The sequence below is a fragment of the Rutidosis leptorrhynchoides genome, chromosome 2 (genome assembly GCF_046630445.1).
Source record: "Rutidosis leptorrhynchoides isolate AG116_Rl617_1_P2 chromosome 2, CSIRO_AGI_Rlap_v1, whole genome shotgun sequence".
In the NCBI taxonomy this organism is placed as follows: Eukaryota; Viridiplantae; Streptophyta; class Magnoliopsida; order Asterales; family Asteraceae; genus Rutidosis; species Rutidosis leptorrhynchoides.
This window is the reverse complement of record NC_092334.1, coordinates 55,783,703-55,855,791: the sequence shown is the minus strand read 5'-3', so window position 1 is coordinate 55,855,791 and position 72,089 is coordinate 55,783,703.

Sequence of the window (72,089 nt, the reverse complement as noted above, 5' to 3'; positions counted from 1 at the left end):
CATCACCTTGTCATCATCCACTATATTCATCATCCATTATTATCATCCTTATGATTCGCTAATACTTCTTCTTAATCACGTCACCTTTTCTTTAATATAACTATAAACACATCATGGTCCATAGAATAATAACACGCATGAACTTGTTAAATCGAGGGGTCATTGCTTTTGAAAAGAGATATGTTGATAGTCCATAAAAAAAACAACGAAATGGTTTCATTGACCCCTATAACCCATTGGATTCCCAACAGTATCTGAAGAGAAGAAAAAAAAAGAATTCAAAAGGAAGTTTTCATTGGCTTGATCTATATCTTGGCTCCACCAAAACAAACATAAACGGACGAAACATTTTCCCATCGTACACTTTCACGTTACTTCCCCCTTTGTAATCCACTAGCCACGAATTATTGTAAGTAGGGTATCATTGTTTAAAGCTTGTCGATTAATTATAAGAATGTATTAATAGCAACCTTTTTTTTTACATGCTTCATTTTCATTTGTATATCGAGTAGTTTAAATCCGAAAATAATAGCGAATAGAAGCACTTTACAGCAGCAGTAGCAGCGTATCACTAGAGTGGTAGTAGTAGTATGTGTCATGCAGCAAATTGGAAAAGAAGGAGAAGGAAGCGTATGGTAGTACGTATCAGAAGATAAATAAAGGTGGCGATGTCGGTTATGGTGGTTCAAGGGTGTTTGATGTTGTCGTGGAGGTGGTTAATAATGATGTTATGGTGTACGCGTTGTAGGGTGGCGGGTTTGGTTTATTCAAACAGAATATAGATATGATAGCAGCTATATCAATCGAAAAGAAGAAAGAAGAAACATTTATAATATTTGGTTCATTTTGGTTTCGTACAGAAACATTTGGCCAGCAGGGAAAACAAATGGCTTGATCGATTGTACAAAGAAAAGAAAGAAGAAAAGAAAGGAAGGAAGAAAGGTGGTGTGGTTCGATGACGGTTTCACGACTTCAACAAAAGGAAGAAGAAGAAAGTGGAGAGAGATAATAAGAGAGATGAAGAAAGGATGGGTGATAATCTAGTGAGTTTTAGTTTCGTTAATTTCTGTTTTTAATTCCTCAATTGTATATATGAATGGCTGTATACAAAGATGGTAATCGAATATTTGATGCAGTAGTATAAGGTGATCGAATTTTGTTTGTATTGAGACTTGATTTGGATGTATAACAATCTTCTGACAGAATCAAATAAATCAGAAGAAAATTTGAATAAAATCAAATAATAAGGCTCGTGACCTTTAACTGTATTTGGTTCTATTATAGTGAAATGAGATCGATGGGTAGACAGGAAGTACAAGGATTTGTTAATCAGATGAATAAAGAAATAAAACAGATAGTTACACTCAACCGATTTTGTATCTGTATGGAATATGATTGGAAATCAACTTTTGCAGATAGTAACAATTTGACAGAAATATTGATGGTGAAAGCAAACAGAAACGTACCCCATCTTGACTTCTATAATCTATATAATTAAATTAATATTAATAGTTAATAATAATAATATCAATAATTATTATATCATAATTGTTAAATAATAAAATCATAAAAATGATAATAATTATATTATTAAAGATAATAATAGATTGTATTATTTTCTAGTAAATATAACTATATTAATACTACTGATATTGATATTATTACTGAAAGTAATAACAATATTATTATAACAACTATATTTATATTTGTTGTGTTATACTTATGTAATAATTCGTAGGATATCTTATATAATAATTTTTATTGAATATTTATTATTTACACACTTCATATATAATACAACATTATAATAATCATATTTATATATCTTCAAGTAACTCAATTATTCTGTTTATTATTTTATATTTTTAATTCTACTGATAAATTTGTATTTTATTCTTTCACATTATTATATATACACATGTGTTTATATATATATATATATATATATATATATATATATATATATATATATATATATATATATATATATATATATATATATATATATATATATATATATATTTACATATTTATTTACACGCAACTGTTCGTGAATCGTCAAGCATAGTCAAAGGGTAACTGATTACATGATTATAGATTTCAAAACTTTCGAGACTCAACATTACAGATTTTTGCTTATCGTGTCGGAAACATATAAAGATTAAAGTTTAAATTTGATAGGAAATTCCCGGGTCATCACATCTATTATAAATAGAATTCAATAGGTTTCATTATTTCATAGAAACTTGAAAATATTTTTCTCTAAACTCTCTCAATCGATTTATATATATATATATATATATATATATATATATATATATATATATATATATATATATATATATTACTCCGTATTATTTCAAGATATTATTAGTATACATAAAATATTACGACGGAGTGCTGTCCGAGTGATTTCGAAATTGTTTTTTGAGCGGGATAGAGCTAAGGTATGGGTTATAGCTATGGAGGTTATGGGTATGGTTCGGGAGTATTGCTCATGAGTCAAACTAGTGTTTATCATCCCCGTTGCGTCTACGTACTTTTCCTGCAATATTGAATCTCAATATTGATACGTGAGCACTCATAACTTGACTTTTATATATTATTAGTGTATCCCTGACTAGTTGTGACGACCCGGAAATTTCCGACTAAATTTAAACTTTATCTTTATATTATTCTGATACGATAAGCAATGTTTGTTAAGTTAAATCTCAAGGATTTTAAACTATGTTTATACATTCATTTAAACCTCGACCAAATTCCAATGATTCACGAACCATTAAATGAACATATATGAATATGTATGTATATGTGTATATGTTATAAATTGAAAATGTCAACAAAGTATTTAAACGTATAATGCTTTATATGAACGTATTTGTTTCAATATGATTATCGATGAAATTAAAAAATATATATTAAATGATTGAATTATCAGAAATATTGAATTATGATTACAAGTCTCTGTTGAGAGGTCCACTATGATTTGAGAAAATCTATTCCTCTTAACGATATTCGAAATAATTTGTAAAGCTATTTATAAATAAAAATAAAAAGTGTCATTTACGAAAGTTAGACAAAAGCTAGTGGAGAATTGGTTTCCATAATATTCTATTAATCTATTTTCAAACGTACAAAAACGTTTTCAGTTTAAAAAGAACTTTATTATTAAAACGTATATAACTTTTATAAATATCTAGAATCACTTTTGACAACTCATTACTTAACCAGTATAATAAATATAACGATATTTATATTTTATTTCATTAAATATGTATAACGATTTAAATTAATATTATATATATTTATACGCGTATTATATATACATAGTTTTTATACTTTTACTACACTTTAACTTTACCTTTACTTTACTTTTACTTTACTTTAACTTTAATAATTCACTTTAATAATTCATACTTTAATAATTCACTTTAATAATTCATACTTTAATAATTCATACTTTAATAATTCACTTTAATAATTCATACTTTAATAATTCACCTTAATAATTCATACTTTAATAATTCACTTTAATAATTCATACTTTAATAATTCACTTTAATAATTCAAAAATCTATTATAAATAGAATTCAATAGGTTTCATTATTTCATAGAAACTCGAAAATATATTTCTCTAAACTCTCTCAATCAATTTATATATATCTATATATATATATTTGCTCTGTATTATTTCAAGATATTATTAGTATACATAAAATATTACGACGGAGTGATGTCCGAGTGATTTCAAAATAGTTTTTTGAATGAGACGAAGCTAAGGAAATTATGGGTTATAACTATGGAGGTGATGGGTATGGTTCATGGGTATGCTCGTGAGGTCAATCTAGTGTTTATCATCTCCGTTGCGTCTACGTACTTTCCTGCAATATTGAATCTCAATATTGATACGTGAGCACTCATAACTTAACTTTTATATATCAATAGTGTATCCCTGACTAGTGCTCGAGTATATAGGATTATGCATGCTTGTACATTCGATATTGTCCTTAGATAGGTTTGTTGAATCCTGAATTAGATACATATGCTACTGAGATAGGGTATATGATATGCATGTCATTGGAAAGCTAGCAAAAAATTAAGAACTTTTCATTTAGATATCGAATGGTTTCGATGAACGGCTTAGAAGTTATAGTCAACTGAATTTTAGTATTATTGTTAAAATGATTATTATTACTATCGTCGTTATTATTTTAATAGAAATATCATTGTTATTATAAAATATCATTATTACTATTATGTTAGTATTATCATTTTATTATCATTTTATCATAATAACATTTTTAGTAAATATAAATATTGTTTTTTTTATAGAATAATAATTATTATTATTACAAAATAATACAACTTTTACTTATTATTATTATGATCAATATTATTTTATCAAATAAATAGGGGATACAAAGATATTTTTCACCACGCGTAATATAATTACATTAATAATACTTACCACTATAGTTTTACGATATTTAGTGAAGTTTATAAATTTTACTACTTAAAATATATAAAAGTATATTTTATCATATATAAACGTTAATATAAATTTTTATTAATAAATGACTTTTATTATTATAAAATCTAATAAATATATTTAAATATATAAAACGACTATAGTTAAGTTATATAATAAACACGTATAAATTTTAGAAGTCATTTTGGGTCAAGTTGACTTTTGTTGACGTTTGCATATTAGTCTCGAGCATTAGGATTGTGGTACACTATGACTTGACCAAAAATTATTAGACAAATATTGACCAACATATAAATATATATAATTAATATAGGTTCGTGAATCCGAGGCCAACCTTGCACTTGTTAAATGACGTTATATGTATTTTTACTACGAAATACAGTATGGTGAGTTTCATTTGCTCCCTTTTATATATATTTTTGGGACTGAGAATACATGCGCTGTTTTTATAAATGTTTTACAAAATAGGCACAAGTACTAAAACTAATTCTACGTGGGTTAAAACCAGAAATATACCCTTAGCTTGGTAACATTAAACTACTTGTCTATGTACGGTAGGCGCGAATCCTAAAGATAGATCTATTGGGCCTGACAAACCCCATCCTGACTATGGGATGCTTTAGTACTTCGAGGTTATTTTAAACACACCTGATCTGGTGTACTTCAGAGGGTAAAACATGAACGTTAAGGCTTGTTACCGGGTGCCTACAACTTATAGAATACTTTTATACACTTGCGAGTGTACATATATTTATAAACGGAAATCTTGTGGTCTATTAATATATTGAAATGATTGTTATGATAAACCTATGAACTCACCAACCTTTTGGTTGACACTTTAAAGCATGTTTATTCTCAGGTATTAAAGAAATCTTCCGCTGTGCATTAGCTCATTTTAAGGATATTACTTGGAGTCATTCATGGCATATTTTGAAAGACGTTGCATTCGAGTCATTGAGTTCATCAAGATTATTATTATGTCAATTATAGTTGGATGTATTATGAAATGGTGTGCATGCCGTCAACTTTCGTTGTAAAGAAAGTTTGTCTTTTAAAAATGAATGCAATGTTTGTAAAATGTATCATATAGAGGTCAAATACCTCGCGATGTAATCAACTATTGTGAATCGTTTATAATGTATATGAACGGGTCCTTTCAGTTGGTATCAGAGTGGTGGTCTTAGCGAACCAGGTCTGCATTAGTGTGTCTAACTGATAGTCATTAGGATGCATTAGTGAGCCTGGACTTCGACCGTGTTTGCATGTCAAAAGTTTTGCTTATCATTTTTGTCGGAAATTGCATGCTTATCATTCTTAGTCTAGACACGTCTTACTGCATTGATTGCATGAATAGTGTATAGACAAAATTCATATCTTAGCGTATCTGCTAATCCATATCTTAGCGTATCTGTTACTGTAAACTTTGCCTGACATATCCCGTAAATTCCTCTGTAATCTACGAAATCTTTTGCGCTATATATATAGATATTCTATGTAATTAGAATATCACCCGATAGCCGCAAAATCATTTCATATCAAAAAATCCTTTATTCAATCGAACGAAATGGAATTCGTCATTAGTTCAAGTCCCTCGAATTCCGATATGGAATCTCACTCAAGCTCCGAAAGTAGTGTGACCGGAATGGATCAACCAATTAGCCATCATCTATTCTGGATGAATTGAGAATAGGTTTGTAGCCTCCTCAATAATTGGAGACAAGAAGAAGGTGATCCCTTCCATCCACCACATTGCCCTCTTGGCGAAGAACCTGAAGCACTTACCGGCGAACCGGTCCGAAACACCATTTTCTCTCTCATTTTCAGAGTATCTCGTCACGATTATATACTACATCAAATTCTAGATTTTATTTATCCGGTCGTCCGAACCGACAATCACCCCGGTGTAATAGAAGAAGACAACGAGCTTCGCGCTCGAGTAGTGGCTTTAGAGAATATGGTACAAGGGTTACAAACACCAACAGCAGCACCAGCAGCATAACCAGTACCACCATCAGCAACACCAACAGTACCATCACCACCACCAACAGTAACATCCGCATCCCACACTTCAACATCACAACCTATATCCCACGAGTACCAATGACATACACTCTATAGATACCAAGGAATACCAACAACAACAAACGATGAAGTATTGATTCATAACTTCATTGGAGAAACATTTTGCGACGATTATGTAGTCTCTAAAGTCTTAGAGATTATCTGTTCTAGCCCTAACCATAAATTAGATGAGTGAACCCAAATGATAGAAGGAAGAGTAGAAACCCTGACAAGAATGATGTGTGGTTTACAAGCTAGACTTGATTTACCAACAGCATCAACAGTACCATGAACATCACCAGTACAGTCAGTGCCATCAGCGTTGTCAGAATCAGCAGCACCTATAATATCACAAACTCCGTCAGTTCAAGAATCACCATGGACATCATTATAAATCAACAACAAGTATGTCATATCAATGAGTTATGAAGTATTAACTCATTTCCACTGAAGGATTTATATGTATATCTTATATATATAAATTTTTACACCATAATAAATATTTCCGTACTAAGCTATTATGTGTGAATCTTAACTACTCGGTTAATTCATGTTACTAATATGCAATAATGTACGTCCTTCGTCCGCAACTTAACCATTGTTAATTACAATCTCTGTCTCAATTCAATAAAAAATCCAATTTATAATAAATCAAGTGTATTATTCGAATATATGTTTGATTTTACGCTTTCATCATCGATGTACTCGAAACTTTTCAAATAACATCATTCGTACCTTGCGAAGTTCACAAGAATTTCACGAAAACCAACAAATAACAAAGTAATGATTCATAATTTCAATATTATTGAAGAAAGACTTATGCAATTTATAAAGTTTTAGGAATTACTCAATTCTAGTTCCAACCATAAAACAAATGAGTTTAATTTAATATTAACTCATTAAATCTATATTACATCTAAAGAAATTATACACATATATTTTCATAAAGACTGTAATAAACTTCTTTTGTACAAAATATTAATTGTGAAATTTTTTTTAACGGGTAGGTAATACCCGAGAGATATATAAATTCACAATTAATATATTACATTTTTCGAAACTGATTCAGCAATCATCAACTATACTCCCTACTTTCACAACAATATCCATTCTTTCATATAAATCAAAACAATCATACTCATTCAAATTCAATTACATATTCTGATTTTGAAATCGCATAATTCAATTCGAAATATAACCAGTATCATCACTCTTAGATTCCTATATCTTTCAAAGCTATACTTTGACTTCAAAACTGTGTTAGAACATCATATGTATTAACGATTACAATATGTGCTCAAACCCTTCGAAATTCCTGAAGACACTTCAACTAAGGAACAATCGAGATGATGATCCAACCACATGTTACCCACAGTTATACACCTGAAAAACTCTCAAAACCCAAGTCATAGTTCGACACGTATCCGTGTTAGACCCTTTGGCATTTACTAGCTAAAATAACTTTTCAATTCCGTTTCAAAATAGACAGTTTTGTCACAGCTCCAGCAAGTCATCTTCGACTTCTCAATCAAAACAGTCTTATTATAACCTCGATAGATACGTTGCCCTTTCGCCAACGTTACCGGGGAATCGTTTATATTCACCACATTAGCAATAAACTTACCAACAACTTCATTGATCTTTGACTTTCCAAAAAAAAAATCATTATAATTATCGAAACCCTATCATATACTCATTCGTACCTTATAACAAGAATTGCCATACCAATTATTCAGAATCAACAATCAGTATTTTGAAACCTCGCAGCATGTCTACATCAACAATTACATATACACACAACGTCTACCTCCAAGACTTACATTCTTTAAATGAGAAATTTCTGAAAAACACCCTAAACTGCGAACCAGTTCTCGAAATTTTGAAAAATGCTGATGAAGCAGCAAAAACTGTAAAACAACCTTAACAGTAAAAAGTTGGATGATAAAGGATAGTATATTGGCAAAGCTCAGAAAAAGAGAAGCTTTGGAACTGGAAAACAGATTGAGCAAAGTATGAATGAGGCTGTGGACAAATCACAAAGGCTGAACCTGCCTTCAAAGAATCCAAATGATTCAGTACTTGCTGAAGTCATTAACGAATACCTTGCTCCTGACTCTAAACCCTTACGGACAATATCCTTCATCATCCTCTGATATTAGACATTCTAAGATATCATCGTATCTTTCATTATAAATATCATCCATATTCTGAAGATATTTTTATAATTATTCTTATCTAAAATCATTTACCTCTTCGCGCTATCTGTATTATATCATAAAAGAAACTATTTTAGTTTCTAAATTCTGAAACATTCGAGTTTAAAATAGGAATATTCTTGAAGAAGTGTTGGGAGCTGAAGCATGAGTTAGTATAATATAATGACACTTGATCAACGTGATTATATTACAGTAATTCATGCTGAGTTTCTAAATGAAACATGATGATTCACAGATCATAACGTCATCATGTGCTATGTTACACGACTCTTGTATTCTCTTTGATCTCTAAATATCAAGAAAATATTTCTTGATGATTCGGCCTTTTTCGAGGTATTCTGGTAATTTGACAAGTCAAGATCGTGTCATTACAATTTCCTTCCTAGAACATTAACAATGTTCATTCCGAAATTTATATCTGCGAATTCTGGACCATTACAAGCGGTGCTTAATCGCAAGAAGAAGAAACGGAAGGACAAAGCTCCGAACTAGAAATGGGAGTATAAATCATAGAAAATAGAAGAGAGCATTAACTGTGAATGACAATGATTATAGAAGAAGCAAGGACTTTGAAATATAAGGAAAGATATAAAACCCAACAACAACCCAGAAATCACAAACCGTATATATCAATGCATATAGCAATATAAAGACACGGGAGAACTAAAAACACTATAAAACCAAGAGTATAGTAGAAGTAAATAGATTCTTCCGGAGGCAGATGAAAAAGAAGAGCGACAGATATGAAAGTGAGGAGTATATCAAGAATCAGCACTGGATGAAGCATATTGACAAATACTTTAAAATATGAGTTGAGAAGGTGTGAGTTGTAAGAAAACAAATGAGGTGGATTTATAGTGAAATATCCGACAGAGAAATCAAAATGGATTATCGCATTAATTCGAAGAGGATCATAATTTCCTTAATCGCCAAATAATCAAATCCAATATAGATTACAAAGATTTTCTTTTCGGAGATCAATCGTGATGACGTCAAAAGATACGACGAATCACTATTATCTTATTTCATTCATTTACGATAACTTCACTCATACGCTTCGAGTAATCGAATTATTTTATCTATTCTTCTTGAACATGATAAAACTCTATAATCGTTATAATAACATTCTCATTGTTAGTCATGATGACCTCTATCAAATTTCGGGGACGAAATTTCTTTAACGGGTAGGTACTGTGACGACACGGAAATTTCCGACTAAATTTAAACTTTATCTTTATATTATTCTGATACGATAAGCAATGTTTGTTAAGTTAAATCTCAAGGATTTTAAACTATGTTTATACATTCATTTAAACCTCGACCAAATTCCAATGATTCACGAACCATTAAATGAACATATATGAATATGTATGTATATGTGTATATGTTATAAATTAAAAATGTCAACAAAGTATTTAAACGTATAATGCTTTATATGAACGTATTTGTTTCAATATGATTATCGATGAAATTAAAAAATATATATTAAATGATTGAATTATCAGAAACATTGAATTATGATTACAAGTCTCTGTTGAGAGGTCCACTATGATTTGAGAAAATCTATTCCTCTTAACGATATTCAGAATAATTTGTAAAGCTATTTATAAATAAAAATAAAAAGTGTCATTTACGAAAGTTAGACAAAAGCTAGTGGAGAATTGGTTTCCATAATATTCTATTAATCTATTTTCAAACGTACAAAAACGTTTTCAGTTTAAAAAGAACTTTATTATTAAAACGTATATAACTTTTATAAATATCTAGAATCACTTTTGACAACTCATTACTTAACCAGTATAATAAATATAACGATATTTATATTTTATTTCATTAAATATGTATAACGATTTAAATTAATATTATATATATTTATACGCGTATTATACATACATAGTTTTTATACTTTTACTACACTTTAACTTTACCTTTACTTTACTTTTACTTTACTTTAACTTTAATAATTCACTTTAATAATTCATACTTTAATAATTCACTTTAATAATTCATACTTTAATAATTCACTTTAATAATTCATACTTTAATAATTCACCTTAATAATTCATACTTTAATAATTCACTTTAATAATTCATACTTTAATAATTCACTTTAATAATTCAAAAATCTATTATAAATAGAATTCAATAGGTTTCATTATTTCATAGAAACTCGAAAATATATTTCTCTAAACTCTCTCAATCGATTTATATATATCTATATATATATATTTGCTCTGTATTATTTCAAGATATTATTAGTATACATAAAATATTACGACGGAGTGATGTCCGAGTGATTTCAAAATAGTTTTTGGAATGAGTCGAAGCTAAGGAAATTATGGGTTATAACTATGGAGGTGATGGGTATGGTTCATGGGTATGCTCGTGAGGTCAATCTAGTGTTTATCATCTCCGTTGCGTCTACGTACTTTCCTGCAATATTGAATCTCAATATTGATACGTGAGCACTCATAACTTAACTTTTATATATCAATAGTGTATCCCTGACTAGTGCTCGAGTATATAGGATTATGCATGCTTGTACATTCGATATTGTCCTTAGATAGGTTTGTTGAATCCTGAATTAGATACAAATGCTACTGAGATAGGGTATATGATATGCATGTCATTGGAAAGCTATCAAAAAATTAAGAACTTTTCATTTAGATATCGAATGGTTTCGATGAACGGCTTAGAAGTTATAGTCAACTGAATTTTAGTATTATTGTTAAAATGATTATTATTACTATCGTCGTTATTATTTTAATAGAAATATCATTGTTATTATAAAATATCATTATTACTATTATGTTAGTATTATCATTTTATTATCATTTTATCATAATAACATTTTTAGTAAATATAAATATTGTTTTTTTTATAGAATAATAATTATTATTATTACAAAATAATACAACTTTTACTTATTATTATTATGATCAATATTATTTTATCAAATAAATAGGGGATACAAAGATATTTTTCACCACGCGTAATATAATTACATTAATAATACTTACCACTATAGTTTTACGATATTAAGTGAAGTTTATAAATTTTACTACTTAAAATATATAAAAGTATATTTTATCATATATAAACGTTAATATAAATTTTTATTAATAAATGACTTTTATTATTATAAAATCTAATAAATATATTTAAATATATAAAACGACTATAGTTAAGTTATATAATAAACACGTATAAATTTTAGAAGTCATTTTGGGTCAAGTTGACTTTTGTTGACGTTTGCATATTAGTCTCGAGCATTAGGATTGTGGTACACTATGACTTGACCAAAAATTATTAGATAAATATTGACCAACATATAAATATATATAATTAATATAGGTTCGTGAATCCGAGGCCAACCTTGCACTTGTTAAATGACGTTATATGTATTTTTACTACGAAATACAGTATGGTGAGTTTCATTTGCTCCCTTTTATATATATTTTTGGGACTGAGAATACATGCGCTGTTTTTATAAATGTTTTACAAAATAGGCACAAGTACTAAAACTAATTCTACGTGGGTTAAAACCAGAAATATACCCTTAGCTTGGTAACATTAAACTACATGTCTATGTACGGTAGGCGCGAATCCTAAAGATAGATCTATTGGGCCTGACAAACCTCATCCTGACTATGGGATGCTTTAGTACTTCGAGGTTATTTTAAACACACCTGATCTGGTGTACTTCAGAGGGTAAAACATTAACGTTAAGGCTTGTTACCGCGTGCCTACAACTTATAGAATACTTTTATACACTTGCGAGTGTACATATATTTATAAACGGAAATCTTGTGGTCTATTAATATATTGAAATGATTGTTATGATAAACCTATGAACTCACCAACCTTTTGGTTGACACTTTAAAGCATGTTTATTCTCAGGTATTAAAGAAATCTTCCGCTGTGCATTAGCTCATTTTAAGGATATTACTTGGAGTCATTCATGGCATATTTTGAAAGACGTTGCATTCGAGTCATTGAGTTCATCAAGATTATTATTATGTCAATTATAGTTGGATGTATTAAGAAATGGTGTGCATGCCGTCAACTTTTGTTGTAAAGAAAGTTTGTCTTTTAAAAATGAATGCAATGTTTGTAAAATGTATCATATAGAGGTCAAATACCTCGCGATGTAATCAACTATTGTGAATCATTTATAATGTATATGAACGGGTCCTTTCACTAGTGCTCAAGTATATAGGATTATGCATGCTTCTACGTTCGTTATTGTCGTTAAATAGGTTATGTCGAATCTTGAATTAAATACATACGCTATTAAGATAAGGTATATGATATGCATGTCATTGGAAAGCTAGCAAAAAATTGAGAACTTTTCATTTAGATATCGAATAGTTTCGATGAACGGTTTAGAAGTTATAGTCAATTGAATTTTTGTAAAAGTGATTATTATTATCGTCGTTTTATCGTCGTTATAATCTAATTATTATTATTATTATTATTATTATTATTATTATTATTATTATTATTATTATTATTATTATTATTATTATTATTATTATTATTATTATCGTTATTAATAAAAGATATTATTGTTATTTTTATTATTATTATTATTGTTATTATCGTTAAGGTTATAATTAGTATTATTATTATTATTATTATTATTATTATTAATATTATTATTATTATTATTATTATTATTATCATTCAAATAGTTATTAGTATTATCATTAATATTATTATTATTAGTATTATTATAATTAAAAGTAATATTAGTAACATCTAATTATTATGATTACTATTATTATTATTAATATGAACGCGATATAAAAGACAATTAAAAGCTATTAAATGAGGCGATTAGGAAATAATGAGTATGAGTATCATGATGAAATTAAGATATTGTAAGATATTGATTTTAAGGAAAAATATCGTTTTCATTATTTTACTATTATTATTATTAAAAGTATTATTAATACTAAAACTATCATTTTTACTAAAATTATTATTTTTAATAAAATATCATTGTTAATATGAAACATCATTATTATTATCATTTTAGTACTATTATTAATAAAAATTATGATTTTATCATTTTTAGAAAATATAATTATTGTTATTTTTATTAGTAGAATAATAATAATTATTACAAAATAATACAACTTTTACTTATTATTATTATTATCAATATTATTTTATCAAATAAATATGTGATACAAAAATATTTTACTACGTATAATATAATTACATTAATAATACCTATCATATTATTTTTATGATATTAAATGAACTTTATAAATTTTAATACTTAAGATATATAAAAGTATATTTTTATTATATAAAATTTAATATAAAATTTTATTTATTAATAAAAGAACTATATTATTTACTTTAATAAAATCTGTTAAAAATATTTAAATATATAAAATGACTATATTTAAACTATATAATAATCATGTATAAATTTTGGAAGACATTTTGGTCAATATGACTTTTGTTGACTTTTGCATATTTAGTCTCGAGCATTAGGATTGTGATACATTACGACTTAACCTAAATTGTTAGACAGATATTGATCAAACATATAAATATATATAATTAATATAGGTTCGTTAATCCAAGGCCAACCTTGCACTTGTTCAATGACGTCATATGTATTTTTACTACAAAATACAGTATTATGAGTTTCATTTGCTCCCTTTTTAAATGCTTTTGCAATATATATTTTTGGGACAGAGAATACATGCGCGACTTTTATAACTGTTTTACGAAATAGACATAAGTACTTAAAACTACATTGTATGGTTGGATTATTAAACCGAATATCGCCCCTTCAAGTCTGGTAACCTAAGAATGAGGGAAATAGCCCCTAATTGATGCGAATCCTAAAGATGGATCTATGGGCCTAACAAACCCCATTCTAGAATTTGGAATGCTTTAGTACTTCGATTTAAATGGTGATTGCGATTGCCAATATTTATGGCATACTTGCGAGTATGAGGGGGATATTCTATATGCATTATGTTAATGTCGGTTACCAGGTGTTCATCATACGAATAGATTTTATACACTTGCGAGTGTAATGATATTTATGAAAAATGAGGATCTTGTGGTCTATTAAAATTATGGAAATGAATCGATTATGATAAACTAATGAACTCACCAACCTTATAGTTGACACTTTAAAGCATGTTTATTCTCAGGTATTAAAGAAATCTTTCATTGTGCATTAGCTCATTTTAAGGATATTACTTGGAGTCATTCATGGCATATTTCGAAAGACGTTGCATTCGAGTCATTGAGTTCATCAAGTTTATTATTAAGTCAATTATAGTTTGATGTATTATGAAATGGTATGCATGCCGTCAACTTTAGATGTAAAGAAAGTTTGTCTTTTAAAAACGAATGCAATGTTTGTAAAATGTATCATCTAGAGGTCAAATACCTCGCGATGTAATCAACTATTGTGAATCGTTTATAATGTATATGGGATATTCTATATGCATTATGTTAATGTCGGTTACCAGGTGTTCATCATACGAATGGATTTTATACACTTGCGAGTGTAATGATATTTATGAAAATTGAGGATCTTGTGGTCTATTAAAATTATGGAAATGAATCGATTATGATAAACTAATGAACTCACCAACCTTATGGTTGACACTTTAAAGCATGTTTATTCTCAGGTATTAAAGAAATCTTCCGCTGTGCATTAGCTCATTTTAAGGATATTACTTGGAGTTATTCATGTCATATTTTGAAAGACGTTGCATTCGAGTCATTGAGTTCATCAAGATTATTATTAAGTCAATTATAGTTTGATGTATTATGAAATGGTATGCATGCCGTCAACTTTAGATGTAAAGAAAGTTTGTCTTTTAAAAACGAATGCAATGTTTTTAAAATGTATCATATAGAGGTCAAATACCTCGCGATGTAATCAACTATTGTGAATCGTTTATTGATGTGCGTAGAGGTGTATACAAAATAGTTATATTTTTTGCTACAAAATACTATTAAATACGATACAATTTTACACAAGTGATTTATTTATTTATAGAATGGATATATCTAAACCTTGCTACAACACTTATAGGCAGTGTACCTAATCGTACAGTAGTGTAGTTTTTAGTAAGTCCAGTTCGTCCACAGGGAACTCGCCAATTTTAACGCTATATTTTTAACTTATAATTGTAAAATACAAAAATATATATAAGTAGTATTATTATTATAAAAGGGGGTTTTTATCGTTTAATGACCGGTTTGTCGATATTAAAAATTAAGTCGCAGTTAAAACCTAATGTAAAATATTAAATATATAAAAGACTTAATTTAAAGCGTAAAGTAAATAACGATAATTAAAATGCGATAACTTAAAATGTGATAAATAAAATAACGGTAAATAATTTGCGATAATTAAAAAGTACGATAATTAAAATGACAATAAATAAAAGTGCGATAATTAAAAGTGCAATTAAATATGAAATAAAGGAATTATGCTTATTTAAGCTTCCATAATCATGATGTTCGACATGTTGTTTTTAGTTTATTACCATGGGTTAATTGTCCGTTGTCATGGATTATTCGATATGTCCATAAGGATTTGTCCATAATAGTCCATCAGTCATAATCATAAAGTGCGGAAGTCTTCGTCAAATTATTCTTATTCCCGAAGTCAAATATTCCAACTAATTGGGGATTCGAATTGTAACAAGGTCTTAATACTTTGTTTAATGAATACACCAGGTTATCGACTGCGTGTAGTCCAAGGTTTTACTACTTTGTTAACAATTACACCAATTACCCTTGAATGTAATCCACCCCTGTTTCAACAAGTCTATTAACTATTAATTCAGCTCCGTGTCCGGTTAAATGAACAATTATTGGTATTTATAGATATCCCGCCCACCGTACCCAGTCAAGCGTATGCGGTTATATATAAATACGTCAAATTATAAGTCTATATATTAAATCAACGAGGTATCATTTAGTTAATATAAAACCCATTAATAGCCCATAGTCTAATTTCTACAAGTGTCGTTCTTTTATCCAAACCCCAATTATGGTCCAAAGCCCAATTACCCAATTTTAATATTTAGACCAACATCACGATTACTTCAGCATTAAATAAGCATAATAATAACTTAGCTACGAGACATTAATTTAAAAAGGTTGAACATAACTTACAATGATTAAAAATAGCGTAGCGTTACACGGACAGAATTTCGACTTACACCCTTACAACATTCGCTAACATACCCTTATGTATACGTATACATGAGAGAGATAGAGAAAAAGATATGTTTGTTGTTCAACCAAACTGTGAAATTTATAGGGATGTGGCCAGTTACTATTCACCATGCGATCGCATGGTATTTAGGCTTCCAGGCCATGCGATCGCATGGCCTGCTTTTCCAGCTCATACAAGTTTGTTTTCTTTCTTGCCGACGGTTTAATAAATAAATATAATATATAGATAATTTTAAGAATTATTTAAATATAATATTATATTTATGTGCATAGTTGACTTGTAATTTTTAGTCCGTTGCATCGAGCGTTGAGAGTTGACTCTGGTCCCGGTTCCGGATTTTCGAACGTCCTTTCGTACAATTTAATATCTTGTATTTTGCGTTTTGCGTCTTGTACTCTTGTAATTTTGAGACGTTTCTCACCAATAATTTGAACCACTTTGATTGTACTTTGTACTTTTTAGCTTTTTGGTCATTTGCGTCTTCAATTCGTCGAATTTGTCTTTTGTCTTCACCTTTTATTATTTAAACGAATATTACTTGTAAATAGAACAATTGCAACTAAAAGCTTGTCTTTCTTGAGGGATAATGCTATGAAATATATGTTCGTTTTTAGCATTATCAAATATTCCCACACTTGAGCGTTGCTTGTCCTCAAGCAATATAGTCGTGAAATAAAAACATACTAGAATCACTTCTTTATTCTTCACACTTTGTACATCAGTGAATTCTATACGGCGGTATGAACAATGGTAGTAACGTTGTGGTTTACAGTCCCACATGACTATGCAAATTTAGATCCTTAAGGAAATTGGATCTTTATGAAAACATTTGATCTTTTGAAAATTAAATCTAGCTTTTACCCTAGATAAGTTTTCCGGAATAACCCTTCACCGGTGTTTGCAAAATGTTTTTGTGGATTTTGTGGGTTTCAGATTTGAAAATTTTAGCTCAAAACTTGCGATTTTGTGTCACCCACTTGCTAACCTTGTATTGGGAAAGCAACACGTCCTGTATACTTGCTCCATATATTACCTTTCGATAAACTACCATCCGATTGTAAAGGAAAGCGTTGAACAAGCAACTGTTAAGGCAATGTCCCGTGACATGCTTTTAATTATGGTCTATAACGTGTCGGATGCAATTACTATCCTTTGTAGGAGCAATAGTAAAGCTCACCCTATGGTTTTTTGGTCTGGCACAAGGTCCTATCTTTGACCATGCTATGCAACCACCGTTCTTACGGTTGACTCCCGATTTGGTTCAGGTGACCTAATGAATTCTAGGTGAATTCCTAGGATTTTACGTTCAATGGTAATGAACGAATTAAAAATGGTTTTTCAGAAAACAAATCGGTTTGTAATTTGATCAAAATATTTTCTCGTTCATGCTCGAGTTTAGATATCATCGAATTCCATGAGTTTGTAATTCTCAATCTTTAAAGTCAATCTCAAGGATTGAGTAATATCAGGCTTAAAAGCTGATTTTTAATCTTTAAGGAGATTATCCTTTCTGGGGGTCTGATTCATTAGTCTTATCAAGCTAATTTGCACGGCGCCCTCCCCATTGTACGAGACAGATCCTCTCATGGTTAGGATAAGTCTGACCACTTGGCGACCCTGTTTGATACTGAGGTCCGTGAATTTCCAGCTGATTTTCGAGAAAACTTTTCAAGGTTTTTCGTAGACTCTACAACTGGTCTGGACGACAACTTCATGACCTAAATCAAGAAGCGCGTTTCTTTTTCGGAAGACTTTACTTCCTTTTAATGATGGAATTGATTCATCGTGTAGATCCATCTTTCTTTCAAATATATTACAGTTTTCCAGGTAAAACGGTTAATTTTGTCCAAAACAAAAGTATCTTCAATTATTTGTACACAAATATGTGATATATGTTCAAAATAACTTGGTAAATTTTTCCCAAACTTGGCTTTTATTTTCCTTTTTACTATCCTCTATTCCATTTTAAATGAATTCAAACATTTTGGGTTGTTTCTCAATTTATGTCCTTTCTGAGGTAACAATAATTTCGGTGTTTAACACCTAGTTTTATCGTTTATAAATATGTATAAACATGATTTTGAGTTCATTTAATTGAAAATTTTGAAAATTTTTACTAGAATTGGGTAGTCAGTATATAAGACTAGGGCTGTTCTTTATCATCAGAGAGCACTAGATTCTAATATAACTACTGCGTTACTAGTATTTTTAATGGTAACCAAGTGTATAAGTCAAAAATTTTAAAAATCCGAAATAATTTAACCCCTTCCCACACTTAAGATCTTGCAATGCCCTCATTTGCAAGAAATCAGTAACAATTTAAATTATTGAGGGTGATTAGTGTAGAAAAATGCTTAAATTTTACCAAAGTTTCCAAACATATTGGCGTTTGTTTGTTGAATGATAAATGGTGCACATCATTTGTTCATTCCGTCTTATTGTTACATCACATTTGTTTTTCGTTTTGTCGTCAAAATTAGTAACTTTTGCTGAACTTAATGCCAGTCTTTGAAAATGCGCCGTTTTACCATGTTGTGTACAATTGACAATATACATACATACAAATATAAACATGCATGGTAATTTGAAATGAGACTTTAAATCCCACTTTCAAATCAAATATGAAATATTAGTACAACATAATAAAAATATTAAACTTACATAAAAGTATCAAAATATAATGTGTTTAAACATAAATAAATAGAAATATTAAAAAGATAAAAATCATAGAAATCACCAACAGGAACTATATCAATCTGGATAGGGGTTCCAGTTCATGTCGTCATCCGGGTTCCATGGTTGGTGATAGGTGTACCGGTAGGCCTGGTTAGGGTTGTAGAGAGTATATGGTGGTCTCATCTCGGGTTGGTGTGGAGGATAGTAAGCGGGTCGGGTCGGGATATAGTGATCCTGAGGTGACAGCCGGCTCATAATCTGACACTGATGATAGTCCCATCTATCATGCTGTAGTTGTCTGGAATGCTCGTAATCATTCCGGGCTTGCCACTGCTCCATCCGACTAAATCTCTCCTCGTTTGTCATTTCTACCTCATCTACACGCTGGTAAACGTCAGTCATAGCCCCCCTAATGACATCCCTAATGTCATCCGCTTCCTCCATTTTCTCATCTGAAACTCTCTCTACTTGAGGATGACTACCTTCATAGGGTACTGCCTGGTTGCGTCTGCTCTTTAATACCTTAGCACCTGATAGACCTTCAATCCTAAAAGCTCAACCTGTTCCCTACATACCAAAAGTGGACCCCCTTGGTCCCTATCTACACCTAAATACTCTCCAATGAGAGTAACAAAAATACCTCCTCCTATTATTCCCCCTTCCTGTATTCCTTCCACCATTTTAGAAAAATAAAAACCAACACAGTAGGGGATATTAACAAAGCTTCTTGGGTCTCGAATACATTTTAGGTAAAATAAATCATGTAAGGTCATTTTCTCCTTATTGTGACCTCTCTGTGTAATCGAGTTAGCCAGAAATCTATGAATTATACGAAGATCGGCTTTGTTAATATGTAAGTAGGAGTGTTTTCCTCCCAGTGTAAAAACATTATAATTTGACATACACCTCCAGACGGCGTTCGCGTCAAAATTCCTATCTACCCTTTCACCATGATAAATCAAATTCATACAATCGGGTAGTAGTAATTCACCAGGAGTGTAAATCTGTAATGCCCTGGCCATGTCCAGCATGGACATCCTGTACATCCTACAGCCAAGTATAAATCTAAGAAAACTTCTATCATCTAATCTATCTACATCTACATTTAATGCTATAGTACTCATAAGCCCAATACACCATTCCTTATATACAGGCCTACGAATGGTGAATAGACGTTCCCAATCGGGAAAAGAAGAACTGCCATACCTTTGGATCAGATGCTCCCTAACTGAGTTAACTAGCTGGACCCTTTCTAAAGGCTCTCAATCGATTACCCTTGGCACTTCTACATTTTTCGGTATCAGTTTGAATTTGTTACTTTGATATGTCGGGTAATCTCTCCAGCTTCTATCGAATCTCAGATTAGGATGCAACGTGTGTTCAGGAATCGTTGGGTATTCTACTGGCGGATGCATCAGAAATACTATGAAGTCATCAAAAAATTGTAGCGGATCATAATAAGGTACGTGTTGATTAGGTTGATGTTGTTGTTCCTGTTGTGGTTCTTGTTCGGGTTCTGGCTCGTATTGCAATTCTGGCTCAAGTTCCGGTTGTGGTTGTCTAGATGATGATGATGCACCATCAGTATTAGTAAATCTCTGCAAAACACATTAAACACAAAATTTGTGCATTCAAATATGCATTAGTGTTAGCAAAATAACAACTTGAAACAATTACAATAACATGTTTAATCAAAATTAAACTTATACACATTTTCACAATTTTTATAATTCTACATTTTTTCAAATAAGCATATATGAAAATGTTTACAAAGTTCATAAGTATTCAATTCAAATATCATGTTAAAACAACCATTACTAGCAATTAAACAAGTTTCAAATGGCATTTACATCAATTTAATCAAGTTGATGAATTTTATACCTAAAAAGTCCACTTTAATTCTCAAAAATCATGTTTAGGATCAAAGTTTGGATCATTTAGCTACCTAAACATGTTACACTACTTAATTTAGCAATAATTCATGACAAAAATCGGCCATAACCTGTTTCTATCAAAAAGCCCCAAATTGCTCAAGAACACAAACCCTAGATTCCTTAAAATTTTGAAGTTTTTGGCTTCAAATCATGTTAAATAGCATCAATCTAGGTTATACATGCATAAAATACTAACAATTTAACTCTAATTACACTAGAAATTAACAAAATCAAATTAGGTAAAATATAGCTCAAGAACACTAAAAATCAAATTTAAAGAGGTTTAGGGGTGAAATTGTTACCCTTCTTGATAAACTTCTTATCAAATTCATGATTAGAGCGGATTGTAGCGATAAATTTGGTGAAATTTGGTGAAAAAATGTTGATTTTAGAAGTGAATTGGTGAGATGGTTCGTGTATATGTGTGTGTATTATGGTAACAGAGAGCAGCTCGCTGAGCTTTATGTTTCTGGCCAGTTTTCCAGCCTCATGCGATCGCATGGCTCTGAAGGCCAAATTCCATGCGATCGCATAGGGTCCGGGTACAGTTGCTTTTTGGTTTTTTTTTTTATTTTTATTTTTTATAAAAACCTTATACTAATAAAACATATAATTAATTAAAAATTAAAATTTTGTTTCTTTTTAGGATGAGGGCGTTTCGGATCGTTGTCCTAGTCCGTCCCTCGACAAAATTTTAAAATTTGTCATTTTTAAACGCGGTTTTAAAAGCAAAGATTTTTGGGTTTTTTAAATGTTTTTGCCATACTTTAATTCAATAAGATTAAAAATAATGATAATAAAAGTTCTCGTCCCTCTCTTGGGTAGAGCAATTTCGGTTCAATGACCTAGTTTTCAACTCACGACGAATTTTAAAAATCAAAATTTTTACTTAGTGAAATAAAGTAAATTTTTGTTTTTAAATTCACACCAAACTTAAATTTAAAATGCATAAAATTAAAAATTCATATAAATATCATTTTTATACATACAAACTTATATTAAAAATATTAATTTTTCAAATATTTACAAACTTAAATATATTGATTTTAACAAGTTTACAATATTAATTTAATATTTATATATTAATTTTAAAAACAAAGTAAAAATAAGAAATTAAAAATCTTTTTGATCTTTTATCCCACTTTAATCAATCAAATATTATCAAAAATATATGCCCCTCTTTTCGGTAAAGTAATTTCGGCTATAATACCTAATTTTACTCCTGACGAATTTCTGAAATATTTTGGGTTGATTGATTAAAGATATTTATACCTTAAGAATAAACGGTAAATTTTGCAGTGATGTAATAAATTTTTGTATGATATCAATAATTTCGGTTATGCATACCTAATTTTATTGAATACTAATTTAATACTTTATAGCGAACGATTTAGCGTTTATTATCAAAAGGTTAAAAGCAATAAAATAAAAATAAAAACTGTACATACTTACCTGTGAGAAAGAATTCTCAGAGACCTGCTTTAGCCGACTTATTGATGAGTCGTGTGATTTGGTTCTCCATAGCTACATAAGCATAACCTAGAATCTTCAATATCTTTTCTTCTAAACATATAAACGGTCCTTCTCTGCATAGAGTAACAAATTCGGTATTTGAATATGTTTGATTATTTGAACATTTACCTTCATGTGACCATTTTCCGCATTTGTAACATCTTTCAAGGTGTCGTGCTCTTCTTTTTGTTGCGGATTTTGATTTTCCTTTACCAAAATGTATCTTATGATGATCTTTTCTGAGTTCTTTTCTTACTCCGTCCATTTTGTCTCTTATGAATGATACCAGGTCACTCGGGAGTGTGTCATTATTACGTTTAGTGATCAAAGCGTGTAGCATTAGACCGTGGTTCAGATCAAAGGAATTTTTCATCTCGTAAAACCTAAAAAAAAATAAAAATTCAGAATGGGGGGAGAAGACTAGTTCTTTAGGGTCTGCTAGGGAAAGACCATTCGGATTCCATTCTCGAGAACTACACGAAAATAGAATATTTAACTCTAATAGGAATATATATTACCCTAAAAAGATTCGATTCTCCCCACACTTAGTTAGCCGTGGTATCGAAATTATGATTGACTTCATTGTCAACTTCCATCGGACCATGTATGTAATGTTTAACTCTGTGACCATTAACTTTAAATTCAATCCCATTTGAATTTATTAACTCTATGGTTCCGTATGGGAAAACTCTTTTGAATATAAATGGTCCAGACCATCTTGATTTCAATTTTCCAGGAAATAGCTTGAATCTTGAATTGAAAAGAAGAACTCTGTCTCCTTCTTTAAATTCTTTTGAACTTCTGATTCTTTTATCATGCCATTTCTTAGTTCTTTCTTTATAGATTAATGAATTTTCGGATGCTTCATGTCTTAATTCTTCTAATTCGTTTAATTGACTTAACCGTAGATGTCCGGCTTCATGTAAATCAAGATTACATGTCTTCAAAGCCCAAAATGCTTTGTGTTCAATTTCTACTGGAAGATGACATGCTTTTTCGTAAACGAGTCTAAAAGGTGTAGTTCCAATTGGAGTATTGTAGGCTATTCTAAAAGCCCAGAGTGCATCCTCCAATTTCATGGACCATTCCTTCGGATTTGATCCTAAGGTTTTTTTCTAGAATACGTTTTAAAGCTCGGTTGGTATTTTCAACTTGTCCAGTTGTTTGTGGATGATAAGCGGTGGAGATTTTATGAGTTACTCCATATCTTTTGATAACTTTCTCAAGTTGATTATTACAAAAATGAGTACCCCGATCACTTATTAAAGCTTTCGGTGTTCCAAACCTTGCAAAAAGACGTTTTAAAAAATTGACTACAACTCGTGCATCATTAGTCGGGAGAGCTTGTGCTTCCACCCATTTAGATACATAATCAATGGCAACGAGAATGTAGAGATTATTATGATATTTTGGAAATGGACCCATAAAGTCAATACCCCAAATGTCAAATACTTCACATACTTGAATGACATTTTGTGGCATTTTATCTCGTTGACTTATTTTTCCGGCCCTTTGCCAAGCATCACCGGATTTGCAAAGAAGGTGTGCGTCTTTGAAAATTGTAGGCCAATAGAATCCAGCATCGTAAACTTTTCTTGCGGTGAGCTGAGGCCCATAATGCCCTCCTGTTGGTCCTGTGTGACAATGGTTTAAGATTTTACTAGCTTCATCTCCGAATACACATCGGCGTATTATTCCATCGGGACAACTTTTAAACAAGTGTGGATCTTCCCAGAAATAGTGTTTTATATCACTAAAGAATTTCTTTCATTTTTGGTACGATAATCCTTTTTCAAGGAATCCACATACTAAGTAGTTTGCATAGTCTGCAAACCATGGAATTTCATTATAATCTATCTTCAATAGATATTCACCAGGAAAGTTGTCTTGTATGGCCGAATCATTTAGAACTTCTAATTCAGGATTTTCAAGACGAGAAAGATGATCAGCGGCGAGATTTTCTGCTCCCTTTTTGTCTCGGATTTCTATATCAAACTCTTGTAAGAGTAAGATCCAACGGATTAATCTTGGCTTGGCATCTTGTTTCGAAAATAGGTATCTAAGAGCAGAATGATCGGTATAGACCACCGTTTTAGCTAGAACGAGATATGAAAGAAATTTGTCAAAAGCAAAGACAATAGCAAGGAGTTCTTTTTCAATAGTTGTGTAATTCGTTTGTGCTCCTTGTAACGTCTTACTAGCGTAATAAATAGGTTGAAATCGTTTTTCAATCCTTTGTCCTAAAACGGCTCCCATTGCAAAATCACTTGCATCGCACATTAGTTCAAACGGTATATTCCAATTTGGAGTTATCATAATCGGTGCATTAGTGAGTTTTTCTTTAAGAATATTAAAAGATTTGATACATTCATCTGAAAAGATGAATGGAGCATCCTTTTCTAAGAGTTTATTCATAGGAGTGGCAATTTTAGAAAAATCTTTTATGAAACGTCGGTAAAAACTGGCATGCCCTAGAAAACTCCTAACTCCTCTAACATTGGTGGGATGTGGAAGTTTAGCAATTATATCTACTTTAGCTCTATCCACTTCAATTCCTTCCTTTGAGATTTTATGACCAAGATGTAGTGACCCGAACTTTTCCATGTCTATATATATATATATTAAATGAAATTGTTATTTACATGATTAAGTGTTTCCAACATTTTAAGCAATCAAACTTGTTAAGACTTGATTAATTGAAATAGGTTTCATATAGACAATTGACCACCCAAGTTGACCGGTGATTCACGAACGTTAAAACTTGTAAAAAAACTATATGATGACATATATATGGATATATATATATAGTTAACATGATATTATGATAAGTAAACATATCATTAAGTATATTAACAATGAACTACATATGTAAAAGCAAGACTATTAACTTAATGATTTTGAAACGAGACATATATGTAACGATTATCGTTGTAACGACATTTAATGTATATATATCATATTAAGAGATATTCATACATCATAATGTCATGATAATATAATAATTTAAAATCTCATTTGATATTATAAACATTGGGTTAACAATATTTAACAAGATCGTTAACCTAAAGGTTTCAAAACAACACTTACATGTAACGACTAATGATGACTTAACGACTCAGTTAAAAATGTATATACATGTAGTGTTTTAATATGTATTCATACACTTTTGAAAGACTTCAATACACTTATCAAAATACTTCTACTTAACAAAAATTCTTACAATTACATCCTCGTTCAGTTTCATCAACAATTCTACTCGTATGCACCCGTATTCGTACTCGTACAATACACAGCTTTTAGATGTATGTACTATTGGTATATACACTCCAATGATCAGCTCTTAGCAGCCCATGTGAGTCACCTAACACATGTAGGAACCATCATTTGGCAACTAGCATGAAATATCTCATAAAATTACAAAAACATGAGTAATCATTCATAACTTATTTACATGAAAACAAAATTACATATCCTTTATATCTAATCCATACACCAACGACCAAAAACACCTACAAACACTTTCATTCTTCAATTTTCTTCATCTAATTGATCTCTCCCAAGTTCTATCTTCAAGTTCTAAGTGTTCTTCATAAATTCTACAAGTTCTAGTTTCATAAAATCAAGAATACTTCCAAGTTTGCTAGCTTACTTCCAATCTTGTAGAGTGATCATCCAATCTCAAGAAATCTTTCTTATTTATAGTAAGATATCTTTCTAATACAAGGTAATACTCATATTCAAACTTTGATTCAATTTATATAACTATAACAATCTTATTTCGAGTGAAAATCTTACTTGAACTGTTTTCGTGTCATGATTCTGCTTCAAGAACTTTCAAGCCATCCAAGAATCCTTTGAAGCTAGATCCATCTTTCTCATTTCCAGTAGATTTATCCAGAAAACTCGAGGTAGTAATAATGTTCATAACATCATTCGATTCATACATATAAAGCTATCTTATTCGAAGGTTTAAACTTGTAATCACTAGAACATAGTTTAGTTAATTCTAAACTTGTTCACAAACAAAAGTTAATCCTTCTAACTTGACTTTTAAAATCAACTAAACACATATTCTATATCTATATGATATGCTAACTTAATGATTTAAAACCTGGAAACACGAAAAACACCGTAAAACCGGATTTATGCCGTCGTAGTAACACCGCGGGCTATTTTGGGTTAGTTAATTAAAAACTATGATAAACTTTGATTTAAAAGTTGTTCTTATGGGAAAATTATTTTTCTTATGAACATGAAACTATATCCAAAAATCATGGTTAAACTCAAAGTGGAAGTATGTTTTTCAAAATGATCATCAAGACGTCGTTCTTTCGACTGAAATGACTACCTCTTACAAAAACGACTTGTAACTTATATTTCCGACTATAAACATATACTTTTTATGTTTAGATTCATAAAATATAGTTCAATATGAAACCATATCAATTTTATTTACTCAAAACGGATTTAAAACGAAGAAGTTATGGGTAAAACAAGATTGGATAATTTTTCTTGTTGTAGCTACGTGAAAATTGGTAACAAATCTATATTAATCATATCCTAGCTAACTTATACTGTATTATACATGTATTCTAATATATTATGTAATCTTGGGATACCATAGACACGTATGCAAATGTTTTGACATATCATATCGACCCATGTGTATATATTATTTGGAACAACCATAGACACTCTATATGCAGTAATGTGGGAGTTAGCTATATAGGGTTGAGGTTGATTCCAAATATATATATACTTTGAGTTGTGATCTAGCCTGAGACGTGTATACACTGGGTCGTGGATTGATTCAAGATAATATATATCAATTTTTTTTCTGTACATCTAACTTTGGACAACTAGTTGTAGGTTACTAACGAGGACAGCTGACTTAATGAACTTAAAACATCAAAATGTATTAAAAGTGTTGTAAATATATTTTGAACATACTTTGATATATATGTACATATTTGTTATAGGTTCGTGAATCGACCAGTGGCCAAGTCTTACTTTCCGACGAAGTAAAAATCTGTGAAAGTGAGTTATAATCCCACTTTTAAAATCTAATATTTTTGGAATGAGAATACATGCAGGTTTTATAAATGATTTACAAAATAGACACAAGTACGTGAAACTACATTCTATGGTTGAATTATCGAAATCGAATATGCCCCTTTTTATTAAGTCTGGTAATCTAAGAATTAGGGAACAGACACCCTAATTGACGCGAATCCTAAAGATAGATCTATTGGGCCTAACAAACCCCATCCAAAGTACCGAATGCTTTAGTACTTCGAAATTTATATCATATCCGAAGGGTGTTCCGGAATGATGGGGATATTCTTATATATGAATGATTTTTATCTCTATGTATGGGATGTATATTGAAATATGAAATCTTGTGGTCTATTGTTACGATTTGATATATATAGGTTAAACCTATAACTCACCAACATTTTTTGTTGACGTTTTAAGCATGTTTATTCTCAGGTGATTATTAAGAGCTTCCGCTGTCGCATACTTAAATAAGGACAAGATTTGGAGTCCATGCTTGTATGATATTGTGTAAAAACTGCATTCAAGAAACTTATTTCGGTGTAACATATTTGTATTGTAAACCATTATGTAATAGTCGTGTGTAAACAGGATATTTTAGATTATCATTATTTGATAATCTACGTAAAGCTTTTTAAACCTTTATTGATGAAATGAAGATTATAGTTTGTTTTAAAATGAATGCAGTCTTTGAAAAACGTCTCATATAGAGGTCAAAACCTCGCAACGAAATCAATTAATATGGAACGTTTTTAATCAATAAGAACGGGACATTTCAGTTGGTATCCGAGCGTTGGTCTTAGAGAACCAGAAAATTTGCATTAGTGTGTCTTATCGAGTTTGTTAGGATGCATTAGTGAGTCTGGACTTCGACCGTGTTTTCTTTAAAAATGATTGCTTAACATTTTTGTTGGAAACTATATATTTTTAACATGTGAATATTATGTGATATATTAATCTCTTAACGTGTTTGATATTATGTGATAGATATCTACCTCTATAACAAGTCCCATTGACTTACCTAATAATAATGAAGAGTCAAATGTAAATTGGAATGATTCGTGGACTGATTCACAAGTTCCCGAAGAGGAACCGGAAGAAGAGTCGGAACCGGAAGAAAAATCGGAATCGGAAGAAGAAATAGAACCAGTGGGGGAGATAATAAAACGGTTAAGTAGAAGAAAATTCTCAACCAACCGACCAAAGTTAATTATGGTCAATGGTGTTTCCGCCAAGGAAGCAAAGTATTGGGAGGATTACCAATTCTCCGATGAATCGGATCCCGACAAGGATTCCGATGATGTTATAGAAATTACCCCAACACAATTTAATAAGGCAAAAGAGAACAATAAGGGAAAGGGAATAAAAATAGAGAAATTTGATTCCAAACCTGATGAACTTTATATGTATCGTCAACACCCGTATTTCTTAAGTTGTGACAATAACCCGGGAACCTCTAAACCACCAGGTTTTTCTAAACCAATGTGGAAAACGAAGGCTCGTATTAGGGGAACATCATATATCCCTAGAAACTTGGAAAAATGAACCAAAACCGAAGAAGAAGAAATGAGCGAGTCGGAATAAGATAGTTGTATTTGTGTGGTGTAATATATGTAATATAGTGTGCTTACGCTTTATGATATATGTAAAAATTGCTTATATTAATAAGTATTTTTTTATGAATCTAACTCTTATCTATTTTACAGTATAAAAACACAAAAATGGATAGACAACCCAATATTTTAAGAGACCTACTGAAAGGACCCGTTCATATACATTATAAACGATTCACAAAAGTTGATTACATTGCGAGGTATTTGACCTCTATATGATACATTTTACAAACATTGCATTCGTTTTTAAAAGACAAACTTTCTTTACATTAAAAATTGACAGGCATGCATACCATTTCATAATATCCACTATCCAACTATAAATTGATTTAATAATAATCTTTGATGAACTCAATGACTCGAATGCAACGTTCTTCAAAATATGCTATGAAAGACTCCAAGTAATATCTTTAAAATGAGCAAATGCACAGCGGAAGATTTCTTTAACACTTGAGAATAAACATGCTTTAAAGTGTCAACCAAAAGGTTGGTGAGTTCATTAGTTTATCATAATCATTTATTTCCATCATTTTAATAGACCACAAGAATTTCATTTCCAGTTCTCATAAATATACGTCCCATGCATAGAGACAAAAATAATCATTCATATGGTGAACACCTGGTAACCGACAATAACTAGATACATATAAGAATATCCCCTATCATTCCGGGATCCTCCTTCGGACATGATATAAATTTCGAAGTACTAAAGCATCCGGTACTTTGGATGGGGTTTGTTAGGCCCAATAGATCTATCTTTAGGATTCGCGTCAATTAGGGTGTCTGTTCCCTAATTCTTAGATTACCAGACTTTAATAAAAAGGGGCATATTCGATTTCGATAATTCAACCATAGAATGTACTTTCAATTAATTGTGTCTATTTCGTCAAACATTTATAAAAGCGCATGTATTCTCAGTCCCAAAAATATAAAGGATAAAAAGGAAAATGAAACTCACCATACTGTATTTCGTAGTAAAAATACATATAACGTCATTGAACAAGTGCAAGGTTGGCCTCAGATTCACGAACCTAAATTAATTATATATAATTATGTGTTGGTCAATATTTGTCTAACAAATTAGGTCAAGTCATAGTGTACCACAATCCTAATGCTCGAGACTAATATGCAAAAGTCAACAAAAGTAAATTTGACTCAAAATAATTTCCAAAAATCTATACATGATTAATATATAGTTTAAATATCGTCGTTTTATATTTTTAAATATTTTTAAAAGATTTATTAGAGTAATAATATAATTTATTTATTAATAAATAAAATTTTATATTAAATTTATGTAATAAAATATACTTTTATATATATATATTAAGTAATAAAATTTATAGGGTTCATTTAATATCATAAAGATAATATGATAGGTATTATTAAAGTAAGTTATTACAAGTAGTAAAATATGTTTGTATCACATATTTATTTGATAAAATAATATCTATAATGATAGTAAGTAAAAGTTGTATTATTTTGTAATAATAATTATTATTATAAAAATATCAATATTTATAATTACTAAGATGACATTATGATAAAACGATAATTCTAATTATGATAACTTTAATATTTACGATAATTTTTAATATTATCTTTAAAATAATAATTCTATTTAAAATAATAATAATAATGATATTTTATAGTAACAATGACATTTCTATTAAAATGATAATTTTTGTTAAAATGATACTTTTAATACTAACGATACTTTTAATAATAATAGTAATGATAAAAATAATAAGAACGATAATTTTATCTAAATCAATATCTTATAATATTTTAATTTCATCATGATACTCTTACTCATTATTTCCTAATCGTTTCGTTTAATAGCTTTTAATCATCTTTTATATCGTGTTCATAATAATGATAATAATAGTAATCAAAATAATTAGGTGTTACAAATATTTGTTTTAATTACACTAATATTAATAATGATAGTTACTATAACATTATTAACGATAATACTAATAATTATCTTAATGATAATATAGTAATAATAATAATAACAATAACAATAACCATTTTTAAATAATGATATATATATTAATAATGATAATAATAATAATAATACTAATAATAATAATAATAATAATTGGATAATAATAATAATACTAATTATAACTTTAACGATAATAACGATAGTAATAATAAAAAAAAAATAACAATTTTTAATGATAAATCCCTTTTATTGATAAAGATAATAATAATGATAATAATAAGATAAAACTAGAACGACGATAAAAACGACGATAATAATAATCATTTTTAATAAAAATATAGAAAATTCAATTGATTATAACTTCTAATCCGTTCATCGAAACCATTCGATATCTAAAGGAAAAGTTCTTAATTTTTCGCTAGCTTTCCAAGGACATGCATATCTTATACCTTATCTCAACCGCAAGTGTAGCTAATTCAATATTCAACCTAACCTGTCTAAGGGCAATATCAAAAGTACAAGCATGCATAATCCTAAATACTCGAGCACTAGTCAGGGATACACTATTAGTATGTAAAAGTTAAATTATGAGTACTCACGTATCAATATTGAGATTCAATATTGCAGGAAAGGTACGTAGATGCAACGGAAATGATAAACACTATATTGACCTCACGAGCATACCCATGAACCATACTCAATCACCTCCATAGCTATAACCCATAATTTCCTTAATCCTATCCTACTCGAAAAACAATTTCGAAATCACTCGGACAGCACTCCGTCGTAATATTTTATGAATACTAATAATATCTTGAAATAATACGGAGTAAATATATATATGTAAATTGATTGAGAGAGTTTAGAGAAAAATATTTTCAAGTTTCTATGAAATAATGAAACCTATTGAATTCTATTTATAATAAATTTTTGAATTATTAAAGTGAATTATTAAAGTATAAATTATTAAAGTGAATTATTAAAGTATGAATTATTAAAGTGAATTATTAAAGTGAATTATTAAAGTATGAATTATTAAAGTAAATTATAAAAGTATGAATTATTAAAGTGAATTATTAAAGTTAAAGTAAAGTAAAAATAAAGTAAAGGTAAAGTTTAAGTATAGTAAAAGTATAAAACTATGTACGTATAATACGCGTATAAATATATATAATATTAATTTAAATCAATATATATATATATTTAATAAAATAAAATAAATATCGTTATCTTTATCATACTAGTTAAGTAATGAGTTATCAAAAGTGGTTCTAGATATTTATAAAAGTTATATACGTTTTAATAATAAAGTTCTTTTTAAACTGAAAACATTTTTGTACGTTTGAAACTAAATAGATCAATCGAGTCTTTATGAGATTTAATCTTCCACTATCCTTTGTCTAGTTCTCAATGATTGACAATTTGTTCTTATTTATAAATCACTTTACCATTTTCCGAATATTGTTAAAATGGAAAGATTTCTCAAATAAACGTGGGCCTTTCAACAGAGACTTGTAATCATAATTCAATATATCTGATAATTCAATCATTTGATCTTATCTTCTAAATCCATTGATAAATATTTTGAAACATATACAATCATATAAAGTATTTAATCTAATATTTTGTTTACGTTTCAAGTTATAATATATATACACATATACATATATAATCATATTCGTTTAATGGTTCGTGAATCGTTGGAACTTGGTCGAGGTTGAATGAGTGTATGAACATAGTTTAAAATTCTTGCAATTTAACTTAACAAATATTGCTTATCGTGTCGGAAACATATAAAGATTAAAGTTTAAATTTGGTTGGAAATTTCCGGGTTGTCACAGTACCTACCCGTTAAAGAAATTTCGTCCCGAAATTTGAGTGGAAAGGTTGTGAATGATAATAAGTATGTTTTCATGATGCATACGGGCTGAAAATTAGAGTTTTATCATCAGCGAATAATTTGGATAAACAATCCATTTATATGAAGAGTACGAATGAAGCTAACATAGAAGAGTGAAATGAGTAAGTGTAGATTCATCTTATCATTTGACGTAGATATGATTGATTCCCAGATTTCAAGGGATTTGAAGAAAATCTTCTTAATAAGATTTGACTCTCCGGTAATCAAGGGAATTAGGATCCGCTTTAAATGCGATCGTCCATTTTAATTATTCTGTCGGAGATTTTCTTATAAATTCACCTCCTTCATTTCCTTACAACTCACACCTTCTGTTGATGCATTTTATGCAACTCCCTAGACATCTACCCACGTCCATTGCAGGTACAACAATTTACAGGCCACCATGATTGCTCGTTATTATCCTATCCGTGTTTGTATGTGGTTACAGAAACTGCAGGAACGAGATTTAGATGTTTAACTATGTTAGACTTAGTCAGACGTACAAGTGAAGCCTCACTAGTACGGCTGACAGGCTCATACGCACGGTTGATACTGAGCTAAGTCACAATTACAACCTAAATGAGAAGACACGAGTGAGTGATCACCCGTACGGCTGATGAAGCCAACTCGTACGTGTGATGATTGAATTGTATGGGTTAGTCAATAGCAGGGGTATATAAAGTCTTATATTCTTCATTTTAGGTTAAGTGTGATGACCCGAAAATTTCTGACCAAATTTAAACTTAATCTTTGTATGATTAACATTTTCGACACGATAAGCAAAGTCTGTAAACTGAATCTCAAAATTTTTGAACTACTTTTATATATTTAAATACCCTTCGGTTGTTTTTGACGATTCACGAACAATTATATGTAAATAGATACATATATACTATAACTTGAAAAAGTAACAATGTATTAATTGTTTGATATCGTACATTAAACTTATTGGTTTAAATATCTATTTGAATATATATGATAAGTTGAAATATTTATTATTAAAATTAATTATAAATAACTTCCAATGTGTATTTAAAAACTGATTTATGTATAAAGATATATACTTATATATAATTTCAAGTTATTTAGTAAACGATAGTAACATTCGTTTATTGATTTGATTGATATTTAGATAAGTTAACTAAAACGTTTAAGATGAACCAGTAAAACACTAATTTGCCACAGTATTTTCAAATTGCTACAGTACCCAAAATGCTACAGTATTTTCGAAAATCACTATTTGCTACAGTGAATTGCTACAGTAAAACACTATTTCAAAATAAAAATATATATATATATATATATATATATATATATATATATATATATATAGATATATTAACAAATAGCGATACGATGATTTATAGAAGTAAATGACCAAAACACTCAAATGTATAAGTTATACCTCGAGTGGTATAGTTTATGGATGATTTAAGACTATATTTTGACAAAGGTACGATTCACGAAACGTAAAGTGCTAGTTTTCTAAGCGTACGAAAATGCATTTGAGAAACCGAAACTGGGACATAAGTCAAGTAACGACGTATGACTTTTTGGGACAAAAATTACAAATCAACTATGCACATGAATTTAATATAATATATAATTAATTATATAAATTATATATATTATATTAATATTTAAATATGTCGACAAGCAAGAAAACGAAAGGATTGTGTGCTGGACAGCCGGCCCATGCGATCGCATGGGATATAGCTGTAGTGACCCGAACTTTTCCATGTTTATATATATTAATTGAGATTTATATTTACATGATTAAATGTTTTCAACATGTTAAGCAATTAAACTTGTTAAGACTTGATTAATTGAAATATGTTTCATATAGACAATTGACCACCCAAGTTGACCGGTGATTCACGAACGTTAAAACTTGTAAAAACTATATGATGACATATATATGGATATATATATATAGTTAACATGATAATATGATAAGTAAACATATCATTAAGTATATTAACAATGAACTACATATGTAAAAACAAGACTACTAACTTAATGATTTTTAAACGAGACATATATGTAACGATTATCGTTGTAAAGACATTTAATGTATATATATATCATATTAAGAGATATTCATACATGATAATATCATGATAATATAATAATTTAAAATCTCATTTGATATTATAAACATTGGGTTAACAACATTTAACAAGATCGTTAACCTAAAGGTTTCAAAACAACACTTACATGTAACGACTAACGATGACTTAACGACTCAGTTAAAATGTATATACATGTAGTGTTTTAATATGTATTTATACACTTTTGAAAGACTTCAATACACTAATCAAAATACTTCTACTTAACAAAAATGCTTACAATTACATCCTCGTTCAGTTTCATCAACAATTCTACTCGTATGCACCCGTATTCGTACTCGTACAATACACAGCTTTTAGATGTATGTACTATTGGTATATACACTCCAATGATCAGCTCTTAGCAGCCCATGTGAGTCACCTAACACATGTGGGAACCATCATTTGGCAACTAGCATGAAATATCTCATAAAATTACAAAAATATGAGTAATCATTCATGACTTATTTACATGAAAACAAAATTACATATCCTTTATATCTAATCCATACACCAACGACCAAAAACACCTACAAACACTTTAATTCTTCAATTTTCTTCATCTAATTGATCTCTCTCAAGTTCTATCTTCAAGTTCTAAGTGTTCTTCATAAATTCTACAAGTTCTAGTTACATAAAATCAAGAATACTTTCAAGTTTGCTAGCTCACTTCCAATCTTGTAAGGTGATCATCCAACCTCAAGAAATCTTTGTTTCTTACAGTAGGTTATCATTCTAATACAAGGTAATAATCATATTCAAACTTTGGTTCAATTTCTATAACTATAACAATCTTATTTTAAGTGATGATCTTACTTGAACTTGTTTTCGTGTCATGATTCTGCTTCAAGAACTTCGAGCCATCCAAGGATCCGTTGAAGCTAGATCCATTTTTCTCTTTTCCAGTAGGTTTATCCAAGGAACTTAAGGTAGTAATGATGTTCATAACCTCATTCGATTCATACATATAAAGCTATCTTATTCGAAGGTTTAAACTTGTAATCACTAGAACATAGTTTAGTTAATTCTAAACTTGTTCGCAAACAAAAGTTAATCCTTGTAACTTGACTTTTAAAATCAACTAAACACATGTTCTATATCTATATGATATGCTAACTTAATGATTTAAAACCTGGAAACACGAAAAACACCGTAAAACCGGATTTACGCCGTCGTAGTAACACCGAGGGCTGTTTTGGGTTAGTTAATTAAAAACTATGATAAACTTTGATTTAAAAGTTGTTATTCTGAGAAAATTATTGTTATTATGAATATGAAACTATATCCAAAAATTATGGTTAAACTCAAAGTGGAAGTATGTTTTCTAAAATGGTCATCTAGACGTCGTTCTTTCGACTGAAATGACTACCTTTACAAAAATGACTTGTAACTTATTTTTCCGACTATAAACCTATACTTTTTCTGTTTAGATTCATAAAATAGAGTTCAATATGAAACCATAGCAATTTGATTCACTCAAAACGGATTTAAAATGAAGAAGTTATGGGTAAAACAAGATTGGATAATTTTTCTCATTTTAGCTACGTGAAAATTGGTAACAAATCTATTCCAACCATAACTTAATCAACTTGTATTGTATATTATGTAATCTTGAGATACCATAGATACGTATACAATGTTTTGACCTATCATGTCGACACATCTATATATATTTCAGAACAACCATAGACACTCTATATGTGAATGTTGGAGTTAGCTATACAGGGTTGAGGTTGATTCCAAAATATATATAGTTTGAGTTGTGATCAATACTGAGATACGTATACACTGGGTCGTGGATTGATTCAAGATAATATTTATCGATTTATTTCTGTACATCTAACTGTGGATAACTAGTTGTAGGTTACTAACGAGGACAGCTGACTTAATAAACTTAAAACATCAAAATATATTAAAAGTGTTGTAAATATATTTTGAACATACTTTGATATATATGTATATATTGTTATAGGTTCGTGAATCAACCAGTGGCCAAGTCTTACTTCCCGACGAAGTAAAAATCTGTGAAAGTGAGTTATAGTCCCACTTTTAAAATCTAATATTTTTGGGATGAGAATACATGCAGGTTTTATAAATGATTTACAAAATAGACACAAGTACGTGAAACTACATTCTATGGTTGAATTATCGAAATCGAATATGCCCTTTTTTATTAAGTCTGGTAATCTAAGAATTAGGGAACAGATACCCTAATTGACGCGAATCCTAAAGATAGATCTATTGGGCCTAACAAACCCCATCCAAAGTACCGGATGCTTTAGTACTTCGAAATTTATATCATATCCGAAGGGTGTCCCGGAATGATGGGGATATTCTTATATATATGCATCTTGTTAATGTCGGTTACCAGGTGTTCACCATATGAATGATTTTTATCTCTATGTATGGGATGTGTATTGAAATATGAAATCTTGTGGTCTATTATTATGATTTGATATATATAGGTTAAACCTATAACTCACCAACATTTTTGTTGACGTTTTAAGCATGTTTATTCTCAGGTGATTATTAAGAGCTTCCGCTGTCGCATACTTAAATAAGGACGAGATTTGGAGTCCATGCTTGTATGATATTGTGTAAAAACTGCATTCAAGAAACTTATTTTGTTGTAACATATTTGTATTGTAAACCATTATGTAATGGTCGTGTGTAAACAGGATATTTTAGATTATCATTATTTGATAATCTACGTAAAGCTTTTTAAACCTTTATTGATGAAATAAAGGTTATGGTTTATTTTAAAATGAATGCAATCTTTGAAAAACGTCTCATATAGAGGTCAAAACCTCGCAACGAAATCAATTAATATGGAACGTTTTTAATCAATAAGAACGGGACATTTCAGTTGGTATCCGAGCGTTGGTCTTAGAGAACCAGAATTTTGCATTTTGCATTAGTGTGTCTTATCGAGTTTGTTAGGATGCATTAGTGAGTCTGGACTTCGACCGTGTTTACTTGAAAAATGATTGCTTAACAAATTTTGTTGGAAACTATATATTTTTAACATGTGAATATTATGTGATATATTAATCTCTTAACGCGTTTGATATTATGTGATAGATGTCTACCTCTAGAACAAGTCCCATTGACTCACCTAATAATAATGAAGATTCAAATGTAAATTGGAATGATTCGTGGACTGATTCACAAGTTCCCGAAGAGGAACCGGAAGAAGAGTCAGAACCGGAAGAAGAATCAGAACCGGAAGAAGAATCGGAACCGGTGGGGGAAATAATAAAACGGTTAAGTAAAAGAAAATCCTCAACCAACCGACCAAGGTTAATTATGGTCAATGGTGTTTCCACCAAGGAAGCAAAATATTGGGAGGATTACCAATTCTCCGATGAATCGGATTCCGACGAGAATTCCGATGATGTTATAGAAATTACCCCAACTGAATTTAAAAAGGCAAAAGAAAATAATAAGGGAAAGGGCATAAAAATAGAGAAATCTAATCCCAACCCCGATGAACTTTATATGTATCGTCAACCCTCGAAGTCCTTAAGTTGTAACAATGACCCGGGAACCTCTAAACCACCAGGTTTTTGTAAACCGTTGTGGAAAACAACAGCTCGTATTAGGGGAACATCATATATCCCTAGAAACTTGGCAAAATGAACCAAAACAGAAGAAGAAGAAATGACGACTTATTTAATTAACTACAAGGCTCGTCGGTTTATTCGAAGATCGATTTACGTTCTGGATATCATCAAATGCGAGTAAAGGAGGATGATATTCCAAAAACTGCTTTTAGGACGCGTTATGGTCATTACGAGTTTATGGTTATGCCGTTTGGATTGACTAACGCACTAGCTGTGTTCATGGACCTCATGAACCGAGTGTGTGGGCTATATCTTGACAAGTTTGTCATTGTTTTCATCGATGACATACTTATTTACTCAAAGAATGATCAAGAGCACGAAGAACATTTGAGAAAAGTGCTATAAGTATTGAGGAAAGAAAAACTGTACGCTAAGTTTTCAAAGTGTGCATTTTGGTTGGAAGAAGTTCAATTCCTCAGTCACATAGTGAACACAGAAGGTATCCAGGTGGACCCGGCAAAGATCGAAACCGTTGAAAAGTGGGAAACCCCAAAAACTCCGAAGCATATACGTCAATTTTTAGGATTGGCTGGTTACTACAGAAGATTAGTCCAAGATTTCTCCAAAATAGCAAAACCCTTGACTGCATTAACGCATAAAGGGAAGAAATTTGAATGAAAGGATGAACAAGAGAAGGCGTTTCAATTATTGAAGAAAAAGCTAACTACGGCACCTATATTGTCATTGCCTGAAGGGAATGATGATTTTGTGATTTATTGTGACACATCAAAGCAAGGTCTCAGTTGTGTATTAATGCAACGAACGAAGGTGATTGCTTATGCGTCTAGATAATTGAAGATTCACGAGCAAAATTATACGACGCATAATTTGGAATTAGGCGCGGTTGTTTTTGCATTAAAGACTTGGAGGCACTACTTATATGGGGTCAAAAGTATTATATATACCGACGACAAAAGTCTTCAACATATATTTAATCAGAAACAACTGAATATGAGGCAGCGTAGGTGGATTGAATTGTTGAATGATTACGACTTTGAGATTCGATACCACCCGGGGAAGGCAAATGTGGTAGCCGACGCCTTGAGCAGAAAGGACAGAGAACCTATTCGAGTAAAATCTATGAATATAATGATTCACACTAACCTTACTACTCAAATAAAGGACGCGCAACAAGGAGTTTTAAAAGAGGGAAATTTAAAGGATGAAATACCCAAAGGATCGGAGAAGTATCTTAATATTCGGGAAGACGGAACCCGGTATAGGGCTGAAAGAATTTGGGTACCAAAATTTAGAGATATGAGAGAAATGGTACTTAGAGAAGCTCATAAAACCAGATACTCAATACATCATGGAACGGGGAAGATGTACAAGGATCTTAAGAAACATTTTTGGTGGCCAGGTATGAAAGCCGATATTGCTAAATATGTAGGAGAATGTTTGACATGTTCTAAGGTCAAAGCTGAACACCAGAAACCATCAGGTCTACTACAGCAACCTGAAATCCCAGAATGGAAATGGGAAAACATTACCATGGATTTCATTACTAAATTGCCAAGGACTGCAAGTGGTTATGATACTATTTGGGTAATAGTTGATCGTCTCACTAAGTCAGCACACTTCCTGCCAATAAGAGAAGATGACAAGATAGAGAAGTTAGCACGACTGTATTTGAAGGAAGTCGTCTCCAGACATGGAATACCAATCTCTATTATCTCTGATAGGGATGGCAGATTTATTTCAAGATTCTGGCAGACATTACAGCAAGCATTAGGAACTCGTCTAGACATGAGTACTGCCTATCATCCACAAACTGATGGGCAGAGCGAAAGGACGATACAAACGCTTGAAGACATGCTACGAGCATGTGTTATTGATTTCGGAAACAGTTGAGATCGACATCTACCGTTAGCAGAATTTTCCTACAACAACAGCTACCATTCAAGCATTGAGATGGCGCCGTTTGAAGCACTTTATGGTAGAAAGTGCAGGTCTCCGATTTGTTGGAGTGAAGTGGGGGATAGACAGATTACGGGTCCGGAGATTATACAAGAAACTACCGAGAAGATCATCCAAATTCAACAACGGTTGAAAACCTCCCAAAGTCGACAAAAGAGCTACGCTGACATTAAAAGAAAAGATATAGAATTTGAAATTGGAGAGATGGTCATGCTTAAAGTTGCACCTTGGAAAGGCATTGTTCGATTTGGTAAACGAGGGAAATTAAATCTAAGGTATATTGGACCATTCAAGATTATTGACCGTGTCGGACCAGTAGCTTACCGACTTGAGTTACCTCAACAACTCGCGGCTGTACATAACACTTTCCACGTCTCGAATTTGAAGAAATGTTTTGCTAAAGAAGATCTCACTATTCCGTTAGATGAAATCCAAATCAACGAAAAACTCCAATTCATCGAAGAACCCGTCGAAATAATGGATCGTGAGGTTAAAAGACTTAAGCAAAACAAGATACCAATTGTTATGGTTCGATGGAATGCTCGTAGAGGACCCGAGTTCACCTGAGAGCATGAAGATCAGATGAAGAAGAAATACCCGCATCTATTTCCAGAAGATTCGTCAACACCTTCAACAACTTAAAATTTCGGGACGAAATTTATTTAACGGGTAGGTACTGTAGTGACCCGAACTTTTCCATGTTTATATATATTAACTGAGATTGATATTTACATGATTAAATGTTTCCAACATGTTAAGCAATTAAACTTGTTAAGACTTGATTAATTGAAATATGTTTCATATAGACAATTGACCACCCAAGTTGACCGGTGATTCACGAACGTTAAAACTTGTAAAAACTATATGATGACATATATATGGATATATATATAGTTAACATGATAATATGATAAGTAAACATATCATTAAGTATATTAACAATGAACTACATATGTAAAAACAAGACTACTAACTTAATGATTTTTAAACGAGACATATATGTAACGATTATCGTTGTAAAGACATTTAATGTATATATATCATATTAAGAGATATTCATACATGATAATATCATGATAATATAATAATTTAAAATCTCATTTGATATTATAAACATTGGGTTAACAACATTTAACAAGATCGTTAACCTAAAGGTTTCAAAACAACACTTACATGTAACGACTAACGATGACTTAACGACTCAGTTAAAATGTATATACATGTAGTGTTTTAATATGTATTTATACACTTTTGAAAGACTTCAATACACTTATCAAAATACTTCTACTTAACAAAAATGCTTACAATTACATCCTCGTTCAGTTTCATCAACAATTCTACTCGTATGCACCCGTATTCGTACTCGTACAATACACAGCTTTTAGATGTATGTACTATTAGTATATACACTCTAATGATCAGCTCTTAGTAGCCCATGTGAGTCACCTAACACATGTGGGAACATCATTTGGCAACTAGCATGAAATATCTCATAAAATTACAAAAATATGAGTAATCATTCATGACTTATTTACATGAAAACAAAATTACATATCCTTTATATCTAATCCATACACCAACGACCAAAAACACCTACAAACACTTTCATTCTTCAATTTTCTTCATCTAATTGATCTCTCTCAAGTTCTATCTTCAAGTTCTAAGTGTTCTTCATAAATTCTACAAGTTCTAGTTATATAAAATCAAGAATACTTTCAAGTTTGCTAGCTCACTTCCAATCTTGTAAGGTGATCATCCAACCTCAAGAAATCTTTGTTTCTTACAGTAGGTTATCATTCTAATACAAGGTAATAATCATATTCAAACTTTGGTTCAATTTCTATAACTATAACAATCTTATTTCAAGTGATGATCTTACTTGAACTTGTTTTCGTGTCATGATTCTGCTTCAAGAACTTCGAGCCATCCAAGGATCCGTTGAAGCTAGATCCATTTTTTTCTTTTCCAGTAGGTTTATCCAAGGAACTTAAGGTAGTAATGATGTTCATAACATCATTCGATTCATACATATAAAGCTATCTTATTCGAAGGTTTAAACTTGTAATCACTAGAACATAGTTTAGTTAATTCTAAACTTGTTCGCAAACAAAAGTTAATCCTTCTAACTTGAAATTTAAAATCAACTAAACACATGTTCTATATCTATATGATATGCTAACTTAATGATTTAAAACCTGGAAACACGAAAAATACCGTAAAACCGGATTTACGCCGTCGTAGTAACACCGCGGGCTGTTTTGGGTTAGTTAATTAAAAACTATGATAAACTTCGATTTAAAAGTTGTTATTCTGAAAAAATTATTGTTATTATGAATATGAAACTATATCCAAAAATTATGGTTAAACTCAAAGTGGAAGTATGTTTTCTAAAATGGTCATCTAGACGTCGTTCTTTCGACTGAAATGACTACCTTTACAAAAATGACTTGTAACGTATTTTTCCGACTATAAACCTATAATTTTTCTGTTTAGATTCATAAAATAGAGTTCAATATGAAACCATAGCAATTTGATTCACTCAAAACGGATTTAAAATGAAGAAGTTATGGGTAAAACAAGATTGGATAATTTTTCTCATTTTAGCTACGTGAAAATTGGTAACAAATCTATTCCAACCATAGTTTAATCAACTTGTATTGTATATTATGTAATCTTGAGATACCATAGACACGTATACAATGTTTCGACCTATCATGTCGACACATCTATATATATTTCGGAACAACCATAGACACTATATATGTGAATGTTGGAGTTAGCTATACAGGGTTGAGGTTGATTCCAAAATATATATAGTTTGAGTTGTGATCAATACTGAGATACGTATACACTGGGTCGTGGATTGATTCAAGATAATATTTATCGATTTATTTCTGTACCTCTAACTGTGGATAACTAGTTGTAGGTTACTAACGAGGACAGCTGACTTAATAAACTTAAAACATCAAAATATATTAAAAGTGTTGTAAATATATTTTGAACATACTTTGATATATATGTATATATTGTTATAGGTTCGTGAATCAACCAGTGGCCAAGTCTTACTTCCCGACGAAGTAAAAATCTGTGAAAGTGAGTTATAGTCCCACTTTTAAAATCTAATATTTTTCGGATGAGAATACATGCAGGTTTTATAAATGATTTACAAAATAGACACAAGTACGTGAAACTACATTCTATAGTTGAATTATCGAAATCGAATATGCCCCTTTTTATTAAGTCTGGTAATCTAAGAATTAGGGGACAGATACCCTAATATAGATCTATTTTGCCTAACAAACCCCATCCAAAGTACCGGATGCTTTAGTACTTCAAAATTTATATCATATCCGAAGGGTGTCCCAGAATGATAGGGATATTCTTATATATATGCATCTTGTTAATGTCGGTTACCAGGTGTTCACCATATGAATGATTTTTATCTCTATGTATGGGATGTGTATTGAAATATGAAATCTTGTGGTCTATTATTATGATTTGATATATATAGGTTAAACCTATAACTCACTAACATTTTTGTTGACGTTTTAAGCATGTTTATTCTCAGGTGATTATTAAGAGCTTCCGCTGTCGCATACTTAAATAAGGACGAGATTTGGAGTCCATGCTTGTATGATATTGTGTAAAAACTGCATTCAAGAAACTTATTTTGTTGTAACATATTTGTATTGTAAACCATTATGTAATGGTCGTGTGTAAACAGGATATTTTAGATTATCGTTATTTGATAATCTAAGTAAAGCTTTTTAAACCTTTATTGATGAAATAAAGGTTATGGTTTGTTTTAAAATGAATGCAGTCTTTGAAAAACGTCTCATATAGAGGTCAAAACCTCGCAACGAAATCAATTAATATGGAACGTTTTTAATCAATAAGAACGGGACATTTCAATAGCCTTCCCAGCCATGCGATCGCATGGACACCAGGGACAGGCCACAACTATAAATACCCGATCATTTCTGTTTCTGATCTTATTTTAATTACTCCGTAGATATTTATTTATTTTATTTAATATTATTATTATTATTATTATTATTATTATTATTATTATTATTATTATTATTATTATTATTATTATTATTATTATTATTATTATTATTATTATTATTATTATTATTAAGATTAATATTATTATTAATCTAATTATTATTAGTAATATTATTAGTATTATACATAAAATACTACGACGAGGTTATGAGCGTGTCACTTTTAAAATATATTTACAAGCAAGCTAGAGCTAAGGAAATTATGGGTTATTGCCAAGGAGGTTATGGGTAATGTTCGGGGGGTATATTTATGAATCAAACCTAGTGTTTATCATCTCCGTTACGTCTACGTACTTTTCTACAATATTGAATCTCAATACTGATACGTTGAGATCTACGGTTATTTGGTAATCCGAGTTTCGATCACATTTTGGTGAACGACTTTATATGCTGCTAAGGTGAGAATACATGTAAATGCTTTGTTAACCGATATACAATATTTATATGCGTGAGTTTCATTGCTCCCTTTTTAATTGCTTTTGCAATATACATTTTTAGGCTGAGAATACATGCAATTTATTTTAAACGCAATGGATACAAGTACATACTAAATTCTACACTGAGTTTAAACCGAAAATCCCTTAGCTTTGGTAACTAGTAACTGCCAGTACATAGGATGTGGACTGGTGGGCGCGAATAACAGTATATGGATCCATAGGGCTTGACATCCCCGTCCGAGCTAGAGCGCTAGCCATTTAAAGGACGTGTGTTATTTGAGTTTAGGACACGTTGGTTTGCGTGTATTAAAACGAATGGGGTATTTATCATTATAACGTTAAAGTTTAGTTACCAGGGTGCTCTGTTATGTAGAATCTATTGATAAACGTTTCTGGATGAAACAACTGAAATCTTGTGATCCATTTTTATATAATCTATTGATAAACATTTCTGGATGAAACAACTAAAATCTTGTGATTCACCTTTACATACAGATTATACGAAACAATAAAACTATGAACTCACCAACCTTTGTGTTGACACTTGTTAGCATGTTTATTCTCAGGTTTACTAGAAGTCTTCCGCTGTTGCTTATATGTTAGACAAGTTATGTGCATGGAGTCTTACATGATATACTTTTCAAGGAAACGTTGCATTCACCAAATCATCACGATGTATCTTATTTTGACTGCATTGTCAACGGAAGTACTATTGTAAACTATTATTTACGGTGATTGTCTATATGTAGAAATCATCAGATGTCAAAAACCTTTGATTTAAATATTCATTTATGGTGTGCCTTTTCAAAAGAATGCAATGTTTATAAAACGTATCATATAGAGGTCAAATACCTCGCAATGAAATCAATGAATGACGTATTGTCCATATGAATTTAGAGCGATCGTCACATTAAGCCTCTCATTTGTTACACACACTCAGATCTAGTGAGCTCCTCTGATTCTCTCTCAGTCCAAATTACCCAGGTGGTGAATAATAGCTCTAGGTGTTGATCTAATCACACTTGATTTAGTTATGGTTTGACTAAATTAATCAAAAAAAACTTAACCTATTCACTAGAGGGTTTGATTCACTTATTTCGCCATTGTGTGAGTTAAATCTGTTGATTTCTAAGTTCCTAGTCATGTTTCATCACCTTCTATTCTTTCCCCCTCAACTCATATTTTAAAGTATTCATCAATATGCTCCATCCAGTTCTGATTCTCGATATACTTCTAACTTTCATATCGGTCATTCTTCTTTTTCATCTATCGCCAGAAGAATCTATTTACTTCTACTATACTCTTGGGTTTATAGTGTTTCTAGTTCTCCCATGTCTTTATATTACTATATGCATCGATATATATGGTTTATAATTTCTGGTTTGTCGTTGGGATTTATATGTTCCCTTATATTTCAAAGTCTCTGCTTCTGTCTTCTATAATCATTATCATTCACAGTTAATGCTCTCTTTTATTTGCTGTAATTTATACCCCAATTTCTATTTCGAAGTTTTGTCCTTTCGTTTCTTCTTCTTGTGATTAAGCACCGCTTGTAATGGTCCAGAATTCACAGATATGAATTTCGGAATGGACATTGTTAATGTTCTAGGAAGGAAATTGTGATGGAACGATCTTGACTTGTCAAATTACTAGAATAGCTTGGAAAAGGCCGAATCATCAAGAAATATTTTCTTGATATTTTAGAGGTTAAATAGAATACAAGATTCGTATAACATGGCACATGATGTTGTTATGATCTGTGAATCATCACGTTCCATTTAGAAACTCAGCATGACTTACTTTAATATAATCACACTGATCAAGTGTCATTATATTATACTAATTCATGCTTCAGTTCCCAACATTACTTCAAAATGTTCCTATTTTAAACTTGAATGTTTCAGAATTTAGAAACTAAAATAGTTTCTTTTATGATGTAATACAGATAGCGCGAAGAGGTAAATGATTTCAAATAAGAAAAATTAAGAAAATATCTTCAGAAATATGGAGGATATTTATAATGAAAGATATGATGATATTTTAGAATTTCTAATATCAGAGGATGATGAAGAATATTATCCGCAGGGGTTTAGAGTCAGAAGCAAGGTATTCGTTAATGACTTCAGCAGGTACTGAATCATTTCGATCCTTTGAAGTCAGGTTCAGTCTTTGTAAATTTGTCCACAGCCTCCTTCCTACTTTGCTCAATCCGTTTTCCAGTTTCAAAACTTCTCTTTTTCTGCGCTTTGCCATCACACTTCATCATTATAATCCAGCTTTTACCGTTTAAAGTCATTTATAGTTTTTGCTGCTTCATCAGCATTTTTTTTTTCTATTTTCGGAGAACCAATTCGTAGTTCGGAGTGTTTTTCAGAAACTTCACATTCAAATTAAGTCCAGAAGATAGACGTTATACATACACATATAACTGTTGGCGTAGACATCCTGCGAGATTTCAAAATACTGATTGCTAATTCTCAATGATTCGTATGGCAATTCTCATTACAAGATGCGAATGAGTAAATGATGGGGTTTCAATGAATAATTATAATGACTTTTTGGAGAGGCTAAAGTCAAAGGGTAATGAAGTTGTTGGTACATCTGCTAATAATGTGGTGGAATGTTAAAGGTTCCCTGGTAACGATGGTGTATATCTCAAGGTTATAATAAGGTTAGTCTGACTGAAAACTCGAAGTTGACTTGCTGGAGCTGTGACAAAACTGGCTACTTTGAATAGGAGTCGCAAAGTTATTTTTGCTAATAAATGCCAAAGAATCTGACGCGGATATGTTGTTTAAACTTTTACTTTGGTTTCAAGAGTTTTTCTGGTACATAACTGTGGGTAACATGTGGTTGGATTATCATCTCGATTGCTCATCATTCGAAGTGTCTTCAGAAATTTTTGAAGGGTTTGAACACAGATTGTAATCGTTAACATACATTTGATGTTCTAACACAGTTTTGAAGTCAAAATATAGCTTGTGAAAGATGTAAGGATCTAAGAGTGATGATTTTGGTCATATCTCAAGTTGAATTTTGAGATTTCAAAATCAGAATATGTAAGTAAATTTTGAATGAGTATGGTTGTTTTGATTTCTATAAAAGAATGTATATTGTTGTGAAAGTAGGGAGTATAATGGATGATTTGCTGAATCAGATTCGAAGAATGTAACATATTAATTGTGAATTTATATATCTCTCGGGTATTACCTACCCGTTAAAAAAAAAATTCACGTACAAAAGAATTTTATTACAGTCTTTATGAAAATATATATATATGTATATTTTCTTCAGATGTAACATAGATTTAATGAGTTAATGTTAAATTAAACTCATTTGATTTACAGTTGAAACTAGAATTGAATAATCCCTAAAGGCTTTAAAAAGTACATAACTTTTACTCAGTATTTCTTTAATGACATTGAAATTATGAATCAATACTTCGTTATTTGTTGATGTATGATGTTCGGTTCGTGGAATTCTTGTAAATTTCGCAAAGTACGAATGATGTTATCTGAAAAGTTTCGGGTACATCGACGATGAAAGTGTAAAATCAATTATATACTTGATTTATTATGAATTGGAATTTGTTGAATTGCGACAGAGATTGTAGTTAACGCTGGTTAAGTTGCGGCCGAAGGACGTACATTATTGCATATTTGTAATATGAATTAACCGAGTAGTTAAGATTCACACACAATAGCTTAGCACGGAAAGATTTATTTCAATATATATATATATATATATATATATATATATATATATATATACATATATATATATATACATATATATATATATATATATATATAATATACATATAATTTCTTCAGAGGGAATGAGTTAATTCTTCATAACTCGTTGATACAATAAACACGTTATTGATTCGTAATGATGTCCACAGTGATTCTTGAACTGACGGAGTTTGTGATGTTATCGGTGTTGTTGATTCGGATGTTGACTGTACTGACGATGCTGGTAACGCTGACGGTACTGTTGATGCTGTTGGTAAAGCAAGTTTAGCTTGTTAATCACACACCATTTTTGTCAGGGTTTCTACTCTTCCTTCTATCATTTTGGTTCGTTTAACTGATTTATGGTTAGGGCTAGATTAGATAATCTCTAAGACTTTAGAGATTGCATAATCGCCGTGGAATGTTTCTCCAATGAAGTTATGAATTAATACTTCGTCAGTTATTATTGTTGGTACTCCTTGGTATCTATGGTGCGTATGACGTTGATGCTCGTGGGACAGATTGTGAAGTTGAGGTTTACGACGCGGTTGTGGTTGGAGGTGGTAATGGTACTGTTGGCATTGATGATGGTGGTACTGGTTATGCTGCTGGTGTTTGTAATCTTTGCACCATATTCTCCAAAGCCACTACCCGAGCGCGAAGCTCGTTGACTTCTTCTATTATACCGGGGTGATTGTCGGTTCGGACGAGCGGATAAATATAATCTAGAATTTGATGTAGTATATAATCGTGACGAGATACTCTGGAAATGAGAGAGAAAATGGTGTTTCGGATTGGTTCGCCGGTAAGTGCTTCAGGTTCTTCGTTAAGAGGGCAATGGGGTGGATGGAAGGGATCACCTTCTTCTTGTCTCCAATGATTGAGGAGGCTACGAACCCATCCACAATTCTTCTAGAATAGATGATGGCTGATTAGTTGATCCATTCCGGTCACACTGCTTTCAGAGCTGGAGTGGGATTCCATTTCGGAATCCGAGGAACTTGAATTAATGATGAATTCCATTTCGTACGATTGAATAAGGATTTTTCTATATGAAATGATTTTCGGTTATCGGATGGTATTCTAATTACATAGAATATCCATTGATATAGAACCAAAGATTTCATAGATTACGGAGGAATTTGCGGGATATGTCAGGTAAAGTTTAAAGTAACAGATACGATAAGATATGATTTAGCAGATACGCTAAGATATGAATTTTGTCTATACAATACTCATGCAATTAATGTAGCAAGACATGTCTAGACTAGTAATGATAAGCAGGTAATTTCCTAAGAATGATAAGCAGATGATTTCCGACTAAAAATGATAAGCAAAACTTTTGACATGCAGACACGGTCGAAGTCCAGACTCACTAATGCATCCTAACGACTTATCAGTTAGACACACTAATGCAGACATGGTTCGCTAAGACCAACTGAAAGGACCCGTTCATATACATTATAAACGATTCACAATAGTTGATTACATTGCGAGGTATTTGACCTCTATATGATACATTTTACAAACATTGCATTCGTTTTTAAAAGACAAACTTTCTTTACATTGAAAATTGACAGGCATGCATACCATTTCATAATATCCACTATCCAACTATAAATTGATTTAATAATAATCTTTGATGAACTCAATGACTCGAATGCAACGTTCTTCGAAATATGCTATGAAAGACTCCAAGTAATATCTTTAAAATGAGCAAATGCACAGCGGAAGATTTCTTTAACACCTGAGAATAAACATGCTTTAAAGTGTCAACCAAAAGGTTGGTGAGTTCATTAGTTTATCATAATCATTTATTTCCATCATTTTAATAGACCACAAGAATTTCATTTCCAGTTCTCATAAATATACGTCCCATGCATAGAGACAAAAATAATCATTCATATGGTGAACACCTGGTAACCGACATTAACTAGATACATATAAGAAATATCCCCTATCATTCCGGGATCCTCCTTCGGACATGATATAAATTTCAAAGTACTAAAGCATCCGGTACTTTGGATGGGGTTTGTTAGGCCCAATAGATCTATCTTTAGGATTCACGTCAATTAGGGTGTCTGTTCCCTAATTCTTAGATTACCAGACTTTAATAAAAAGGGGCTTATTCGATTTCAATAATTCAACCATAGAATGTAGTTTCAATTACTTGTGTCTATTTCATCAAACATTTATAAAAGCGCATGTATTCTCAGTCCCAAAAATATAAAGGGTAAAAAGGCAAATGAAACTCACCATACTTTATTTCGTAGTAAAAATACATATAACGTCATTGAACAAGTGCAAGGTTGGCCTCAGATTCACGAACCTAAATTAATTATATATAATTATATGTTGGTCAATATTTGTCTAACAAATTAGGTCAAGTCATAGTGTACCACAATCCTAATGCTCGAGACTAATATGCAAAAGTCAACAAAAGTAAATTTGACTCAAAATAATTTCCAAAAATCTATACATGATTAATATATAGTTTAAATATCGTCGTTTTATATTTTTAAATATTTTTAAAAGATTTATTAGAGTAATAATATAATTTATTTATTAATAAATAAAATTTTATATTAAATTTATGTAATAAAGTATACTTTTATATATATATTAAGTAATAAAATTTATAGGGTTCATTTAATATCATAAAGATAATATGATAGGTATTATTAAAGTAAGTTATTACACGTAGTAAAATATGTTTGTATCACATATTTATTTGATAAAATAATATCTATAATGATAGTAAGTAAAAGTTGTATTATTTTGTAATAATAATTATTATTATAAAAATATCAATATTTATAATTACTAAGATGACATTATGATAAAACGATAATTCTAATTATGATAACTTTAATATTTACGATAATTTTTAATATTATCTTTAAAATAATAATTCTATTTAAAATAATAATAATAATAATGATATTTTATAGTAACAATGACATTTCTATTAAAATGATAATTTTTGTTAAAATGATAGTTTTAATACTAACGATACTTTTTTAATAATAATAGTAATGATAAAAATAATAAGAACGATAATTTTATCTAAATCAATATCTTATAATATTTTAATTTCATCATGATACTCTTACTCATTATTTCCTAATCATTTCGTTTAATAGCTTTTAATCGTCTTTTATATCGTATTCATAATAATGATAATAATAGTAATCAAAATAATTAGGTGTTACAAATATTTGTTTTAATTACACTAATATTAATAATGATAGTTACTATAACATTATTAACAATAATACTAATAATTATCTTAATGATAATATAGTAATAATAATAATAACAATAACAATAACCATTTTTAAATAATGATATATATATTAATAATGATAATAATAATAATAATACTAATAATAATAATAATAATAATTGGATAATAATAATAATACTAATTATAACTTTAACGATAATAACGATAGTAATAATAAAAAAAAAATAACAATTTTTAATGATAAATCCCTTTTATTGATAAAGATAATAATAATGATAATAATAAGATAAAACTAGAACGACGATAAAAACGACGATAATAATAATCATTTTTAATAAAAATATCGAAAATTCAATTGATTATAACTTCTAATCCATTCATCGAAACCATTCGATATCTAAAGGAAAAGTTCTTAATTTTTCGCTAGCTTTCCAAGGACATGCATATCTTATACCTTATCTCAACCGCAAGTGTAGCTAATTCAATATTCAACCTAACCTTTCTAAGGGCAATATCAAAAGTACAAGCATGCATAATCCTAAATACTCGAGCACTAGTCAGGGATACACTATTAGTATGTAAAAGTTAAATTATGAGTACTCACGTATCAATATTGAGATTCAATATTGCAGGAAAGGTACGTAGACGCAACGGAAATGATAAACACTATATTGACCTCACGAGCATACCCATGAACCATACTCAATCACCTCCATAGCTATAACCCATAATTTCCTTAATCCTATCCTACTCGAAAAACAATTTCGAAATCACTCGGACAGCACTCCGTCGTAATATTTTATGTATACTAATAATATCTTGAAATAATACGGAGTAAATATATATATGTAAATCGATTGAGAGAGTTTAGAGAAAAATATTTTCAAGTTTCTATGAAATAATGAAACCTATTGAATTCTATTTATAATAGATTTTTGAATTATTAAAGTGAATTATTAAAGTATGAATTATTAAAGTGAATTATTAAAGTATGAATTATTAAAGTGAATTATTAAAGTATGAATTATTAAAGTGAATTATTAAAGTATAAATTATTAAAGTGAATTATTAAAGTATGAATTATTAAAGTGAATTATTAAAGTTAAAGTAAAGTAAAAATAAAGTAAAGGTAAAGTTTAAGTATAGTAAAAGTATAAAACTATGTACGTATAATACGCGTATAAATATATATAATATTAATTTAAATCGTTATATATATATTTAATAAAATAAATTATAAATATCGTTATCTTTATCATACTAGTTAAGTAATGAGTTATCAAAAGTGGTTCTAGATATTTATAAAAGTTATATACGTTTTAATAATAAAGTTCTTTTTAAACTGAAAACGTTTTTGTACGTTTGAAACTAAATAGATCAATCGAGTCTTTATGAGATTCAATCTTCCACTATCCTTTGTCTAGATCTCAATGATTGACAATTTGTTCTTATTTATAAATCACTTTACCATTTTCCGAATATTGTTAAAATGGAAAGATTTCTCAAATCAACGTAGGCCTTTCAACAGAGACTTATAATCATAATTCAATATATCTGATAATTCAATCATTTGATCTTATCTTCTAATTCCATTGATAAACATTTTGAAACAGATACAATCATATAAAGTATTTAATCTAATATTTTGTTTACGTTTCAAGTTTTAATATATATACACATATACATATATAATCATATTCGTTTAATGGTTCGTGAATCGTTGGAACTTGGTCGAGGTTGAATGAGTGTATGAACATAGTTTAAAATTCTTGCAATTTAACTTAACAAATATTGCTTATCGTGTCGGAAACATATAAAGATTAAAGTTTAAATTTGGTTGGAAATTTCTGGGTTGTCACACCTACCCGGAGACATGATTGATGAAATCTTGTCTAGAGTCGGTCAAAATTCCTCGGCACAACTATTTAAGGCTAGATCAGTTTGTAAGACATTCGAAGAACGTTCCAAGAATGCCTTGATTTATAAAAGGCTTTCGTTCGAAAGATGGGGGATGTCACATTGTGAAATCCATAAGTTACGATGTGTTTACTTTGACGCATATATTGCGGGGAACCCAGATGCTATTTTACGCAACGGGTTAAGAAATTATTTTGACTCAATATATCCGAATATAGGACTTCGTGATTTAGAAAAAGCGGCTAACATGCAACATAAAGAAGCATGTTATGCTTACGGGTTAGTAATGTTCGCTTCTCACCAAAGTGAGAACAAGAACATCGGGCTGCAACTATTAAACAAAACGTTCCCACAAGTGTCGGTGTCGGTAATTGGGGTAAGAAATGAGGTTTTTAGGTTATTACGAGACTGTTGGTCATTACGTAACCTTCATCCTTTTGACGACGTTACAACACATTGTTTTACTATCGGTCACAACGGTTATGTTTCACAAAACCAAGGATGGGAATTGGTATTAGTAAAACCAGAATGCATGACTTGTTTCTGGATGTATGAATTACGTGTCTTTATTGCCTTTGCTGAACGCCTTATTTATTAACTAGAATTATCTTCGCAACTACTTTGTATCAAAGTTTTATGTGCAATATTTCATGCTATATGTAAAAAAAAGCAGTATTGTAAGTTTGCGAGTTATTGTATAAAAGTTTGAATATGATATTTTTTTTTTGATTAGTTTTTCATATAGAATTGTAGTAGTTGAAATGGTATGTTAGCTACTAAGTATGAACTTAACGGGTAGGTACTACCCGAATTAAAGAGTATAAAATGGTAATATGAAGAAAGAGCTTTTATAAATAAGTTCATATTACGCTACGAAATACTATTGACTACTCTTGATATTCTATATGATTAACTCGTTTCATTTGACTATTTTGAAGAAAATGGCACCGACTACTCGACACACCTTGAATATGAGCGAAGAGGAATTTCATGCCTTTCTTGCTTCAAACATAGCCGCAGTACAGGCTGCGCTACATACCAACAATAACCTTGGATCTAGCAGTACATGAAATCGTGTAGGATGCACCTACAAAGAATTCACTGCCTGCAAACCTTTGGAATTTGATGGAACCGAAGGACCGATCGGATTGAAACGGTGGACCGAGAAGGTCGAATCGGTGTTTGCCATAAGTTAGTGTACTGAAGAGGACAAAGTGAAGTACGCTATGCATACCTTCATAGGTTCTGCGTTAACATGGTGGAATACCTATCTAGAGTAAGTGGGACAAGATAATGCTTACGCACTACCGTGGTCAGCATTCAAGCACTTGATGAACGAGAAGTACCGTCCCAGAACTGAGGTCAATAAGCTCAAGACAGAACTTAGAGGGTTACGAACCCAAGGATTTGATATTACCACGTACGAAAGACGATTCACAGAATTGTGCCTATTGTGTCCGAGAGCGTTCGAAGATGAGGAAGAGAAGATCGACGCATTTGTGAAAGGATTATTGGAAAGAATCCAAGAAGATATAAGTTCACACGAGCCCGCCTCCATACAACAGGCATGCAGAATGGCTCACAAACTAGTGAACCAGATTGAAGAAAGAATTAAAGAACAGACTGCTGAAGAGGCCAATGTGAAGCAAGTCAAAAGAAAGTGGGAGGAAAACAGGGATAAGAATCACCAATACAACAACAGCAATTACAACAATAATCGCAACAACTATCCCAACAATCGCAACATCAATCGCAACTACAACAAACGGCCCAACAATAACAACAACAACAACAACAACAACAACAACAACAACAACAACAACAACAACAACAACAACAACAGCAACAACACCAACAACAGCAACAACAACAACAGCAGCAGCAGCAGCAGCAGCAGCAGCAGCAGCAGCGGCAGCAGCAACAACAGCAACAGCAACAGCAACAGCAACAGCAACAGCAACAGCAACAGCAACAACAACAACAACAACAACAACAACAACAACAACAACAACAGCAACTACAACAATCATCTCAATAATAATAATAACCGCAACAACAACAAAAATCAGAAGCAGCTATGCCAAAGGTGTGAAAAGTATCACTCGGGGTTCTGCACCAAATTTTGCAACAAGTGTAAAAGAAATGGTCATAGCGCGGTGAAGTGTGAGGTCTACGGACCAGGGGTTAACAGAACGAAAGGAACAAATTGTGTCAGAACGAGTAATGGCGGAGCAAGTAGTATCGGAGCAAGTTATGCCAATGTAGTTTGTTATAAATGTGGAAAACCGGGCCACATTATTAGAAATTGCCCGAACCAGGAGAACACAAATGGACAAGGTCGCGGAAGAGTTTTCAATATTAATGCGGCAGAGGCACAGGAAGACCCGGAGCTTGTTACGGGTACGTTTATTATTGACAATAAATTCGCTTACGTTTTATTTGATTCGGGTGCGGATAGAAGCTATATCAGTAGAGATTTTTGTGCTAAATTAAGTTGTCCATTGACGCCTTTGGATAGTAAATTTTTACTCGAATTAGCAAATGGTAAATTAATTTCAGCAGATAATATATGTCGGAATCGAGAAATTAAACTGGTTAGCGAAACATTTAAGATTGACTTGATACCAGTAGAGTTAGGGAGTTTTGATGTGATAATCGGTATGGACTGGTTGAAAGAAATGAAAGCAGAGATCGTTTGTTATAAAAATGCAATTCGCATTATACGAGAAAAAGGAAAACCCTTAATGGTGTACGGAGAAAAGGGCAACACGAAGCTACATCTTATTAGTAATTTGAAGGCACATAAACTAATAAGAAAAGGTTGCTATGCTGTTCTACCACACGTCGAGAAAGTACAAACTGAAGAAAAGAGCATCAATGATGAAATGTCCCGTTCTTATTGATTAAAAACGTTCCATATTAATTGATTTCGTTGCGAGGTTTTGACCTCTATATGAGACGTTTTTCAAAGACTGTATTCATTTTTAAAACAAACCATAACCTTTATTTCATAAATAAAGGTTTAAAAAGCTTTACGTAGATTATCAAATAATGATAATCTAAAATATCCTGTTTACACACGACCATTACATAATGGTTTACAATACAAATATGTTACATCGAAATCAGTTTCTTGAATGCAGTTTTTACACAATATTACACAAACATGGACTCCAAATCTTGTCCTTATTTTAGTATGCAACAGCGAAAACTCTTAGTATTCACCTGAGAATAAACATGCTTTAAACGTCAACAAAAATGTTGGTGAGTTATAGGTTTAAACTATATATATCAAATCGTAACAATAGACCACAAGATTTCATATTTCAATACACATCCCATACATAGAGATAAAAATCATTCATATGGTGAACACCTGGTAACCGACATTAACAAGATGCATATATATAAGAATATCCCCATCATTCCGGGACACCCTTCGGATATGATATAAATTTCGAAGTACTAAAGCATCTGGTACTTTGGATGGGGTTTGTTAGGCCCAATAGATCTATCTTTAGGATTCACGTCAATTATGGTGTCTGTTCCCTAATTCTTAGATTACCAGACTTAATAAAAAGGGGCATATTCGATTTCGATAATTCAACCACAGAATGTAATTTCACGTACTTGTGTCTATTTTGTAAATCATTTATAAAACCTGCATGTATTCTCATCTCAAAAATATTAGATTTTAAAAGTGGGACTATAACTCACTTTCACAGATTTTTACTTCGTCGGGAAGTAAGACTTGGCCACTGGTTGATTCACGAACCTATAACAATATATACATATATATCAAAGTATGTTTAAAATATATTTACAACACTTTTAATATATTTTGATGTTTTAAGTTTATTAAGTCAGCTGTCCTCGTTAGTAACCTACAACTAGTTGTCCACAGTTAGATGTACAGAAATAAATCGATAAATATTATCTTGAATCAATCCACGACCCAGTGTATACGTATCTCAGTATTGATCACAACTCAAACTATATATATTTTGGAATCAACCTCAACCCTGTATAGCTAACTCCAACATTCACATATAGAGTGTCTATGGTTGTTTCGAAATATATATAGATGTGTCGACATGATAGGTCGAAACATTGTATACGTGTCTATGGTATCTCAAGATTACATAATATACAATACAAGTTGATTAAGTTATGGTTGGAATAGATTTGTTACCAATTTTCACGTAGCTAAAATGAGAAAAATTATCCAATCTTGTTTTACCCATAACTTCTTCATTTTAAATCCGTTTTGAGTGAATCAAATTGCTATAGTTTCAGATTGAACTCTATTTTATGATTCTAAACAGAAAAGTATAGGTTTATAGTCGGAAAAATAAGTTACAAGTCGTTTTTGTAAAGGTAGTCATTTCAGTCGAAAGAACGACGTCTAGATGACCATTTTAGAAAACATACTTCCACTTTGAGTTTAACCATAATTTTTGGATATAGTTTCATGTTCATAATAAAAATCATTTTCTCAGAATAGCAACTTTTAAATCAAAGTTTATCATAGTTTTTAATTAACTAACCCAAAACAGCCCGCGGTGTTACTACGACGGCGTAAATCCGGTTTTACGGTGTTTTTCGTGTTTCCAGGTTTTAAATCATTAATTTAGCATATCATATAGATATAAAACATGTGTGTAGTTAATTTTAAAAGTCAAGTTAGAAGGATTAACTTTTGTTTGCGAACAAGTTTAGAATTAACTAAACTATGTTCTAGTGATTACGAGTTTAAACCTTCGAATAAGATAGTTTTATATATATGAATTGAATGATGTTATGAACATCATTACTACCTCAAGTTTAGTAGGTAAACCTACTGGAAGTGACAAGAAATGATCTAGCTTCAAAGGATCTTGGATGGCTTGAAAGTTCTTGAAGTAGGATCATGACACAAAAACAAGTTCAAGTAAGATTTCTACTCGAATTAAGATAGTTTATAGTTATAGAAATTGAATCAAAGTTTGAATATGAATATTACCATGAATAAGAAAGATAACCTACTGTATATAACAAAGGTTTCTTGATCTTAGATGATTACTTGGAATGGATTAGAAAGCTTGGAAGTAAATTAGTAAACTTGAAGGGATTTTTGAAGTGTTCTTGAAGTGTTCTTCCTATGATGATTATAGCTTGATTCTTAAAGTAATTTTTGATGAAGATGATGATTAACTACTGGAAAAATACGTTCATAATAGTGTGTGTGTGTGTTGAGAGAGAATTAGAAAGAGAATTGGAAGTGAAATGGAGTGAATGATGAGTGGTAATTGGTGAGTGGTGAGTGGGGTTAAAAGGAGTTCTAGTTAGTTGACTAGCTCATGGTAGAAGTTAAAATTGATTAGTCATACATGACATAATCAAGAGTGGAATTCCATGCTAGTTCCTATTGGTATATACTCATAGTAAGTACGTTTTGAAGCTGTGTATAATACGGGTAAGAATACGACTAGAATTCTTGATGAAAGAAAAGAATGGAAAAGTAACTGTAACGATTTTCGTTAAGTATGAGTGTTTTGATATATGTCTTGAAGTCTTCCAAAAGTATTTTAATACATCTAAATACACTACATGTATATACATTTTAACTGAGTCATTAAGTCATCGTTAGTCGTTACATGTAAGTGTTGTTTTGAAACCTTTAAGTTAACGATCTCAATTAATGTTGTTAACCCATTGTTTATTATATCTAATGAGATGTTAAATTATTATATTATCATGATATTATGATATATTAATATATCTTAATATGGTATATATACATTTAAATGTCGTTACAACGATAATCGTTACATATATGTCTCGTTTCGAAATCCTTAAGTTAGTAGTCTTGTTTATATGTATATAACTCATTGTTAATATACTTATGGAGATACTTACTTATCATAATCTCATGTTAACCATATGTATATCCATATATATATCGTCATGTCATTTTTACAAGTTTTAACGTTCGTGAATCGCCGGTCAACTTGGGTGGTCAATTGTCTATATGAAACATATTTCAATTAATCAAGTCTTAACAAGTTTGATTGCTTAACATGTTGGAAAAATTTAATCATGTAAATATCAATCTCAATTAATATATATGAACATGGAAAAGTTCGGGTCACTACAGTACCTACCCGTTAAATAAATTTCGTCCCGAAATTTTAAGCTGTTGAAGGTGTTGACGAATCTTCTGGAAATAGATGAGGGTATTTCTTCTTCATCTGATCTTCACGCTCCCAGGTGAACTTGGGTCCTCTACGAGCATTCCATCGAACCTTAACAATTGGTATCTTATTTTGCTTAAGTCTTTTAACCTCACGATCCATTATTTCGACGGGTTTTTCGATGAATTGGAGTTTTTCGTTGATTTGGATTTCATCTAACGGAATAGTGAGATCTTCTTTAGCAAAACATTTCTTCAAATTCGAGACGTGGAAAGTGTTATGTACAGCCGCGAGTTGTTGAGGTAACTCAAGTCGGTAAGCTACTGGTCCGACACGATCAATAATCTTGAATGGTCCAATATACCTTGGATTTAATTTCCCTCGTTTACCAAATCGAACAACGCCTTTCTAAGGTGCAACTTTAAGCATGACCATCTCTCCAATTTCAAATTCTATATCTTTTCTTTTAATGTCAGCGTAGCTCTTTTGTCGACTTTGGGCGGTTTTCAACCGTTGTTGAATTTGGATGATCTTCTCGGTAGTTTCTTGTATAATCTCCGGACCCGTAATCTGTCTATCCCCCACTTCACTCCAACAAATCGGAGACCTGCACTTTCTACCATAAAGTGCTTCAAACGGCGCCATCTCAATGCTTGAATGGTAGCTGTTGTTATAGGAAAATTCTGCTAATGGTAGGTGTCGATCCCAACTGTTTCCGAAATCAATAACACATGCTCGTAGCATGTCTTCAAGCGTTTGTATCGTCCTTTCGCTCTGCCCATCAGTTTGTGGATGATAGGCAGTACTCATGTCTAGACGAGTTCCTAATGCTTGCTGTAATGTCTTCCAGAATCTTGAAATAAATCTGCCATCCCTATCAGAGATAATAGAGATTGGTATTCCATGTCTGGAGACGACTTCCTTCAAATACAGTCGTGCTAACTTCTCCATCTTGTCGTCTTCTCTTATTGGAAGGAAATGTGCTGATTTGGTGAGACGATCAACTATTACCCAAATAGTATCAAAACCACTTGCAGTCCTTGGCAATTTAGTGATGAAATCCATGGTAATGTTTTCCCATTTCCATTCCGGGATTTCGGGTTGTTGAAGTAGACTTGATGGTTTCTGATGCTTAGCTTTGACCTTAGAACACGTCAAACATTCTCCTACGTATTTAGCAACATCGGCTTTCATACCCGGCCACCAAAAATATTTCCTGAGATCCTTGTACATCTTCCCCGTTCCAGGATGTATTGAGTATCTGGTTGTATGAGCTTCTCTAAGTACCATTTCTCTCATATCTCCAAATTTTGGTACCCAAATCCTTTCAGCCCTATACCGGGTTCCGTCTTCCCGAATATTAAGATGTTTCTCCAATCCTTTGGGTATTTCATCCTTTAAATTTCCCTCTTTTAAAACTCCTTGTTGCGCCTCCTTTATTTGAGTAGTAAGGTTATTATGAATCATTATATTCATAGATTTTACTCGAATGGGTTCTCTGTCCTTCCTGCTCAAGGCATCGGCTACCACATTTGCCTTCCCCGGGTGGTAACGAATCTCAAAGTCGTAATCATTCAATAATTCAATCCACCTACGCTGCCTCATATTCAGTTGTTTCTGATTAAATATGTGTTGAAGACTTTTGTGGTCGGTATATATAATACTTTTGACCCCATATAAGTAGTGCCTCCAAGTCTTTAATGCAAAAACAACCGCGCCTAATTCCAAATCATGCGTCGTATAATTTTGTTCATGAATCTTCAATTGTCTAGACGCATAATCAATCACCTTTGTTCGTTGCATTAATACACAACCGAGACCTTGCTTTGATGCGTCACAATAAATCACAAAATCATCATTCCCTTCAGGCAATGACAATATAGGTGCCGTAGTTAGCTTTTTCTTCAATAACTGAAACGCTTTCTCTTGTTCATCATTCCATTCAAATTTCTTCCCTTTATGCGTTAATGCAGTCAAGGGTTTTGCTATTCTGGAAAAGTCTTGGATGAACCTTCTGTAGTAACCAGCTAGTCCTAAAAACTGGCGTATGTGTTTCGGAGTTTTCGGGGTTTCCCACTTTTCAACAGTTTCTATCTTTGCCGGATCCACCTTAATACCTTCTTTGTTCACTATGTGACCGAGGAATTGAACTTCTTCCAACCAAAATGCACACTTTGAAAACTTAGCGTACAATTCTTCCTTCCTCAATACTTCTAACACCTTTCTCAAATGTTCACCGTGTTCTTGGTCATTCTTTGAGTAAATAAGTATGTCATCAATGAAAACAATGACAAACTTGTCAAGGTATGGTCCACACACTCGGTTCATAAGGTCCATGAACATAGCTGGTGCATTAGTTAAACCAAACGGCATGACCATAAACTCGTAATGACCGTAACGTGTTCTGAAAGCAGTCTTTGGAATATCATCTTCTTTCACCCGCATTTGATGATACCCGGAACGTAAGTCAATCTTTGAATAAACAGACGAGCCTTGTAGTTGATCAAATAAGTCATCAATTCTCGGTAGTGGGTAGCGGTTCTTGATGGTAAGTTTGTTCAACTCTCGGTAGTCGATACACAACCTGAATGTACCATCTTTCTTCTTGACAAACAAAACAGGAGCTCCCCACGGTGATGTGCTTGGTCGAATGAAACCACGCTCTAAAAGTTCTTATAATTGGCTTTGCAGTTCTTTCATCTCGCTGGGTGCGAGTCTGTAAGGAGCACCAGCTATTGGTGCATCTCCTGGTACAAGATCTATTTGAAATTCAACGGATCGATGTGGGGGTAATCCCGGTAATCCTTTCGGAAATACATCGGGAAATTCTTTTGCAATGGGAACATCATTGATGCTCTTTTCTTCAGTTTGTACTTTCTCGACGTGTGCTAGAATAGCATAGCAACCTTTTCTTATTAGTTTTTGTGCCTTCAAATTACTAATAATATGTAGCTTCGTGTTGCCCTTTTCTCCGTACACCATTAAGAGTTTTCCTTTTTCTCGTATAATGCGAATTGCATTTTTGTAACAAACGATCTCTGCTTTCACTTCTTTCAACCAGTCCATACCGATTATCACATCAAAACTCCCTAACTCTACTGGTATCAAATCAATCTTAAATGTTTCGCTAACCAGTTTAATTTCTCGATTCCGACATATATTATCTGCTGAAATTAATTTACCATTTGCTAATTCGAGTAAAAATTTACTATCCAAAGGCGTCAATGGACAACTTAATTTAGCACAAAAATCTCTACTCATATAGCTTCTATCCGCACCCGAATCAAATAAAACGTAAGCAGATTTATTGTCAATAAGAAACGTACCCGTAACAAGCTCCGGGTCTTCCTGTGCCTCTGCCGCATTAATATTGAAAACTCTTCCGCGGCCTTGTCCATTCGTGTTCTCCTGGTTCGGGCAATTTCTAATAATGTGGCCCGGTTTTCCACATTTATAACAAACTACATTGACATAACTTGCTCCGACACTACTTGCTCCGCCATTACTCGTTCCGACACCATTTGTTCCTTTCGTTCTATTAACCCCTGGTCCGTAGACCTCACACTTCGCCGCGCTAAGACCATTTCTTTTACACTTGTTGCAAAATTTGGTGCAGAACCCCGAGTGATACTTTTCACACCTTTGGCATAGCTGCTTCTGATTGTTGTTGTTGTTGCGGTTATTATTGTTGTTGGGATGATTATTGTAGTTGCTGTTGTTGTTGTTGTTGTTGGGCCGTTTGTGGTAGTTGCGATTGATGTTGCGATTGTTGGGATAATTGTTGCGATTATTGTTGTAATTGCTGTTGTTGTTGTATTGGTGATTCTTATCACCGTTTTCCTCCCACTTTCTTTTGACTTGCTTCACATTGGCCTCTTCAGCAGTCTGTTCTTTAATTCTTTCTTCAATCTGGTTCACTAGTTTGTGAGCCATTCTACATGCCTGTTGTATGGAGGCGGGCTCGTGTGAACTTATATCTTCTTGGATTCTTTTCGGTAATCCTTTCACAAACGCGTCGATCTTCTCTTCCTCATCTTCGAATGCTCCCGGACACAATAGGCACAATTCTGTGAATCGTCTTTCGTACGTGGTAATATCAAATCCTTGGGTTCGTAACCCTCTAAGTTCTGTCTTGAGCTTATTGACCTCGGTTCTGGGACGGTACTTCTCGTTCATCAAGTGCTTGAATGCTGACCACGGTTGTCATAACCCGTCCTTAACCATAAGAACGCGTTAGATAACGTATGATTTCATTGCGAGGTATTGACCTCTATATGAGACATTTTTAAAAGAAAAACTGCATATATTATACATTACAAACCACAACCATTATTTTTGTTACAAGCTTAAGACAATAAAAAGAAGATTAACGTTTAGCGATAATCTTCGACTTACAAACTTTACAAATGATGACAACAACACGGTTTCTAGCATATTTTACAATACAACATCTCGGATATGCAGTTTTATTTTTGACACAAACATGCGTACGCAAGATCCTGGTTAGATCCAACATAATGCAGCGGAAGCTTTAGAAATCACCTGAGAATAAACATGTTTTAAAAGGTCAACATAAAGTTGGTGAGATATAGGTTTAGTGCCGGCAGCAATATATATATATAGACCACAAGATTTCGTATATAAACAGTTTCATAAAAGTATTCTAAGTGGTTGAGCACTTGGTAACCATACTTAACATTTTCACGTCGCATATTCCCTTTAATATGAAATCTTACTACACCGTACCAAGTGTAGTCACAAAACGAAGTACTGTGCAACCGTTGAATACTGGTCGTCCAGTCCGGTTGGGGTTGTCAGGCCCGATAGATCTATCAACAGGATTCGCGTTTACAATACCGCTGTAAATATTAGTTACCAAGCTACAGGGAAGTATGCCAGTGGTACAACTCAACGTAGAACATATTTTTCAGTTACTTGTGTCCATATCGTAAAACATAAAATACATGTATTCTCATCCCGAAATATTTAGAGTTTAAAAGTGGGACTATATACTCACTCTTGTCTTGATGATATAAATAATTTGACTTGGTCTTCCGGTTGATATCACGAACCTATCCATATATAATATATCAATATGTTTTCATTTTTAAACAAACGTTATAAATATATACTCGTTATACTTTTAATACTTTGAATAATTCCTTAGTCCGTAGTTAGCAGTTCGTTGTTAGTAATTCAATTTTAATGGTTCATTTTTAGATGTTTAATATACCCGCAATGAAATAAATAAAACCCCCAACAAAATAAATAAAACCCCATCTTATATGTATTGGTCGAGATTAATCTTGACCCATGGTACCGGTGTTGTCAAATGACGTGTTGCGTACATAAAGTACCGGTGTTGTCAAATGACGTGTTGCGTACAATCATGGGATCTTATGATTAATCTTCTCGTATTGTTTACGGGTGATCCTGAACCATATGAAATTGAATTATGAGTACATATATATAAAATATCATGTTATCTTAGAAGTATGTGATTTTATGTAAATTTTTCCAATGAATCCCGAAGTTGAAAATGTCTAGGATAGCCAATTTTGTTTCGGTCATAGTTTCTTCGTTACAAGTCCGTTTTCGTTGATTCAAATTGCCATCTTCTTGGATCGAGTTCTTCTTTAAGACTATGAACTGTAAATACCTTGGTTTGTATTCAAAATCATACGGCATAAGTGAAAGTTTAGTGAAACATATGAAGTTAAACATTTTGTTACAACAAAATCATTTAATGACCATTTTTCCAAAAATACTTATACTTTGAAAAACCAAGTTTTACCTTGTTAAATTAACATATAAATAAGTTATGTTACATGTCTTGAAGTATTTTAAAAGTTAAGTTAGAAGGATCTATTTAGTTTGCAAACAAGTTTGAAAACATTCAAACTATGTTCTTGTTGTTAAACTTGTATACCACAAAATATGATAGCTATATATATATGAATCGAATAAGGTTATGAACATAGATTCTACCTCAAGTTCCTTGGATGAAGTTGCTGTAAGAGAGAAGTAAGAAGCTAGAATCAAAAGGGTGATAGAAGTGGATGAAAGATTGGAAGTAAGTTGGTGTTCTTGGAAGGTTTTCTTGAAGTGTTTTTGTATGGTTTTCTTATGGTGTTTTAGTATGGTTTTTGAAGCTAGATCTTTATGGAAACTTTGCTGAATTGATTAAGGGTTTTAAGGGTTGTGAAAGAGTGTGTGTTTAACTAAAAATGAGGTTAGAAAATGAACTAGAAATGGTGATACTTATAACCTAAAAAAAACATGTATCATGTAATACATGATAAGATTTTTAGTTTGTAATTTTGTTAATTAGTCAAGTAATCATCCAAAAGTAATTACCTAGCTCTAAGGGCATGAATAATGGCTGGTTAGGTGGTGATTTTGATGTGTATTTACTATTAGTAAATACGTATAGGAGCTTGGTATGATACGAGTACAAATACTCTAGGTATACGTATAGAAATTTTGTGAAAAATGAAATGAGGATTCAAATATAGCTATCTTTTGTGAATACACTTATATGGTTTTATGTATTTAAGTCTTTAAAAGTGATTAAATACATTACTTATACAATATATGTATAAACATTATATGTCTTAAGTATTTATGTCAAATAACGTTACGTATAGTTATCGTTTTGAAAACTTAAGTTAGTAGTTTCAAAATACACATATAACTTGTTGTTATTAATACAAAATGAGATATTAAAACATTTATTAATCATGTTAAATATGTATATATACATTTATATACACAAACGTATAATTATCATATATTGTATAGTTCGTGATATCATCGGTCAAACTAGACGGTCAAACGTTGTGTAAAACTCTTTTCGGAAATATAAGTCTCGACAATTTGGATTGCTTATCATGTTGGCAAGGTTTAATTTATGTAAATATTAATCTTATAAGTATAGAATGATCGAAAAAGTGCGGGTCGTTACATTACCTCCCCGTTAAATAAATTTCGTCCCGAAATTTTAAAATTGTACCTATTTTGCGTTATCGAGAACAAGTGCGGATACTTTTGCTTCATCTGATCCTCTCGTTCCCAAGTAAACTCGGGACCTCTTCTAGCATTCCAACGAACCTTAACAATCGGTATATTGCTTTGTTTGAGCTGTTTAACTTCACGGTCCATGATTTCGATTGGTTCTTCGACGAATTGTAGTTTCTCGTCGACATGGATTTCTTCAAGAGGAATGGTGAGGTCTTCCTTTGCAAGACACTTCTTAAGGTTCGAGACATGAAAGGTATTATGTACTCCGGCGAGTTGTTGCGGTAACTCGAGTCGATAAGCTACCGGTCCAATGCGTTCGATAATCTTAAACGGGCCTACGTACCTTGGGTTCAGTTTACCCCTTTTTCCAAAACGTATCACACCTTTCCAAGGTGACACCTTTAGCATAACCATGTCCCCGACCTGAAACTCTAATGGTTTCCTTCGGACATCGGCGTAGCTCTTTTGGCGACTGCGGGCTGTTTTTAATCTCTCCTTGATTTGCACTATCTTCTCAGTCGTTTCATGTATGATCTCGGGACCAGTTAATTGTCGATCTCCTACTTCATTCCAACAGATAGGAGATCTACACTTCCTTCCGTACAATGCTTCGAATGGCGCAGCTCCAATGCTCGCATGATAACTATTATTATACGAGAATTCTGCTAACGGTAGATATTTATCCCATCCGTTTCCAAAATCGATCACACATGCCCTGAGCATGTCTTCGAGAGTCTGAATCGTTCTTTCACTCTGTCCATCGGTTTGTGGATGATATGCGGTACTCATATCCAAACGAGTTCCTAGTGCCTCCTGTAGTGATTGCCAAAACTTTGAGGTAAATCTACTATCACGATCGGATATAATGGAAATAGGTATTCCATGCCTTGAAACAACTTCCTTTATATACAATCGTAATAGTTTCTCCATTCTATCTGTTTCCTTTATAGGCAAGAAATGTGCAGACTTGGTGAGACGATCAACAATCACCCAAATGGTGTCGTATCCCCAGGCAGTCTTTGGTAACTTTGTGATGAAATCCATGGTAATACCATCCCATTTCCATTCTGGGATTTCTGGTTGTTGAAGTAACCCTGACGGCTTTTGATGTTCTGCTTTGACTTTAGAACAAGTTAAACATTCCCCAACATATGTTGCAACGTCTGTCTTCAAATTAGGCCACCAATAATGCGTCTTAAGATCTTGGTACATCTTTCCAACTCCAGGATGTATCGAATATCTTGTCTTATGTGCCTCGTTCAATATCAACTTCCTTAATCCACCCAACTTCGGTACCCAAATACGATTTGCAAAATATCGAATTCCATCTTCCCGCATAACGAGTTGCTTCTCATACTTCTTCATTATTTCATTTCCTTTATTTTCTTTAGTAAGTGCTTCTCGTTGAACTTCTTTGATTTGTGAGTTGAGGTTCATGCGAATTTTTATGTTCATCGCTCGAACTCGAATTGGTTCTCGTTCCTTTCTGCTTAAAGCATCGGCCACCACGTTCGCCTTTCCGGGATGATAACGAATTTCACAATCATAGTCGTTTATTAACTCGACCCACCTACGTTGCCTCATGTTCAATTGTTTCTGATCAAAAATATGTTGAAGGCTTTTATGATCAGTAAACACAGTGAATTTAACCCCATACAAGTAGTGTCTCCACATCTTCAATGCAAACACGACTGCTCCCAATTCTAGATCATGCGTCGTATAATTTCGCTCGTGAATCTTCAATTGTCGGGATGCAAATGCAATTACTTTCTTCCGTTGCATAAGAACACAACCAAAACCTTGTCGCGAAGCGTCACAATATATTTTAAAATCATCGTTCCCTTCTGGTAACGATAAAATAGGCGCCGTAGTTAACTTCTTCTTCAGTATTTGAAATGCGTTCTCCTGCTCCGAGGTCCATTCGTATTTCTTCCCTTTTTGCGTTAATGCTGTCAACGGCTTAGCTATTCGGGAAAAATCTTGAATAAACCTTCTATAATAACCGGCTAAACCCAAAAATTGGCGTATCTGTGTTGGTGTCTTAGGAGTCTCCCATTTTTCAATAGCTTCAGTTTTTGCTGGATCAACCTGAATTCCTTCGCTATTAACAACGTGACCAAGAAATTGCACTTCTTTCAACCAGAAAGCACACTTAGAAAATTTAGCATAAAGTTGTTCTTTTCTCAACAACTCCAGTATCAACCTTAAATGCTCTTCATGCTCTTGCTCACTCTTGGAATAGATAAGAATATCATCAATGAAAACGATAACAAACTTATCTAAATACGGACTACAAACTCGGTTCATGAGGTCCATGAATACAGCTGGCGCATTCGTCAATCCAAACGGCATAACCAAAAATTCGTAATGACCATAACGTGTCCGAAAAGCAGTTTTCGGAATATCCTCTTCTTTGACGCGTAGTTGATGATAGCCCGATCTTAAGTCGATTTTCGAATAAACACATGATCCTTGCAATTGATCGAATAAGTCATCAATTCTCGGTAGTGGATACCGATTCTTGATAGTTAACTTATTTAATTCACGATAGTCTATACACATCCTAAAAGATCCATCTTTCTTCTTAACAAACAAAATTGGAGCTCCCCACGGTGAAGTACTCGGTCGTATGAATCCACGGTCCAGTAATTCTTTTAACTGACTTTGAAGTTCTTTTAACTCGGATGGTGCAAGTCTATATGGAGCACGAGCTACTGGTGCAGCTCCTGGTACTAAATCTATTTGAAATTCTACCGATCTAAATGGAGGTAATCCCGGTAATTCTTCCGGAAAAACTTCAGGAAAATCTCTTGCCACAGGCACGTCGTTGATGCACTTTTCTTTCTTTTCGACTTTATTAACATGTGCTAAAATAGCGTAACATCCCTTTTCTAAACACTTCTTGGCTTTCAAACAGCTAATGAGTTTTAGCTTTGAATTACCCTTCTCTCCATAAATCATCACCGGTATTTTATCCTTACCAGGAATACGAATTGCCTTCTTGGCACAAACAACTTCCGCTCCTACTTTGGACATCCAGTCCATGCCGACTATTACATCAAAACCTCCTAATTCTACGGGTATTAAGTCGATTTTAAACGTTTCTCCGGCTAGATTTATTTCACAATCACGACAAATTTTATCGGCTTTGATTAGTTTACCATTAGCTAACTCAATCAAGTACTTAGCATCTAGAGGTAATGATGAACAATTCAATTTAGTGTAAAAATTTATACACACGTAACTTCTATCGGCGCCAGTATCAAATAAAATAGATGCTGATAAGTTATTGATGGTAAACGTACCCGTAACAAGCTCCGGGTCTTCTCGTGCCTCTCTAGCATTAATAACAAACGCTCTTCCACGTGCAGGTCCGCCATTCTTTTCTGGATTCGGGCACTGACTCTTATAATGACCTTGTTTTCCACACCCAAAACAAGTAACGTTAGCCAAAGCAGTTCTATTTGCGTTGGTGGCAGGAGTCTTGTTACCATTTGCATTTGTAACGAGAGCCTTACAATCTTCAGCAAGATGTCCCTGTCGATTGCATTTGGTGCACAACACACTACAGTAACCAAAGTGATGTTTGTGACAACGGTTGCATAAAGGACTTTGTCCTTTGTAACCAAAGCCTGAACCGCTACCCGCACCTTTCGGGGTTTCTGGTTTCTTAAAAGATTGCTGTTGGTAACCTCGATCATAATTTCCGTTCCACTTCCTTTTGTTACTCGATACCTTCACCTCAGTAGTGAATGCTTTCTTATCCAGAATGACCTGATCCATTAACTCGTTCGCCATGGTTATAGCTTCATGAATTGTCTTAGGTTTCGACGCCGTAACGTTTGCCTTGACCTTTCTGGGCAAACCACCTTTGTACATTTCAATCTTCCGTGCTTCGGTTGGAACCAATTCAGGACATAGTAAAACCAATTCCATGAATCGCTGATTGTAGTTGGTGATTTCAGTACCAACCACCTTCAAACTTCGTAACTCATCTTCTAACTTAATAACCTCATTCCTTGGACAATACTCGGTGATTATCATCGCTTTGAATTCTTCCCATGGAGTATCATAAGCTACATCTCCTCCTACCGCCTTCACATAATTCTTCCACCATGTGAGTGCACTATCTTGTAAAGTGCACGATGCAAACTTGGTCATGTCTTTTTCATCACAACCACTGATTTTGAACACCGTCTCCATCTT